This window comes from Sorex araneus, chromosome 10 (assembly GCF_027595985.1).
Source record: "Sorex araneus isolate mSorAra2 chromosome 10, mSorAra2.pri, whole genome shotgun sequence".
In the NCBI taxonomy this organism is placed as follows: domain Eukaryota; kingdom Metazoa; phylum Chordata; class Mammalia; order Eulipotyphla; family Soricidae; genus Sorex; species Sorex araneus.
Window position 1 is genome coordinate 67,025,970 of NC_073311.1, and position 69,529 is coordinate 67,095,498.

Genomic DNA, 69,529 nt, shown 5'->3' on the forward strand with positions numbered 1-69,529 from the left:
TGAAATGAGAACCTTCTACCTCTACGCAAGGTAGATCCAGTTTCTATTCCAGTAGTTTCCAGCTCATAGCATACAGTAAAATAAATAATTTAAAACTAAAATAATTTAGTGCGTTTGTGAATTTAAATAATGCAGATTAATGAAAAGTCAGCGTCTTGTTCAAATCTGTTTTTCAATAACAAAAAGATCAAAAGGGGTGGTGGTGGGTGTGACGGGAGTTCCGGCTTTGCTCTTTCCTGGTGACACCAGTAAATCAGTTCGAGGCAGGTTAGGTTCTCTTGGTTTCTTGTTCGGAAACAGCTGGATTTAAGTTACAGTAAGCGGACAAGAGGCAGGATTTCAGACCCCGCCCCAACAGTCTGCGTGGATCGTCTGTGCATCTTGAGCTGGTTGGAAGGTTCCCAGGTGACCAGAGCTGTCCCCAAACATACGGCGGCAGTTCCTGGCGGGCAAACGCTCCATCGGCTCAGGTGGTCTGTTACCTGGTCCCGTGAGCACAGTCCAACTTCAGTCCGATTTGTATTCAAAGAACATTTGCTTCTGTGCTGGTCACTATCATCTTTTAAAAACCGATCAGATCTCTTCTGGTTTTTTAAATTTGCTTCTTCAAAAATCTAGGATGACACCAAACTGCTATATGTAGGGAAGGCTTATATGAGTGTGTCTGTGTGTGTGTTTGTGTGCACGCATGTGTGTGTCTGTGTGTGTGTGTGTATGCATGCATGTTTTTGTCCTTCCTGCTGCTATACTGGTTCGATGCTCATGGTATAGAAGGAAAAGTCATAATAGCATAGTGAAGTCCAAGGATGTGAGGTCTGCTGCTTTGGGGTCCCTGATGGATTGGGCAGATGGGGTTCGAGAGAGCACATGACTCGGTGTCCTCGACAACTAAATGAGACTCGCCGTGACCCTTGCAGCCCTAGCCATGTCGCCTGATTCTCGCTCACACGCTCGGCCCTGCCCTTGACAGAGGCCCTTCAGGACTCTGCTTCTGAGGGGACGTGAACGCCAGCGCTAGCCCCGTACTCACCTCGGCCCTCTTCCCGAGGGAGGTCTCCACCTGCAGGATGCTGTGACAGAGTCCACTCGCAACCCTGGCCTGGTCACGGGCACAGACACTGGAGCACGGGCAGAGCGTGGACGCTGGATGCCTCAAAGTTGGAGGTGACAAGTCAGGAAGACACTCCAGGCTGAGAGATGAGACTCCCAGGGAAAAGGCCGGGGTCATAGCAGTTCTACAGCACCCGGGCAATAGTCCAGCCTTCCAGGTGAGGCCGCAGGGAGACTAAAATTCCTGCCATAAAATCTCAAGAATGGTCTCAGAATGGTCAACATAGTTTGCTGGTCACTTGACAGCCCGTGAAGCATCTCAGCCCAATTTTAAGCACACTCCTAGGAAGAAGCAAAGGTTTGAGCCTCTGCGCTCTGAGGAAAAATGGGAACATGAGGAATGCAAATCACTTGGGGAATATGGGAGTAAAAGCCGAGAGAATAAGTCCACAGGAATTAACGAGGATGCAGAAATAAAGCTCCCGGAAGAAAACAACATAGAAGGAGACGCCAAGATATGCCTCAGATTCTGTGCTTGACTGTCTCATCTGGGGCAACCTGGAGGGGGCAGGTGAGGGCCCCTCCACACCTCAGCAGAGCCCCGGCAGCCGAAAACCTCTAGAACTTAATCACCGCCTCTCTCCACAGGCCCGGACGAGCCTCACCCATGAGTGAATCTGCTGTGTAACCATATTTTAAAATTTAGAATTCCTGGAGCATGCAGCCACAACATCTCATACTTTACACCATGACTAAAGTACCATGAGTAGCACACCACGTTTGATGGGGCTTAGAGGAGAAGGCAACCAATCTCGTGGAGGGAAAAGATAGATAGATAGATAGATAGATAGATAGATAGATAGATAGATAGATAGATAGATAGATAGAAGCACAAGGTCGACCTTTTACAACTTTCTAGTAATGCCTTACAAAGGGCTTAATGGCTCCAGGGTGAAATATAACAATCTTCACACACTTTCCTCTAAGGAAACTTTTTGGGATCATTTTTATCAGATTATTCAGGATAAGCAATACAAAATAAATTATTTAGGTTCTGCTTTGAGGGCAGGTTTGGGGTCAGGGTGGAAACATTCAAAATAAGGTGGTGGAAAGATGTAATGGTGGTGGGATTAGTGTTCGAATATTAAATGTAATAAATCATTGTGAACAACTTTATAAAAAATTTAAAACAAAAACAACCAAAAAGAATTTAACAGAAAAATTGTTTGGATATAAAGATCAGACAAAGGTTTCATATGGCTGATCTTCTAAGGCAACAACACAGTCTTGGTGAGTAAGGGGTAAAGGTGTGGGCGCGGGCCCATTCTAATGGTGGCCAGCAGCTGACCCAGAATTACAATGGGAAGAAGTGAATGAGGAAGTCATTGACGGGGATTAGAGCAAAGTGAATGATACGGAGGAAGGGAGCTATACAGGAAAGCCAGCGTCAATAGTAAGTTCCCCAAACAAAGCACAGAGAAAATTAATTTTACAAAACACAACTGAATATGAGACGCTAAGGAGTTTCTGCAAAGTCTAATAGTCATGTGATCGAGAACCAGAACTGAGAGAAAAAATGAGATAAAAAGCACTCTTTGAAGAAATGAATTGAGAACTTCCTAGGTGGAGTGGAACGTATTCGCCGACACATTCTGGTCATTAAACGCATGCAGGACACACAGCCACACCGGCATGGTCCAACATCTGGTGAAAACAAGCAGGAAGAAGCTGAAAAGCATCCAACAAGTGATGTGTTTCCTGTGAGCCAGCAACGCTAGAATTCATAATTTAATTTTTAAAGTCAAGCTTTAACAATTGCCACTGACTTACTCTCCCCGTTCACACTGGGATGAGCACAGCTCCCTAGCTCAGTGCCTGGATACATCCCCCACACGACTTCTGGGGCCGTGGCATTGCCACACGCGCCTCTGCCCTGGAGGGTGAGTTTGCACAACAACACCGTGGTCAGTGTTTGAAGAACACTTGAACTGGTTGCTCTGGCCCTGGTCCCCCCGACAGCTTTTCTGAGAGTTTATTCCTGTGTGTTTGCTGATGCTCTTTGCTCGCTCAGATTCCACACGAATGAAACTGCCATCCCGGGCTCCTGTCCACTCCCTAGCAGGTCAGCTGGGCCCCCCCCACGCCCCCGCCAGGCTGTGCTGAAAGGCGCGATGCCATCGAGTTAAAGGCCAGGGAGAGTTCCCTGAGGGTCTGGACCACAGATTCACCATCCAGGACCGTCCACGTAATCGGGTGGACAGGACTGTGGTACTGGAGTGCGGCTTTTCATGCCTGCAGATAAACCTGGGCAAGCTCACGCCTGATCCTTTGGGGCGTCTAGTTTTAGTGCATTGGTGCTCCCTACTGCCCACTGTCCGTGCGTTGGTGCTCCCCTACTGCCCACTGTCCATGCATTGGTGCTCCCTACTCCCCACTGTCCATGCATTGGTGCTCCCTACTCCCCACTGTCCATGCATTGGTGCTCCCCTACTGCCCACTGTCCGTGCATTGGTGCTCCCTACTCCCCACTGTCCGTGCATTGGTGCTCCCTACTCCCCACTGTCCGTGCATTGGTGCTCCCTACTCCCCACTGTCCATGCATTGGTGCTCCCCTACTGCCCATTGTCCGTGCATTGGTGCTCCCTACTCCCCACTGTCCGTGTGTTGGTGCTCCCTACTGCCCACTGTCCATGCATTGGTGCTCCCTACTCCCCACTGTCCGTGCATTGGTGCTCCCTACTCCCCACTGTCCATGCATTGGTGCTCCCTACTCCCCACTGTCTGTGCACTGGTGCTCCCCTACTCCCCACTGTCCGTGCATTGGTGCTCCCTACTCCCCACTGTCTGTGCACTGGTGCTCCCCTACTGCCCACTGTCCGTGCATTGGTGCTCCCCTACTGCCACTGTCCATGCATTGGTGCTCCCTACTGCCCACTGTCCGTGCATTGGTGCTCCCCTACTCCCCACTGTCCGTGCATTGGTGCTCCCCTACTGCCCACTGTCCGTGCATTGGTGCTCCCTACTCCCCACTGTCCGTGCATTGGTGCTCCCTACTCCCCACTCTCCGTGCATTGGTGCTCCCTACTCCCCACTGTCCGCGTGTTGGTGCTCCCGACTGCACACTGTCCATGTGCCGGTGCTCCCTACTCCCCACTGTCCGTGTATTGGTGCTCCCTACTCCCCACTGTCCGCGTGTTGGTGCTCCCGACTGCACACTGTCCATGCATTGGTGCTCCCTACTCCCCACTGTCTGTGTATTGGTGCTCCCCTACTGCCCACTGTCCATGCATTGGTGCTCCCCTACTGCCCACTGTCCGTGCATTGGTGCTCCCTACTCCCCACTGTCCGTGTATTGGTGCTCCCCTACTGCCCACTGTCCATGCATTGGTGCTCCCCTACTGCCCACTGTCCGTGCATTGGTGCTCCCTACTCCGCACTGTCCGCGTGTTGGTGCTCCCTACTCCCCACTGTCCGTGCATTGGTGCTCCCTACTCCCCACTGTCCATGCGTCGGTGCTCCCCCACGGCCCACAGTCTGTGCTCCCCAGGCTGCCACTTGCCCTTCATTCACTGAGGCAAGCTGCACTCAGACTTTGGCGACCCAAACAAAGCACTGCAGTGCGAGGACTGAAGCGCATGAAATAACAAATATTAGAGCTGATTCTTTAAAACAGTGGTATAGCATTCACATGAGAGTAATAGCTGTGAAAATAGTACCAAAAGGGAGACAGAGTCACACTTCTGTGAACCTCCTGAAACGGAGCACTTGAAAACAGTAAAATCACTCACTTAAAAATTAAAACAATAAATTCTATTTTAAAAAGGAAGTTCACCGGGTTTATCTGAGTCCAATAGATTTTATGTTCCTGTCTGAGATAAAATGTATGAGTAAGTAGAAGTTGTTAATTTTGGATCCTTTCCTGAAAAAAAGCTTGAATTGTGAGTTATTTTCTATTTCACATTGAATCTTGAGGCCATAATCACTGAGTTAGAAGCATCCAGCAGAGCAAAAATCTCTGGACCTTTATGAGCAGTGCAGCAGCTCACAACATCATAGATTTCAATAACCAGCCTAAACTCCTAATTATGGAAATGTGTGCTTCACGTCTGGGGCCAGACTTTTAGATTTCCCGCACGACTGCTCTCCTTAGGGGAAGCGGTTTTCTTGTTCTGTTTCCGGGGCTCTATTAAAGTGTTGATTTTGTGCTTTGCAAATAAATTCTTACTCTTCTTAATCCCAGTACCTCTCTCTCTCTCTCTCTCTCTCTCTCTCTCTCTCTCTCTCTCTCTCTCTCTCTCTCTCTCTCTCTCACACACACACACACACACACACACACACACACTTCTCAGTGTGCGTCTGCAATTGGATGGTAAATGGGTTTCCTCTGAGGAGACAACATGAACCCATTATCCTGCCATAAACTATAATCTCTGCCTTCTTTATTTTATGTGTCTTCTCTTTATTATTCCTTTTGCTGCAGTTGAATCTTGTGCTCCCTTTTCCAATTGCTTCAGGAGGTACTCAGGGTCCTGAAAGCTTTGCTTTCACCTGTACAAAGGAGCATCCCGAGGTCACTGCAGCCCCTGGAGCAGAGCCCCTCAGCTGCCCTGTCACTCACCAAGCTGTCAGGTGGCCCGTGTCAGGGCTATGGACAGGGGCCCGGAGCTAACAGGGTCTGCAGGGGCACTGCCGGGAAGACGAGTGGAGCCTCTGGGCACGGCTCAGACGGAGGGAGACTGGCTGTGGGCGGTGAGGACAGGGGTGGGTGCAGGGGCGCGGCAGGGAGAGGCACCCTCTGGCTAAGAAGCACAGGACAGGGCGGGGGCCAGAGATGAGGTGCCCGAGGACCAGGGCATGTGGGAGTTTCCCTGATGGGAAGCCCACAGGAAGCAGAAGTAGGTCTTGTGGCCCCTGAGCTCTGCAGAGCCTTGGCAGAGCCTCGGACAGAGGTGGGTGCAGGACTGCCAGGAAAGCGCCTGGCACCTCGGGTGTGAGCAGGACTGTCCTGGTGAGGCAGCACTTGGTGACGGAGGGGATGAGGCCTCCCATATCTGCCCAGCTGGACATTGACGAAGGTGAGGGGACTGAGAGCTGGGCACCTATGGAGGGGAGGATGCCGGCCAATCACTGACACGGGTGAGAAGTTGGTCAGTTAGACCCTGACACAGGTGGAGAGACTGGTCAGTCAGACACTGACACAGGTGAGGAGACTGGCCAGTCAGACACTGATACAGGTGAGGAGACTAGTCAGACCCTGCCACAGGTAAGGAGACTAGTCAGTCAAAACCCTGCCACAGGTGAGGAGACTAGTCAGTCAGACACTGATACAGGTGAGGAGACTAGTCAGACCCTGCCACAGGTAAGGAGACTAGTCAGTCAAAACCCTGCCACAGGTGAGGAGACTGGTCAGTCAGACACTGATACAGGTGAGGAGACTAGTCAGACCCTGCCACAGGTGAGGAGACTAGTCAGTCAGACACTGACACAGGTGAGGGGTCAGTCAGACACTGATGAGGTTAAAAGACTGGTCAGTGAGACATAGAGGTGAGAAGTCCACGCTGGGCCTAGGGTGACAGTCTCACCCCAGATGGGAAATGGCGTACTGCTTGCACCCCGTACTGCCCTCTCAGACCAGGACTGTTTCTTGTCAGCTTCCCTCTGTCTGAGGTGAGCTCCGGCCTTGCTCTGCTTTCCCAGCTGTGCGCTCGGGCAGGGTTGAAGTTGCAGAGATTCTCTCTCTGGTGAGGAAGGCGGCTGTGCCTTCCGCTGCAGCAACCTGTCTCTGCGCGGCTTTAAATAGAACTGACCTTTCTGTAATTGCCTCATCCAGTCCGGCCTCCGCCACAAAGGGTGGGAAGCCCGTTTCCGGCCCACGGAGAGCAGGGCCCCGCAGGGCTCGGTCCTCGCACGGTGAGGAGGTCCGAGTCAGACGGTGTCTAGCCGGCGGTGGAGGCGAGAGCCCCACGGCCACCACGTCTGGACAGGCGGAGCACTGAGAGCCACGAGGCCACGGCTCCGTCCACCATGGCTGTCAGTTCACCGCCTGAAGGACACGTCCACTCAGATACTTTTAGTCAGCTCCTCAGCAGGACACTAGCCTCTCCCTGCGCGGAGACCCTATGGCCAGGCCACATGGGTGCCTGGGGTCTGTGTCGGGGCTGGGGGCTTGTGTCATGTCAGGGTTGGGGCCCGTGTGGGGCGGGGGCTCGCCGGCTGCAGAATGTGGCCCCTCAGGAGCTCTGGGCCTTAAGTTCTGGCCTTTCCCCACACGAGAAGAAACGGGGTCTTGGGGGGATTTGTAGCTGGGCTCGGCCTGGGCAGATGCCCCCCACCTGCACACGAGCAGAGGGGCCATGGCAGACCCTCCCGCCCAGCCCCCACCACTGGGGCAGTCGCTGATCCTCCGGAGCCTCTCACGGCCCTGGGGTCTACGCGGGGCCGAGCGAACAGACTCTGCTTGATGTGGGGCTGGACAGGGCCCAGTGGCCACGCCGGTGTCTGCTCAGTCCCAGACCCTCAGGGACCCGAGTTCAGGGGTCCCAGCTCTGCTGACCTCAGGCCCAGCAGCTCCACAGTCCGGGCCGGGCACTGACCTGCTGCCCACTTCAGCGACTCTCCAGGGGGTCTCCAGGCCTCCTGCACTCCTGGGAGACCCCCGGCAAGACACACTGTCCGTGGCCCTGACACTGCCCGTCCCTCATGGCCCTGACACTGCCCGTCCCTCATGGCCCTGACACTGCCCGTGGCCCCCAAACTGTGTCCCCCCAAGACCCTCCGCTCTCACCACGCTCCCTGAAGCCCCCGTGTCCCCGACGCGGCTAGAGGTGCCCACTGACAGCCCGGCGTCTTCCCCGCAGTCTGGCCAGAGAGCTGTTGCCCCCCTGCCCTCCCCCCACCGGCTGCTCTGGCCGGCCTTTGCCCGTCACTTTCCTTCCCTCTGGGCGGGTTGGGGCTGAGCCCTGGGCCCAAATAGCCCAGGGGAGCATGCCAGCTGCCGCTGCTCCACACGCTGCCCGTGGACCCCGTCATCTGAACAGACATTTAGGCCCTCGAGGTGCTGTCCCGAGAGCCGCCTCAGACGCTGCCCCGGGTGTGGGGGAGGGAGACGGTGCCAGCCCCGACCCTGCACACGCTGGCGGCTGCGGGTCCGAGCACATAGCCCGGGCCCAGGCACTGCCATGAGTGAGTGTGGGGATGGCCAGGCTGCCCCTGTCCCCGCGCGGCCCTTCAGTGTCCACAGGCCCCTGACCGCTCTCAGGGCCGCAGATCTGACCGGCCCCCGGTGACTGCAGCTCTGAGGGGACAGCAGCTGCCCCTGTGACGGGCTGAGGGGCAGGAGGGAGGGTGGCAGGGGAGATGCTGGGGGGCTCTGAAAGGCCTTGGAAGGTTGGCTGCAAAAGGCTCTGGAACACCCGGAAAACACAGAAACACTCTGGAAGGCCACGCAAGACTCTAGAAGATTCTAGAAGGCCCTGGAAGACTTGGGAAGACCTGGAAGTTCCTGGAAGGCTCTGGAAGACCCTAGAAAGGGCTCTGGAAGGCCTTGGTGGGCAGGGCACCCGCAGAGCCCCTGTGTGCGTGGGCAGCACCCAGCACGCCAGCACGGGCCGCGCGCTGCACCAGCGTGGCATCAGAACCATCTCTCCACGCCGTGTTCTCCTGGCTGTGGAGCAGCGTCAGGCTGGAGAAGGTGGCGTGAGGCTCCCAGCTGCCTTCCTCTCTGCCCTCGAACCCTTCCCAGGGGCCTTTTCTGAGAAAGCGCTGCGGTCCCTTCTTATCTGCTCTGTCCCCTGCTGAGGCTGCCCGAGTCCCCCGGGGCTGCCTCCTCTCCCCCGACTCAGGTCCGGGAGCCCCCTGGGTTGCAGCCTCATGCTCGGGAGTCCCGAGCACTGAGAGAATCCCTCACTGGGCAGCTGCCACCCGGGGGGCCGAGGGGCCAGCCCTGGTCCTCTCCCTGCAGCCGCCAGGCCCGACCCGTCCTGCGCGTTCCCGCCCGCTCACAGGTGTCGGTTTGATTCCAGACACGTTTTTCCAGGTGAAAACATGAGTCAGGCCCCGGTGTTTCCGGGGCGCCTGCGGCTCCTGCTGGCCGAGGCAATTACGGCTTTACTCAGCCGGGATCGCGGGCACGCTGGAATTACTGCGGGGGACCGCCTTCGGCACAAAGGAGCAAACACGCATTGTGCGACTCCGGGCCGGCAGCGGGGCAGCCTTTGTTCCCGGCCCTCTCGGGCCTTTGTATAAAAGATAGCCGTGATTCAGAGGCTTTCTGGTCGCAATCAACGTGATTCGCACTAATTTATCCAGAGCATAACTCGGCACTCTTGTGAGCCCTGTAGACCGGCTGCTCTTCCCTGCCAGGCTGGACGCAGAGCCGGTGACTCAGCAAGGACACCTACGGGCGGGCGGGCACGAGGGCCGAGGGCTGGCAGAGGGGCCCGGGGGTCGGGCAGGAGGGGCCGAGGGAGGGGCATGTGCTTTCGCTACGGATCAAGATTTCCGGTGCTGGCTTTGTCACGAATTAAGACTGAACCCCCTCTGGTTATATAACAGCTTTTAATGCCAAGTGGTTCAAGTTTCAGACAGAAGGAGTATTTTATAACCAATTTTTTGTTCTGTTTTGTTTGGGGACTGGACTGGAGTGATAGCACTTGCCTTGCTTGCGGCCCACCCGGGTTCAATTCCTCCATCCGTCTCGGAGAGCCCAGCAAGCTACAGAGAGTATCCTGCCCGTATGGCAGAGCCTGGCAAGCTACCCGTGGCATATTCGATATGCCAAAAACAGTAACAAGTCTCACAATGGAGACATTACTGGTGCCCGCTCGAGCAAATCGATGAACAACGGGACTACAGTGCTACAGTGCAGTTTTGTTTGGGGGTCACACCTGGCGATGCTCAGGGGTCACTCCTGGCTCTGGACCCAGGAATTATTCCGGTGTTGCTTGGGAGACCATATGGGATGCCAGTGATCAAACCCAGGTCAGCCGAGTGCCAAGCAAGTGCCCTACCTGCTGTAGTATTGCTCTGTCCCATAATTTTTTTTTATTAGAAAATAGTTTTTGGGGGGGAAATAAAATCTGGGAAATACTGAATTGTGTAGCCAGGGAGGGCTTTATATAGACCTAACCCCAGGAATTCTCATTCACGGGGAAACTTTTGTGTTGTTTTGATTTGGTTTTGGTATTTGGGCCACACCTGTCAGTGCTCAGGACTTACTCTTGGCTCTGCACTCAGAGACCACTCCTGGCTCTGTGCCCAGGGCTGACTCCTGGCTCTGTGCTCGGGGATAACTAATGGCCCTGTGCTTAAGACTCACTCCTGGCTCTGGGCTCAGGGCTGATTCCTGCTCTGTGCTCAGGGCTCACTCCGGATAGCACTTCGGTGACCACACGTGATCCCAGAGATTGTCTTAAATCAGATTATCTCACTCAGAGCTCTGATCTGTGATTCTTGCCTCACTGAGCAAACAAAACCCCAACCTTGGCCTGGCCGTCGTGTCGCTGATTGTAATTGCTGTATGATGAGCTGGGGCAGAAGAGGCTGTGTGATGACAGGAAGTCGGCGAGCTGGTGTGCAGAATTAGGATGGAAGGGCTCGCTCCAGCCCTGGGCTCCAGGGACGCCTGGGTCAGTGAGCAGAACCATCTTAATGAGGGATCTATTTTGTAAATTAGAAAAGAAATTGTTGAATCCTGCAGAAATTTTAGTGCTGTGTAAAAAAGTAGGTGATAGCAAAATAACACAGAGTAGGCGCATATGCTGCCTGAGCCCATGTGCTGCTTGTGCCCACGTGGCCGAGCACATGTTTCGCCCGAGCACATGTGTCGCCCGCATCTCCCCTCTTGAGATGTACTTTCATGCTTTCATACTTTTGTGTCTAAAGCTTGGTCATGTGTAGGGGCTTCCTCCTCCCTTGGAGAAGCCCGCGTTCTCTCTTGAGCGAGTTATTTTCACTATTCTCTCTCCCACCTATCCCTTCCTCCTTCCCTCAGAAATCTGTAAATAAAATCTATTTACTTAAAAAAAAAAAAGCACAGAGTAAGTGCTAGTGACACTTTAGTATTTTTCCAAGACCTTATTTATCTGCATGTTTGTAAACCTATATGCATATATATAGCTCACACCCACCACACGCAATCAGTTTTGTGTAGGACACTTGTCATTTCCCTTCTTGTTCAGAGCACAGCCCAAGGATTTGCACTGGTTTTCCAGCAGTCTTCAACACCGAGTTACCTCCAGCTTTTGTATTCATCTGGACTCTTCGAGTAAAATAACATGATCAAACGAGATCAGTATTTTCAGTCTATTGATAATATCACTGCTACCCTCAAGAACACTTGCCCTCACTGCCTCTCGCCCCGCGATGGAGCTCAGAGGGGTCTCTACCCTCACGCCTGAGGAGTGTAAACCCTCAGGGACCCCGGAGCTTAACTCGTCTCCGGCAGTTTTCCGGAGAAGAGCCCTTTCTGTTTTTTTTTTTTTTTCTTTGGGTCACACCCGGCGATGCACAGGGGTTACTCCTGGTTCTACACTCAGGAATTACTCCTGGCGGTGCTCAGGGGACCATATGGGATGCTGGGATTTGAACCCGGGTCGGCCGCGTGCAAGGCAAACGCCCTACCCGCTGTGCTATTGAAGAGCCCTTTCTTTGGGGAGAGTTTTCATTGGCTAAGAAACCTGCTTTAAAGGGATGCTTTTAAAAGTATCTGTCAAACAGTTACTGAGCTGTATTGATGTGAATGAATGAAAAACTGAATTTTCCCCACCCACGATTACAAGGCTGCAAGCGGCCTAACCCACTAGGCCCATTCTCCAGCCAGCACCCTCGAGGGCAGGCAGTGCTGTCCGTGTCTGTCTGCTCCGGAGCCCGGCACAGGGCTGCTGGCCTTCTGGTGACGGGCACCGTGAGAGTCCCAGCAACCCGCCGGAGTCTTCCTGACGTCAGGGGACAGGAGAGTAGGAGGAAGAGACGCTTGGTGGGGCTCGTTCATGCCACGTGTGGACTTGGCTCCGACTGGCCGCCTCTCCGGGCTAGTCGGCGAATGGACTCGGACCAGGTTGCTGACCAGGAAAGGACGGAGGGCCACTGTGGGAACGAACGTCCAGAAAAAAGGTCCCGGTCCGCAATCCACTCGTGTGTCTGTACATGGTTGGCAGTGTATAGGCGTGTGGTTGCCGTGTGTGTGAGATTGGTGGCACACGTGTGGTCGGTGATATGTGTGTATGGTGGTGGTGTGTGAACGGTGGGTAGTGGTTGGTGGTGTGTATTTGGTGGTGGTGTAGGTCGTTGGTGTGTGTGCGTGGTTGGTGTGTGTGCGAATGTTTGCTGGTCTGTGTGCATGTGTATTTGCCTGTGTGTGTGTGTGTGTGTGTGTGTGCATGTTTGCTGGTCTGTGTGTGTGCATGTTTGCAGTGTGTGTGTGCGTGTTTGCTGGTGTATGTGTGTGTGCATGTTTGCAGTGTGTGTGTGCTTGATACTGTGTCCGTGCAGTTGGTGGACTTTGGGGCCAGGGCTGTGAGATCTGAGTGTGAATGAACGATGTTTTGGAGAGGTAGCGTCCAGAGTGGCGAGCGGCCCGCGGGCGCACAGCCCCCTCCCCGAATGTGAGGAGAGAAGTTAGGCTGCCTCAGGGCCTGTCTTTGGTTTTGGACGGTTTTATCTAAGTGGACCTTTGACCTAACTCCATGACCCCTGGGCCTCACGGACTTGCTCACCCAACCTCAGCCCAGAGTCGGGGCGTTCTCAGCCCCGTTCCTTGTCCCGGGTTTGTCGTTTCCCTGGTTGCTGAGTGTCGGTGTTGAAGTGTAGCGAGGTCTGTCCGGGTGCTTAGAGTTCGGACAAGCTGCAGACTCATTTCCTCAGGCGGGCTGTGGGTTGTGTGTGCGTGTGCGTGTGTGTGTGTGTGTGTGTGTGTGTGTGTGTGCGTGTGCGCGTGGGCCTGAGCTGGCGTCAGTCTCCTCAGTTTGGGGCTGTGCCTTGGGCTGTGTCTGGTCAGAAGCCACCGTCTCGGGAGCCTGAGCCTGCCGTCAGCCCCGTGAGGGTCCTCGGAGTTTCTGAGACCTGCTCTGGGCACGTGGGCCTGCCCGGCCTGCCCCTCCCTGCAGCTCACGCGCTCTGGGCCCTGGACGCCTCCCTGGCCCGGGGACACGTCCCCTGGTCCGTTTTCAGTTTTCCTGTCACTGGTCAGTGTCCTTTCTCTCCTGCTTAAGGAGCTTCTGTAGCACCAGTACCAGGCTGTGGGAACTGGGGCCCCTTTCCTGCTCCCACCCAGCTGGAGGCAGCGGGGCTGAGGTGGTCTCTCGGGGCCGAGCTGCGCAGCCTCAGGAGGAGCAGGAGAAGCCGCCCTGGTCCTCTCAGTCAGGCGTGGCCAGCTCCTCATGCTGTCCCATGGCCGAGTTTGTGGTGTCTCCTGGCCCACAAGTCCTGCCGACTTTTGTGCATGTGTGTGTTTGTGTGTGTGTGTGTGACATCAGACATAGCTCATGCGTACTACCATGAGAAGGTGCCAGAGAGCTGGCCCGTGTGTGTGTGCGTGTGTGCATGTGTGCGCGTGTGTGTGTGCGTGTGTGTGTATGTGTGTGCATGTGTGCGTGTGTGTGTATGTGTGTGTGCGTGTGTGCATGTGTGCGCGCGTGTGTGTGTGTGTGCGTGTGTGTGTATGTGTGTGCGTGTGCCCATGTGTGCGTGCGTGCGTGTGTGTGCATGTGTGCGTGTGTGTGTGTGGGGGGGGGCACCGTGCTGGGCGCAGCACCCTCAGCAGCCTCTGTGGAGTCTGGGCTGTCTCTCCCCCCCTCCTCCCTCCTGTCTACACTCGGGGTGATGGAAGGGCCTTGCCGGCAACACTGCTCAGATGGGGCCCCGCTCCTGCTCCCACCCACCTGGGGAAACCGAGGCGAGGTGGTCTCTTGGTGCTGAGCTGTGCAGCCTCAGGCCCGAGGAACAGCAGCCGCCCTGGTCCTCTCCGCCCTCGCTCGCCCCACGGCTCTGGCGCTGGTCTGGCCTGACCCCCACGGAGCTCGTTTGTGGCGGCTCTCGAAGGCGGGTCCGAGAAAGCTTGTCCCCCTGGGTGTTGGGGGCACGTTGGTCCTGGGGTCGAGGCCAGGCCACACTCCCAGGGCCCTTGGCTGGGACCTGCCCCCTGCTGTGCTGGGCCGGGCAGGGACGGCGCTGCTGCCCGGGGCCACACGTTGCCGTGGCCTTGCGTCTCCACGTGCACCCGCGGGGCCTGCCTAGCTGAAGGCTGACGCCACCGCCGGAGCGTGCAGGGGAGTCGCAGGGGTGGCGGGGGCTGCTCTGGCCTCCTGCACCCCGGGGACGGTGTCGGCCCCACTGCGCGCAGGCTCTGGGCCGGGGGCCGTGTGGAGGGAGGGACACGCGGCCCCACCCCGCACCCCCACTGCTCGGGAGCCGCTGAAGTGGTGCTTTGGGCCTCGTTAATTACAGCGTTCCGGCGCCCGGCGTGGGGAGCGTGACTCAGCTGCTCCCACCGGAAGCCTTTCTGTTAGGTGACTCAGTTAAGAAATAATCTGGACACGTCCTGATAAAAAGGGAAATTAGAGCCAAACTTCACAGCCTCCACCCCCGGCCAAGAGTTACTAGAAACAGCAGAACTCCCCGCCCCGGCCCCTCCGTTCTGGGACCAGGACAGCCACCACTGACGTCAGGCTGAGGAGGAGCTGGGGGCGGGGCACAGAGCGAGGCCATTGTGGGTCGGGGGCAGCCTGGGGACCGTGGGGACCCCTTGGCTGAGCAGGTGCAACGGGAGGCCGGCGGGAGCCTCATGCTGGCCGCTCACTTCAGAGCAGACGAGGGGGCCTCCGTGGAGGCTGGACGCTCTGTGTGAGCGGAGTGTGGCCCTGAGCACAGGCTGCAGGGCCACCGAGCACTCCCTGCCGAGCGACGGGCCTGACCCGCCCTGAAGGGAGCGGCCTTGGGAGGCTGCACGGAGGGGCCCGAGCCCACGGAAATCTGAAGCCGAGGGGAAAGAGCTGGAGAAGTGTTGACGGGGCCGAGCGACCCGAGTTCTGGTTGTCTGGCGCTCACGCTCTGGCTGCCGCCGTGCGAGGCTGTCTCAGCACAGAACCGACAGGGACTGTGGCCTCCAGCTCTCACAAGCTCCCCGCCAGGGCTGTGGCTCAAGGCGTGTCCGGCCCCAGCTTCATCGCAGCTCGGTCGCGTGTGGTCCCTGGGGAAAATAGCGAATCATAAGAGCTTAAGTTAACGCGTGAAAGTTACTGTGAAAAAGCTCTAAGTAAAGCTACAGTATAAGAAAGCGGCAATATTTGAGGGAAGTCAAATCAGATGATTGTAACTTCTGCTTCTGAAATAACTCACACATGCACAGAATGACATTGATTATAAATCACACGGTGAGAGTAGTAGGCATGAAAGAATGCCACAAATAGAACTTAGTAAGCTCCTCTTCCACTCCAGGGTTTGCTTTCCTTTCCTTTCCCTTCAATAAACCTATTTCCAACTCTGAGGAAAAAGAGAAGAACACATACTTTAAGTGTAATAATGAAAAATAACATTAAATAAAGGACAGGCTAAATATATATGTCAACTCAATAAATGTAAATTATTAAACTGCCTCCTAATTAAAACTTTTTATGTGGGTTCAGAAAGATAATGCTAGATATTTGCATAAGTACATGTGTATCCAAAGAAAAGTACTCAAATTGAAAATAAATTAAAAATATAGGTCAATATAATTTTCTAAATGAGGTAAAATAATTCTCCTGACACATGATTAATATTAGAGAAAACTTAATCAAGATTTGAAGTATTAGGATATAATATATTATATGAGGAAATTAGAAAAAAATTTCTAATTTTCTCGTTTGCCAAGGCGTCAAAAATCAGATGGGCTGGACACGTAATGCGATTCAGAGATGACAGTTGGACTAGAGCTGTTACCGACTGGATTCCACGGGACGTCAAAAGACCAGTGGCCGCCCACCAATGTGATGGTCAGACTTCTTCGTCAAAATTCTGAATGAACAATTTGAGGCACTTCTTATTCCTGGAGTGAGCAGATGTCATTGGGCTACACTAGCATACAACAGGAACAAATGGAAACGTTACTGGCGCCCGCTCAAGCAAATCAAACATCAACAGGATAACAAGTGATACAACAAGTGATGAGGAAATTAGAATTTAAGTATAACTGTAGCACTGTCATCCCATTGTTCATCGATTTGCTTGAGTGGGCACCAGTAACGTCTCCATTGTGAGACTTGTTATTACTGTTTTTGGCATATCAACTACGCCACAGGGAGTTTGCCAGGCTCTGCTGTGCGGGTGGAATACTCTCGGTAACTTGCTGGACACTCTGAGAGAGACGGAGGAATCGAACCCGGGTCAGCTGTGTTGCAAGGCAAACACCCTACCCGCTCCAGTCCTGCTAGAAATAGTAATTTTATTTAAATCTAGAAACAGTGAGCATTGCTTTGTGGACTGAAGAAAGAAGTCTGAGTCTAGACTAAAAATTTAAATAAGATTCAGATTAGAGAAATTCTAACATTCACAAAGATTAATTTGGCATATTATACAAATAGGAGGAAATCAGTGAAAAAGGGGGAAAAAAGCAGGAAAAGAAACCCAGTTGCAAATCTTAGGTTATAGCAAATGACCCCTTCACTCTAACCTCAAAGACTAACCTAGTGGCCCACAGCCAGTGGCCCTGTTCAGAAACATGTTGTTGCCAGAGTACATAAAATGAGAACATAATGTGCTGAAATTGTTACTGCTAATGACAAGTGACACACACTTTATTCTGCCAATAAGCAAAGTCATAAATAAATAGCCCTTAGCATATTTGCCAATATTCCCTGGAATTTCTTTTCTCATCTTAGGTTATTTATTTATATTAAAAGAAGTTGGATAACCAGGTCTGGGTGGTTCAGAAGAAAATAATGGGAAGATTATATGCTAAAATTTATCACAAGAGGTCATAGTTTAAATCCATGGTGCAGTAAAGTAGATGAATAAATGTTTCAGAAAAATAAATATGTCAGAAGAAGGAAAGTCTGAAAGGAAAGAAAAGTAATGGGAAAATCTCAGGAGAAACATCCAGAAGAAAAACCTGAGTGAAATACATAGGAACCAGAGTTGGGGGAGGAATGTGAGAAAAGTCTGAGAAGCAAATTTCTGAGACAAGGTGGAAAAGAGATGTCTGTGGAGAAAATTTTGAGGGAAAACTCCAGAAGAAAACCATAGAGAAATGTGAATGAGGAGAAAGAAATGTCTGTCCGGAAGTAACTGAGGAGGAAAATTTGATAAGAGTTTATAAGAGAAGTGTATGGAGAGAAAATCCTGTGAGAAAACAGTCCAGGAGCAAAGTGACTTAAAAGAAAAGCTGCAAGGAGAAAAGTCTACAGTGATGAGTTCCCCAAGGAGAAACATCTTCGAGGAGCAAAGTCTATGAGGACAAATATCTACAGTGATGAGTTCTGTGAGGAGAAGCCATTGTTTAGAAAATTCTGTGAGGAAAAGGCCATCAAGAAGAGAAATCTCTGGAGAGAAAACAAATTGTGGAAAAAGTTCTGTGAGAATAAAGTATCTGAGTATAAAATACATGAGCAAAAAGTTCTAAGAGGGAAAAGGCCTGTGAAGAGAAAGTCTGAATAGAAAAATGTGTGAGGAGAAAAATCTAAAGCAAAAAATTCTGTGAGGAAAAGGCCTTCGAGGAGAATGTCTACCGGACAGTCATCGAGGGGAGGATCCTCAGAGGAAAGTCATAGAGGCAAGAGTGGGGAACAAAGTGACTGCATGAAAACAGTATGAGGTCTCAGTCACGGTACCTGGTATCTCTTGCCCCCTTAACTCTCCGGTTCTTGCAAGGCTCAGTCTGAGTGCCCAGAGGGATTCTGAGGGGTGGTTTGCATTCTTTGCTCCCAGTGGAATCGATCCCGGTTACACGCTCCCTTCTGGGGACAGTGACATGAGGGGACAGTGAGAGGATGGATGGGCTCAGTCACAGTGCCTGGTGCTGCCCCAGGTGCTGGTAGGGAAGACAGGGAAGGGATTCCCAGTGGCAGATGCCATGGAGCCTTGAGGGCAGGGGTCTGGATCGGTGCCCCGTGCCTCACTCTCTGCTGAGCAACCTCCCATCTTAAGTGCCTGATGGTACCTCCACTTTGGCTTCCTCCATGAGCGGGGGTGGGGATGGAGCCCTCGGGCAATACAAACCCGCCAGGCTCACAGGGAAGCTCCCTCCACTCCCTAAGCCCTTCCACACTGATTCCATTTTGCTAGAACATTCCGGTCTTGAGAGCCCCTGACTTGCCCTGAGTGGAACCTTCGGGGCTCCCAGAAGGGAGCATGTAACCGGGACACCCCACGGAAAAGCGACATTTCTACAGTTATTGACATGGAATTGACCAGTTTCCTTATTTCCTTGAGCGACTTGTATTTAACTAGCAGTGTTTTGATTAGAGAAAAAGGTATTTGTGGGAATTACTGTCAGTTTTAGAAAGAACAGGAAATTAAGAACCCTGTAGAAGAAATTCTCTAAGTCTGCAGGTGGTGATCATAAGCATGGTTCTCTGTCAGCTTCAAATAAGCTTTCTACCGATTTATTCACGTATTTCAAAGAGAAATCTAATCTCATTCTCCTGACAGTGACGAATTGACCTCTTCCAAGATGGCCGATCATTTCTTTAAATCTTCCCATCGTCGATGAACATCAGAGGAATTTTCACTGTGGAAAATGGATGGATATTAGTTCAAAGGTGATCTTTAAATAGGTTTGTCATAAAGAAAATGGTCAGCTGCGGTCAGGTTGGCTACTTGGGAATTTCACAGGCTGCCCCACATCAGTTGGGATATTTCTGTTTGATCTGTAGGTTTTGGAGTTTTGTTGTATTTTCACAAACCAAATGAGTTGACCTGTTTTGATGGAACTTTTCTTTCCACTCGACTACTTCAGATAGATCTTTTTTTTTTTCTTTTTGGGTCACACCCGGCAATGCTCAGGGGTTACTCCTGGCTCTGCACTCAGGAATTACTCCTGGTGGTGCTCGGGGAACCATATGGGATGCTGGGAATCATGGGAATTGAACCGGGTTGGCCGCGTGCAGGGCAAACGCCCTCCCGGCTGTGCTGTCGCTCCAGCCGCAGGCAGATCATCTTTAATGACATCTTTCATAGCTCTGGGGGGTCCACGTAGAAAGAGCTCCTGGCTTTGCTCTGCAAGGTGATCGCTGAGTAGCGAGTGGACACTGTTTCCTCTGGTCAGTTTGGGTGCAGCGGCCAGTGCTCTGGGAGCCCTGGGCTGCAGGAAGCGGACAGGCGCCTCCCGCCTGTGGCCTCGCTCCCGCTGACCCGGCCCTCCCCGGTGCGACCGAAATGCAGCGGCTTGGGCTGTCCTCGGACCTGGGCTCACGGGACCCACGTCCATGTCCAGCGTTAGATGGACTCTTGCTCCTTTAATGTTGTTGAACTCAGGCCCCCGGCCAAGCCGGCGGAGTGTAACTTGGCGTCCTGACGCCCACCTCGCGCCCCTGTCCCGCGTGGCCGGAGGCAGCAAGGGCAGGACGGAGCACGGTGCAGGGGGGCGGGGGGGGAGAGCGTCCCGGCCATGAGGACGAAGGGGCAGAGTGGCCTTTCCGTCCCCCTGAGGGCGTGGAGGGCGACAGTGACCGCTGGGGTGTGGGGGGTGTCGGGCTGCACCCGCAGGGCCGCCAGGCCGTGGCCTCTGTCCCCGGGTGAGGCGTGAGGGCTGCTGGGGGGGTCTGCAAAGTCCCGTGCGGGGTGGGCAGGGGCCACTCCAGGGCGCACCTGGCCGGGCACAGTTCCTCGGTGCTACCTTCATCCTGGGGCCACCAAGACCTGCACTGAAGGGGGGTCAGGTGCAGGGCTGGGGGGTTCAGGGTGGTGTGCAGGGCTGAGGGGGACAGGGCCGTGTGCATGGCTGACGGGGGTGGAGCCGTGTGCAGGGCCGAGGGGGACAGAGCCGTGTGCAGGGCTGAGGGGGGCGGGGCCGTGTGCAGGGCTGAGGAGGGCGGAGCCGTGTGCAGGGCTGAGGGGGACAGGGCCGTGTGCAGGGCTGAGGGGGGCGGGGCCGTGTGCAGGGCTGAGGGGGCGGGGCCGTGTGTGGGCTGAGGGGGTCAGGGCCAGGTGCTGGGCTGAAGGGGGCGGAGCCGTGTGCAGGGCTGAGGGGGGCGGGGCTGTGTGCAGGGCCGAGGGGGCGGGGCCGTGTGCAGGGCTGAGGGGGCGGGGCCGTGTGCAGGGCCGAGGGGCTGTGTGCAGGAGAGCGAGTGTTTGCTGCACAGCCTCCCGCCTGCTCGGTGCCCGGGGCTGCAGCGGGCCCTGCCCTGTGACTCGCCCCTGCACCTGCTGCCCTTGGCCGCTGTCCTTGGCCTCACCTAGGACGTGTGTTAGTGAGGCGGCTTCACGGGGTCACGGCCCTCCCCACAGACCGGGTCACAGGCTCGCTCCACCCCTGACCCCGACACTGCCCGGCCCCTGGCTGACCCGACACTGCCCCGGCCCTGGCTGACCCGACACTGCCCCGGCCTGGCTGACCCTACACTGCCCCGCCCTGGCTGACCTGACACTGCCCCGCCCTGGCTGACCCTACACTGCCCCGGCCTGGCTGACCCTACACTGCCCCACCCCTGGCTGACCTGACACTGCCCCGCCCTGGCTGACCCTACACTGCCCCGGCCTGGCTGACCCTACACTGCCCCGCCCTGGCTGACCTGACACTGCCCCACCCCTGGCTGACCCTACACTGCCCCACCCCTGGCTGACCCTACACTGCCCCGCCCCTGGCTGACCCGACACTGCCCCACCCCTGGCTGACCCTACACTGCCCCGGCCTGGCTGACCCTACACTGCCCCACCCCTGGCTGACCCTACACTGCCCCGCCCCTGGCTGACCCTACACTGCCCCGGCCTGGCTGACCCGACACTGCCCCACCCCTGGCTGACCTACACTGCCCCGCCCCTGCCTGACCCCGACACTGCCCCGGCCCTGGCTGACCCTACACTGCCCCGCCCCTGCCTGACCCCGACACTGCCCCGGCCCTGGCTGACCCTACACTGCCCCGGCCTGGCTGACCCACACTGCCCCTGCCTGGCTGACCCTACACTGCCCCGCCCCTGGCTGACCCTACACTGCCCCGCCCCTGGCTGACCCGACACTGCCCCGCCCCTGGCTGACCCTACACTGCCCCACCCCTGGCTGACCCTACACTGCCCCGGCCCTGGCTGACCCTACACTGCCCCGGCCCTGGCTGACCCGACACTGCCCCACCTCTGGCTGACCCTACACTGCCCCGCCCCTGGCTGACCCGACACTGCCCCACCCCTGGCTGACCCTACACTGCCCCGGCCTGGCTAACCCTACACTGCCCCACCCCTGGCTGACCTGACACTGCCCCACCCTGGCTGACCCGACACTGCCCCGCCCTGGCTGACCCTACACTGCCCCGCCCCTGGCTGACCCTACACTGCCCCGCCCTGGCTGACCCTACACTGCCCCGCCCTGGCTGACCCGACACTGCCCCGCCCCTGGCTGACCCGACACTGCCCCACCCCTGGCTGACCCACACTGCCCCGGCCTGGCTGACCCTACACTGCCCCACCCCTGGCTGACCCTACACTGCCCCGCCCCTGGCTGACCCTACACTGCCCCGGCCTGGCTGACCCGACACTGCCCCACCCCTGGCTGACCTACACTGCCCCGGCCTGGCTGACCCTACACTGCCCCGCCCCTGCCTGACCCCGACACTGCCCCGCCCCTGGCTGACCCGACACTGCCCCACCCCTGGCTGACCCTACACTGCCCCGGCCTGGCTGACCCTACACTGCCCCGCCCCTGGCTGACCCGACACTGCCCCACCCCTGGCTGACCCTACACTGCCCCGGCCTGGCTGACCCTACACTGCCCCACCCCTGGCTGACCTGACACTGCCCCGCCCTGGCTGACCCTACACTGCCCTGGCCCTGGCTGACCCCGACACTGCCCCACCCTGGCTGACCCTACACTGCCCCGCCCTGGCTGACCCTACACTGCCCCGCCCCTGGCTGACCCTACACTGCCCCGCCCTGGCTGACCCTACACTGCCCCGCCCTGGCTGACCCGACACTGCCCCGCCCCTGGCTGACCCGACACTGCCCCACCCCTGGCTGACCCACACTGCCCCGGCCTGGCTGACCCGACACTGCCCCGCCCCTGGCTGACCCTACACTGCCCCGCCCCTGGCTGACCCTACACTGCCCCACCCCTGGCTGACCCTACACTGCCCCGGCCTGGCTGACCCTACACTGCCCCGCCCCTGGCTGACCCTACACTGCCCCGCCCTGGCTGACCCACACTGCCCCGCCCTGGCTGACCCTACACTGCCCCGCCCCTGGCTGACCCTACACTGCCCCGCCCCTGGCTGACCCTACACTGCCCCGCCCCTGGCTGACCCTACACTGCCCCGGCCTGGCTGACCCGACACTGCCCCGCCCCTGGCTGACCCTACACTGCCCCGCCCTGGCTGACCCTACACTGCCCCGCCCCTGGCTGACCCGACACTGCCCCGCCCCTGGCTGACCCTACACTGCCCCACCCCTGGCTGACCCTACACTGCCCCGGCCCTGGCTGACCCTACACTGCCCCGGCCCTGGCTGACCCGACACTGCCCCACCTCTGGCTGACCCTACACTGCCCCGCCCCTGGCTGACCCGACACTGCCCCACCCCTGGCTGACCCTACACTGCCCCGGCCTGGCTAACCCTACACTGCCCCACCCCTGGCTGACCTGACACTGCCCCACCCTGGCTGACCCGACACTGCCCCGCCCTGGCTGACCCTACACTGCCCCGCCCCTGGCTGACCCTACACTGCCCCGCCCTGGCTGACCCTACACTGCCCCGCCCTGGCTGACCCGACACTGCCCCGCCCCTGGCTGACCCGACACTGCCCCACCCCTGGCTGACCCACACTGCCCCGGCCTGGCTGACCCTACACTGCCCCACCCCTGGCTGACCCTACACTGCCCCGCCCCTGGCTGACCCTACACTGCCCCGGCCTGGCTGACCCGACACTGCCCCACCCCTGGCTGACCTACACTGCCCCGGCCTGGCTGACCCTACACTGCCCCGCCCCTGCCTGACCCCGACACTGCCCCGCCCCTGGCTGACCCGACACTGCCCCACCCCTGGCTGACCCTACACTGCCCCGGCCTGGCTGACCCTACACTGCCCCGCCCCTGGCTGACCCGACACTGCCCCACCCCTGGCTGACCCTACACTGCCCCGGCCTGGCTGACCCTACACTGCCCCACCCCTGGCTGACCTGACACTGCCCCGCCCTGGCTGACCCTACACTGCCCTGGCCCTGGCTGACCCCGACACTGCCCCACCCTGGCTGACCCTACACTGCCCCGCCCTGGCTGACCCTACACTGCCCCGCCCCTGGCTGACCCTACACTGCCCCGCCCTGGCTGACCCTACACTGCCCCGCCCTGGCTGACCCGACACTGCCCCGCCCCTGGCTGACCCGACACTGCCCCACCCCTGGCTGACCCACACTGCCCCGGCCTGGCTGACCCGACACTGCCCCGCCCCTGGCTGACCCTACACTGCCCCGCCCCTGGCTGACCCTACACTGCCCCACCCCTGGCTGACCCTACACTGCCCCGGCCTGGCTGACCCTACACTGCCCCGCCCCTGGCTGACCCTACACTGCCCCGCCCTGGCTGACCCACACTGCCCCGCCCTGGCTGACCCTACACTGCCCCGCCCCTGGCTGACCCTACACTGCCCCGCCCCTGGCTGACCCTACACTGCCCCGCCCCTGGCTGACCCTACACTGCCCCGGCCTGGCTGACCCGACACTGCCCCGCCCCTGGCTGACCCTACACTGCCCCGCCCTGGCTGACCCACACTGCCCCGCCCTGGCTGACCCTACACTGCCCCGCCCCTGGCTGACCCTACACTGCCCCGCCCCTGGCTGACCCACACTGCCCCGCCCCTGCCTGACCCAACACTGCCCCACCCCTGGCTGACCCTACACTGCCCCGGCCTGGCTGACCCACACTGCCCCGGCCTGGCTGACCCTACACTGCCCCGGCCCTGGCTGACCCTACACTGCCCCGGCCCTGGCTGACCCGACACTGCCCCACCCCTGGCTGACCCTACACTGCCCCGGCCTGGCTGACCCTACACTGCCCCGCCCCTGGCTGACCCGACACTGCCCCGGCCTGGCTGACCCTACACTGCCCCACCCCTGGCTGACCTGACACTGCCCCGCCCTGGCTGACCCTACACTGCCCCGGCCCTGGCTGACCCCGACACTGCCCCACCCTGGCTGACCCGACACTGCCCCGCCCTGGCTGACCCTACACTGCCCCGCCCCTGGCTGACCCTACACTGCCCCGCCCTGGCTGACCCTACACTGCCCCGCCCTGGCTGACCCGACACTGCCCCGCCCCTGGCTGACCCAACAGTGCCCCACCCCTGGCTGACCCACACTGCCCCGGCCTGGCTGACCCGACACTGCCCCGCCCCTGGCTGACCCTACACTGCCCCGCCCCTGGCTGACCCTACACTGCCCCGCCCTGGCTGACCCACACTGCCCCGCCCTGGCTGACCCTACACTGCCCCGCCCCTGGCTGACCCTACACTGCCCCGCCCCTGGCTGACCCACACTGCCCCGCCCCTGCCTGACCCGACACTGCCCCACCCCTGGCTGACCCTACACTGCCCCGCCCTGGCTGACCCTACACTGCCCCGGCCCTGGCTGACCCTACACTGCCCTGGTCCTGGCTGACCCGACACTGCCCCGCCCTGACTGACCCTACACTGCCCCGCCCCTGGCTGACCCTACACTGCCCCACCCCTGGCTGACCCTACACTGCCCCTCCGGCCTCCCCGGCCCCCGGGCCGGCCCCAGACCCGCCCTGCGAGGGTGCTGGGTGGCTGCCCCCACCCTGGGTCTCTGCTGTCGGGGCGAGCCAGAGAGGGGCCCTGTGAGGACTTGGGGCGGGGGAATTTCTGTTCCAGCCCTTGGAGGGGTCACCACGCGCCCTTCATCTTGGCGACACCAGCTCGGCACTTTCCTGCCACCGCACAGGGACTCTCTCCCTGCGCCCCCTGGGGTCCCCTCTCCCCGCACCCCTCCCCTCGGGGACCCTCCCCCCGCACCCCTCCCTCAGGGACCCTCTCCCCGCACCCCTCCCCTCCGGGGCCCTCTCCCCGCACCCCTCCCCTCGGGTTTCCCCCCTGACGGGTGAGCAGTGCCCGCTGTGCCCTTTGCTAGGCAGGGGACTCGGGTCTCTCAGGCCTGGCCCGTGTCTCGCCGGCCCTGCTCTGGGCTGCCGACAGGGAGCTGGGCTCTGAGCAAGCTCCCGTGCTGACGCTGGCGTAAGCTCTCAGTGCTCTCAGTGCCCTGCTGGGGGTCTGTCCCAGACGCACCTCTGGGCGGGTGTCGGGCTACACGAGGCCCTTCTTGCATGTATGGCTGCAGGTCTCATGAAGCTGTAGTCTGTGTGGGGTAGACCGCTGTGGGGGGCAGTAAGGGAGTTGAGGGGGGGGAGAGAGAGAGGGAGAGTGAGGGAAAGAGGGAGGGAGAGAGGGGGAGAGAGAGAGGGAGAGAGGGAGAGAGGGGGAGAGAGAGGGGGAGAGAGGGAGAGAAGGAGGGAGAGAGGGGGAGAGAGGGAGAGAGAGGAAGGAAGAGAGGGAGAGAGGGAGGGAGAGAAAGAGGGAGAGAGGAAGAGAGAGAGGGGGAGAGAGAGGGAGAGAGGGAGGGAGAGAGAGGGAGAGAGAGAGGGAGAAGAAAAGCCCCTGCCATAGAGGCAGGCAGGGGTGGGTGGGGGGAGCCTGGGGACACTGGTGCTGGGAAATGAGCCCTGGTGGAGGGGGTTGGAACACTGTGTGACTGAAACCTGATCATGAAAAATGTGAAGAAAAATAAAAAAGAAAAAGCACAAAATTCAAACTTAAAAAGTGAGTGGAGAAAGTAAAAAAAAAAGAAAAAGAAAAAGAAACTTCACTCCTTTGCCTGCGCCTGTCCAGTCCTCCCAACACCATTCACGTTCCTTTTCTACTTTATCTTGAACGGGGCCAGAGCTGCAGTCCTGAAGGCCGCTGCCCGGGGGTCTCGGGCCCTGCCCATGTGGAGAGGGGCCGAGTCCAGCGCCCCGTGCAAGCCCAGAGTGTGTGCTGGCCTTGGACCTGTCTCCGGGCCAGTAAATCCAGTTCCCTCCGGTTTTGCCAAGCCGCAGAGGGCGCTGCCCTGGGGCCACGTGTTGGCCCTGCGTCTGCAGGAGACAGGGTCCGGTTTGGACGGGCAGCTCCAGTGAGACTCAGGGCCAGCGTCTCGGGGAGTCTGGCCTGGGCGCCGTAGGGGTCTGGGCCTGAGACGGGAGGGGGGTCCTGGTTCCCCGTGCCCGGAGCCGCCCTCTCGCCCCACGCGCTGCCCCTTGTGGCCCCCGGGGACGGTGAGCAGGAGGTGTCCCCATCTGGGAGACCTGGTCCCTCACCAGAGCTCGGCTGAACCTCACCCCTGCCTTTCCGTCCCCTTCACTGGGGGGTCTCGGGGAGAAGACTCGTAACTCCCGAGGCAAAGTGTGCTCCAGTGCAAAGTTTAATTTTAGGTTCTTATGTAAACAAAATTAAGTGCTGGCACATTTCAAAGCAATTATTTTTAAACTCTGTAAGCAGAGCCATAGAAAACGATCACCACGGAAAAATGAGGCACAGATTTGTTTAGATTTAACTTCACATCCCGAGTCAAAATAACTTTTTTTCCTATTTTCTCTGTGAAAATTGGAGACCTTTCAGAGCTGTCACAAATTTTTGCCAACATTTTGCTATTAGCTGCACATGCTGAAAAATGTCACGTTTGCCCGTAAGAATCTCCTCAAAGAGAACGCGGCCTTTGCCCGTCATCCTTCTGAGTCTGCCCGGCCGACGTTTCGTAACGGCAACAAACACGCTTATTCCACGGGTGAGTGAGCCCATTAATTAAAACTGTCTCATGATCCCCCGGGCCTGCAGAAAGCGCGTCTGTCTGGGCCGGGACCAAGCAGCCTGCTGTGAACCGCGGTGCAGCCTCAGCTACCGGGAAGGCTGTGCTCAGCCTGGCCCTCCGCCTTGACAGCCACAACCGGGGGGAACGTTCAGTGCTTATTGTGACACGAACTCCCCCTCCAGCGTCCCTGAGGCCACTGCGTCTGAGTGTGGGCTGAGGTGGTGAGCAGCCACACTGCCCAGCGGTGTCAGCCCTGATGCCGCGTTAGCGAAGTGGAAACGGTCTGGGACCCAGGGCGGCCCAGGACTGATGCTCTCTGCAAACCAGAGGGCCTGGCTGTGCACCCCCGTGGGACCCCGCCCCGCAGAGCCCGGCCCGCCAGGGCCCCTCTGCGAGCAGCTGTGAGGCTGTGTCCCTCACCGGCTCCCCTGGCAGTGCTCAGGGCTGGCTTCCCCAGCAGTATGCAGAGGGGGGGTCCACTGCCACCGACCCCGAGTGCTGGCCGTCGACTGTGTGTCCATGCCTCAGTTTCCCACCGTGCAGAGCTCAGGGCGGCAGGAATCGAGCATCTCCCCGTGGAAACCCCAGTATCAGGAACCCCCGAGTCTGGGGAGGGGGCGCCCGAGACCGTGAGCCCGGGCCGTGGTCCACCCCGTGGGTTCCCGGGGGCTGCTGCCCGCCCTGCTCCCGGTCTGTGGCTGCGTGGCTGACAGGTGCCGTCACCCCAGCGCCCGTCGGGGTGGAAGGGAGGCAGCCAGGCTCGCTCACGGGCGGGGTCCGGGTGGACCCTGCTGAGCTGGCTGCCCGCACCCCTCCCTCCTGCTTAGGTGACAGGGCCGGGGTGGGGGGAACTCGGGCTCTGAGCTCCTGTCGGAGCTCTGGGGGCCACAAGCCCACGCCCCTGACCCCCACGGGCTGCAAACAGCCTCAGCCCATGTCCCCGCCCCGGCCAGCCCGTCACACACGGCCAACGCGTCTCTCTGGAACCCGCTGAAGCCACCCGCCTCCCTCGGTTTCCCCGGACCCTGGTCACCCGCCAGAGCTGCCCGGGCCTGTGGCCCGCTGAGTGTACGGTGGCAGTATTCCCAGACGTTTCCCGGTGAGAAACTGAGTGAAGGAAGCTCAGAGTTCTGGTCGGAGAACAATCAACGCCCCTGGCCAGTCTCAAGCTGGAGAGATTCCGGCCAGTGGCCACCTGGGGCAGGTGCGGGCTGCAGTGGCCCATACTAGGGCCTCCCGGTGCCCGGCCAACCTCACGCAGGCTCTGCCCAGGACCCCGACCGCCCCTGGAGGAGGGGCTGAGTCCAGGGCCCGGTGCAGTTCTGGCTGCGGGATCGACTGCCCACTCCTGGGAGGGAGCCAGGAGCAGCGGAGCCTGGGGCGGGCGGGGCTGTCACCCGGGGCTTGTGATCAATAGAATTAGAAAAGGAATCGCAGAAGACAGCCTGGGTCAGGAGCAAGCCGTGGGCGGTGTGTTTACTCCCCGGTTCCTTAGTTAATTTAGCAAGTGTCCCAGCAGTATTTCTGGCTGGAATCTAATTATTCTGAAAACAGCATCATTTTCAGCAAAATAATTTCCGTACTTTATTCACTGAGCAGCTAATGAAGCTTTGTTTTCCCACCCTGGAAAAGGGGAAGTGGTACAAATTGATTTCAATAATAGTTAAGGTTCTTCTGGTGGAAGAAGCATAAATTGTCTCTGACTAACTTTTGCAAAACCACCAGGAACTACCAAGGTGCTGCTGGGGGGTCGGCGGCGGCTCCAAGGAAGGCTCCCGGGAGCCCGGAGCAGGGCGGGGGGTTCTGGAAGGTTCTGGGTGGTGCCCGCAGGCAGACCTGGGCTTGAGGGAGGAGGCAGGTGGTCTGCAGGGGTGCTGAGTCCCGGTCACCTTCCAGACCGGGCCCGACTGGACGCCCGCTCTCGCAGGAGGTGACCGGGCCGACTGGACGCCTGCTCTCGCACGAGGTGACCGGACGCCCGCTCTCGCACGAGGTGACCGGGCCTGACTGGACGCCCGCTCTCGCACGAGGTGACCAGGCCTGACTGGACGCCCGCTCTCGCACGAGGTGACCGGGCCTGACTGGACGCCCGCTCTCGCACGAGGTGAGGCGGCCACGTGGAGCCGACCACCATGAGCCCCTGGAGCCACGGCTTCGCCTGTGACTTCCAGACAACCCCCCCCACACACTCGCTCTCAGCCGCACCCCTGCGCAGCCCCGTCTCCACACACAGGAAGAGGCCGCGAGCTGGCCCCCGAGGTCGGGAGAGCACCAGCTCCCCGGTGGGGGTGGGGAGGAAAGTTCTAGCATCTTAGCCATCCCCAGTATTCCCGCTCCCCCGGGCGCAGAGACCCCATGTCCACGCGGTGCTTTGGGGACAGGACGGGCCGTGCAAGGGCGGCCGTGGTGCAGAGCCAAGGCGGCTCTCCGGGGCGCTCTGCGTGTGAGCTGCTCAGAGGACGCAGAACAGCTGTGCAGGGCCACGCAGGCCTGAGGGGGCCACGAGCGCCTGGACCCCGGCAGGACCCTCAGCAGGGAGGCCAGTGCTCGCTCGGGCGGTGCACGGCCCGTGGCGGAAGAGGGGTGTAGCAGGGACACAGGCCCGAGTCCACCTGAACAGGCCCGCGTCCACCTGAACTGGCCCGCGTCCACCTGAGCAGGCCCGCGTCCACCTGAACAGGCCCACGTCCACCTGAACAGGCCCACGTCCACCTGAACTGGCCCGCGTCCTCCTGAACAGGCCCGCGTCCACCAAGCACGGGGACAGGCCAGACCTGTGTCCACCTGAGCACAGGGGTGGGTCAGGCCCGAGTCCATCCCAGCACGGGGATGGGCCAGGCAGGATGCGGGCTGAGCTCGGACCCGTGCCTGGGCGGGGTCTTTGTCAGCCCGTCTCCTGGTGGGGACCAGGCTCTAGTTTAACTATTCACTCCCCCCCCCCCCCCGCCCGACTCAGCTGGTCGGGTGAGAAGACGCCCTCGCGGACAGGATCTCTGGCCTCCTTAAGCGCGTCTGCTCCGGCCCATGTTCTTCGAGGAGGCTCGGCCTGGGCCAGGACCCCTCCCGCCTAAAGAGTGTGAGGCTGAGGACGTGCAGCACAGGGGGCTCGGAGCTGGGCCTGCGGGGACTTGCTGCGACACCAGGCAGGTCGAGTCTGCTGCACTCAGCTCCCTCCCCACTCCCCCCTGCCCCAGGCAGGCCCTGCACCCAGCCAGGCAGGACGCTCTTCACGCCGCCTCATCCTCACAGCCGGGTCCCCACAGCCCCGGCACTGTTCGTGCCCACGAGCGTTTAGGGCTCCCAGATTCTTCCTTTCCTGGAGACCAGCCCCCTCTCCCTCCCTGTCCCCCGTCCCTCTCCCACCCTCACGGCCACTCTCTGGGGCTAGTTCAGTATCTGCCACCTCGGCTGTGACAGTCATCCTAGAAATTAAGGGAATGTTTTTTTCTTCATGTTATCTGGGTTTAAAACATCATTTTTAGATGTTATTCATCTGATAACGTGAGTCATCCGTGGATTATTCCTACTGCTTCATTTCAGGCAGCTTTTCAGAGTTGTGCTTTTTGGTGCTAATTCTGCAGGAGGCAGTTTTCAAAGGCTGAGTACAAATCACAAAGCATTTGCAAGTCAGGGTACAAAGATTAGGGGACAAACTCTGAGACATCCCCCGCTGAGCCACACCAGCAGTTTCAGGGGAGGGCACCAGCTCGCTCTAAGTCGCTAGAGAAGAGTTAGTGGGTGGGAACCGGCTTGTGTGGCTTGGGGTCACGCAAAGCTGGTTCCTGAGTCCTCGGGAGGGAGGGCAGCTGTCTCGCTCCAGCAGGCCGTGCCGCTCCTGGGTCACTCCCCACAGCCCTGAGCCAACTGCCCAGAGACCCGGGAGGGTCAGAGGAGACGGGAGACGTGTCCCCGGGGCCCCGCTCGCAAGGACGGTCATTGCACAGAGCAGTGTCCGTCCGTCTGTCCTCACTCCAAACCCTCTCGTCCCAAAGCCCCGGGGCCTCCATCCTCTTCCTGGGTCCTGCTCGCGCTGGAGCGCCTTGCCCCGGTCCGCCCTCCTCACATCCAGCCTCGGGTTCCTGCCTCCCAGCTTTGCTGGTTTACTGAGCACCTGTATGTCTCACGCCGGAGGTTCGAAGAAACGTCTCGGACACCACCGGTCTCTTCCAGAAAGCCCGTCAGCAGGATGGTGTGTGGGACTCACGCTCACACAGCTGTGGAGCAAACACTCGGTAGTGTCGAGCCACTGGGCTAGGGATGTTATCTGGAGCGAGTTTCCTGGGCAAGTTGGGAGGTCACATTTACAAAACACTGACCTAAGAAATTCTGAGATGAATATGGTTTTGAAATCACAGTGTTGTGAAACCCAGAAGAATCAATATGTGTTTAATGGGTGAATCCAGCAACCTCACTGGTTACAGTGAGGACTGTGTTTATCCGGGTCACACACTTGGTCTCTCAGGGCTGATCTTCATTTGAAGAAAGATCTTCCCAAAGCTTCCCAAATGTTTTGAAATGTTTCGCCGCTTTTATAGTTAAAAAGTAATGTTTATTTACTTTTTTTTACCAAACAAGCACATTCAGCTGAATTAAATTGTTTTCAGGCATTTTTTTTTTGTTTTTTGTTTTTTGCTTTTCGGGTCACACCTGGCAATGCACGGGTGTTACTCCTGGCTCTGCACTCAGGAATTACCCCTGGCGGTGCTCAAGGGACCCCATGGGATGCTGGGAATCAAACCCAGGTAGGCTGCATGCAAGGCAAATGTCCTTCTTGCTGTGCTATCGCTCCAGCCCGTTTCTGGTTTTTGTTGCACACACTTCGTAGTGGAGTAACAGCACCTTGCATGTAACTTCAAAAGCACTAAGACTTCGTTAATCTTCTTTGTCCTCTTATTAAACGCCAACTCCCCTGACTTCCCTTACAAGTCAATAACTCTGGACACACTGAATCTTAGCGGGAAGAGGACAGAGAAACTAAGTCCTCTGCTGACCTGCTGCAGCTGGGGCAGCCTGGCGGCCCTGGGGGTCGGTACTCACATGGACGCCTGTAGGTGTGACCTCACCGTGGCCCCCTGCCCCGTCTCGCCCCTGCTTGTCTGCTGTCTGCCCCAGTGGGCCCCTCCCGCACCCGCCCTCCGCTCCCAACTGTCCCAGACGCCCAGTGCTGGCCGTGCGGGCCCGGGAGGGGTCACAAGGGGACGCGGGGGCAGAGCCGCAGGCACAGGCCGTGACGAGATGTCCCTCGGCCGCCTCCTCCCCCGAGATTGGCTCCGTGCCAGCTTCCCGGTGGGCTGAGACGGGCCGGGGCAGCCCCCAGGCCTGCCTGACCGGGAGAGGCCCCTTGGGAGAAGGCGCCGTCAGGCTGTGACGGCAAAGTGCGAGGCTGACGCCCAGGCCGGGCTCTCTCCTAGGGCGCCTGACCCCGATTCCAGAATGTTCGGAATCCAGGCTCGCTCACAAAGGGGCGTGCAAGGGTCTGCTGGCTCCCGAGCCGGGGGCCGGGGGCTGTGGCAGACCCTCTGCCCGGCCTCTGGAGCACTGTGCCACATCTCCTGGGAAGCCTGCCACACGCGTCCCTGGGAACTGCCCAGACAGCGTGGGCTGGGACGCCCGTGACCGTCCCCGCGGGCGTGAGCCAGACGCCAACCTGTGGCCTCTCAGGACCTCCTCCAGGGCTGCTGTGCACCACACCCAGCCTAGCCGGTCCTGGGGTCCACAGGGCCTCCCCTCCCCTCCTCCCTCCCCTCCCTTCTCACCCTCCCCTCCCCTCTTCCCCTCTCTTCTCCTCCCCTCCTCTCTCCCCCTCCCCTTCTCTCTCCCCTCCCCTCCCCTCCCCCTCCTCCCTCCCCCTCCTCCCTCCCCCCTCCCCTCTCCTCCCCTCCCCTCTCCTCCCCTCCCCTCTCCTCCCCTTCCCTCCCCTCCTTCTTTAATTATTATTTTGGTTTTTTACCACGCCCGGTGGTGCTCAGGGCTTACTCCTGACAGTGCTCAGGGATCAATCCAGGTGGGCCTCAGTCTGTGGTCCCGGGTTGAACCCAGGTCAGCCAGGGGCAAGGCCAGCGCCCTCCCTTCTGTCCCATCACTCTGGTCCCTAACCCCCCCTTACTCAGCTGTTCCTGTGCTTTTCTGGGACGACAGAGCATAGAGACGAGCTACAGGACAGTTCCGACCCACACCACGTCGCTTCTTGGCTGTCAGGTAAGGACTGCGGGCTCACTGCTGCGTCTGGGTGTTCAAATTTCCCCAGGAAAAGCTGAGCTACTCAAGTAACCCGAGTCTTGGGCTGGAGTGATAGCACAGCGGGTGGGGCGTTTGCCTTGCACACGGCTGACCCGTGTTCAATTCCCAGCATCCCATGTAGTCCCCTGAGCCAGGGGTAATCCCTGAGTGCAGAGCCAGGAGTGACCCCTGTGCATCGCCGGGTGTGACCCAAAAAGCAAAAAAAAAAAAAAAAAAAAAAAATCAAATAACCCGAGTCTTTAAAACAGATTCTCTTTCATCACTTTATCACTGTCTTTGTTGGGCGTTGACAAACCATCCTCAGCTCACATGGGTGAATATTTTTTAAAAACCTGTCAGAGTCACAGTAGAGTCTCTTTTCCAGGTGCATTTGGAAAAGGTTCTCTGCATCACTCCCTACTCTTGATCCTTAGACATACTTCCATGAGAAATATCCATTGCAAAAATTACTTTGAGTTGTTTCCCGTGAGAAAAAGGCATTTTCCTCATCAGAAGTCAGAAAAATCATGAAAATGACCATTTTACATTTTACCAAATTGCTAAATCACACGGAACAATTTCGCCCGCTGTGCGACAACCTCGAGGCCCTGATTTTCCCACCAGGGCCGTGTGCACAGCTGCAGCTCGAACCCTGCTCGCTTCTGCAGCCTTGCCCCCTCCGTAGCCGCGGCCAGCGGCTCTGATGGACGAGGGCGGCCGGGGCTGACCCTCGCAGCTGCCGGGACTCACGGCTCCGGCTCATGATTCCCTGGGTTGCAGTTGACTCCGGTGCGGGTCAGTGTGTCCCGGGGGTCCCTGCTCGGCCGGAGGGGGGACGCAGCCCCCCAGCCCTTCCCAGTGCCCCGGCCGGGACCCCGCAGGTGGGCCAAGTTCAGCACGCCAGCAGAGCAGGCCCCGGCACCAGGGGTGAGGCACAAATGGAAAGCGGGGTGGGATCGGGAGCCGGGCCCTGGCCCACTCCCCCCACCCCGCACAGACCCCAGCAGCCTCGCCCCCGGTCTCGCTCTGTCCCCGCCCAGACCAGGACTCAGGGTCGGGGCGGGTGAGACCCCGTCACCCGTCCTTGGGGGCCTCTGGCTGCTGGGAGTGAGCGAGAGGCCACGGGCCGCCCGACCACCCTGGAGACCACGGGAGGGCGGGACTGTCTGTCCGGCAGGGGGCAGTATTCCGTGGGCCCCCCCACCCCTGGAGCCCCCGCCCCGACTCCTCGGGCGCCTGGATGAGGAGGCAGGAGGCAGGCTGGGCCGCCCGCCCACGGCGCCTCTCGCCCACACCAGGGCCACGTCTCCTCAGCAAGACCCACAGCCCCGTCTGCTCCTCCCAGCCTCAGTGCTCCTCGGTGCCGGGCAAGTGTCAGAGCCCTTGGCCAGCAGCCGGGCAGCTCGCCAAGGTGAGAGTTGGCAGCAGAGCACGACAGCAAGGGCTGCCGGCCCGTGGGGTCACTCGCACCCAGCACCGGCTTGTGTCTCGCTGTGGAGAATCATGAAGACCCGCTGACCTTTCGTTCCTCAAAGGGAACCGGCTGTGGGTGGTGCCGCAGACCCTCCTCAGGCCAGAGTCCAGCCCCGAGACCCCGCGTCCAGGCCCAGCTGTGTCTGGTGGCCCAGAGCGTGAGGCCCTAACAGGGCTTTTCTGCTATTCCTCGAGCGACTGTCTGAACTGTGTGAGTCAGCCCGTTGGAGACTAGCTGACACTCTTCTAATTACCCATTTCGGGCAGTTTCAATCATATCCTCGGTGCCTTTTAATCCCTGTGATTGGATTCAGGCTGGTGCTAACCCAGGCTGAGTGCCTCGCCACGTTCTGTTTCAAACTTCTCCCAGCGAGGATACCTGGAAGCACAACCGGGGACAGTTTATAGAGCACTTTCAAAGGCCAGCGACACTCAGGGACCAGGTCACTGCGAACAAACACGCAGGTACAGACCCATCTCTGTCAGGCACAGACCCATCTCTGTCAGGTACAGACCCATCTCTGTCAGGCACAGACCCATCTCTGTCAGGTACAGACCCATCTCTGTCAGGCACAGACCCATCTCTGTCAGGTACAGACCCATCTCTGTCAGGCACAGATCCATCTATGTCAGGTATAGACCCATCTCTGTCAGGTACAGACCCACCTCTGAGCAGGTACAGACCCACCTCTGAGCAGGTACAGACCCATCTCTGTCAGGTACAGGCCCATCTCTGTCAGGTACAGGCCCCTCTCTGTCAAGTACAAGCCCATCTCTGTAGGGACAGACCCATCTCTGTCAGGTACAGACCCATCTCTGTCAGGTACAAACCCATCTCTGTCAGGTACAGACCCATCTCTGTCAGGTATAGACCCATCTCTGTCAGGTACAGGCCCCTCTTTGTCAGGTACAGACCCATCTCTGTCAGGTATAGGCCCCTCTTTGTCAGGTACAGACCCATCTCTGTCAGGTACAGGCCCATCTCTAAGCAGGTACAGGCCCATCTCTGAGCTCAGTTCTGCTCCTGCCGGGCAGCTGATCTCCTGTCTGAGTTTTTAGTGGAGGTCCTTCCCCGGGACCTGGCCAGTCTCCTGGCCACGGGCCCCCAGATCTTGTCTCTGCTTGTCTGGGGGTGGGCTCTCTGCCAGTTCTCTCAAACATGTGCCTTTCTGGCTACAACTGCTTCCTGGCTGAAGACAGGAGGCAGCGTGGGGGTTGGGACGGCTCCTCTGCACGGTCGCTGTCTGAGGGTTCCGGGGCAGAGGAACACAGCACACATTAACCACAGGAACGTGGCCAGAACATTGCAGGGTGGCTGGGGCGATGCATTCTCCGAGTCAGCAAGTCACTGAGATTCCGGTGCACGGAAGGCACCTGGGGGGTCTCAGGGATGAGGCTGCTGAGTGTACACACCATCAGGCCCTCAGACTGGACACTGCTGCCTGCGACCCAGGGGGCGAGCAGTCTCGGTCATGGGAAATCCTCAGCAAGTTTATTTCACTGTGGGCAAAACGATCCATCCCCAAGCCCCAAACCTCCAACAGCTGGGTGTGAGCGTGGGCCCGAACGACAGTGTTTGGCTTGAAATCTGTCCGCCAGGAGACCGGCTGGGGACGGAGGGACCCTGGGCACACCGAGGCTGGCACCAGTGCAGGGAATGTTCCAGGCCTGAGATTATACCAACAACTTTGCAAATCACAGTGACTAAAACCACAATTTTATTTTTTTTCTGTTTTTTTTTAAAATTTTTTATTAGTGAATCTCTGTGGGGTACAGTTACAGATTTACAAACTTTGGTGCTTGGGTCTTAGTCATACAATGATCGAGTACCCATCCCTCCACCAGTGCCCGTTCTCCACCACCAACGGTCCCAGTATCCCTCCCCCACACCCCCTCCCGGGTTTTTTCCAGATTCTGGCTATTGTAAACAGTGAAAACACAATTTTAAACAGAAACCAAAACCAGATCCTGAGTCACACTTCATGGCCTGCAGGGAGACAACTCAGGGCGCAGGAAAGGCCCCAAACAGCTGACCCGGCCACTCTGCTGAGACTGAGGGTCCGGGTCCCACGAGTGAGGCTGGTGAGCTGAGCAGTCACGGGGCTGGACATGGCAGAGACGGGGGCAGGGGGCAGGTGTGGAGAGTCCTGGCGGGGGGAGCCCGGGGAGGGTCACCCACGGGCACCCTCTGGGCGGAAGGACACTGACCGGCAGCTGTACAGCACAGCCTGGGGAGCCCCTGGGACAGGCCGGGGATCAGCACCCTCAGAGTTCCGCCCCAGAAACCTGCCCCAAGGTTCAGGCTGACACGCTCGGGACACGTGACACTCCCGCTGCCCATAGGACCAACACGCCAGTCAGGGAAGGGGCAGAGCTGCCCACCAGTGAGCCCATGGCAGATGGGGCCTGGGGGAGGAGGGGCGGGAGTGGGCAGTGGGGGGTCTGGGGGAGGGGCGGGAGTGGGCAGTGGGGGACCTGGGGGAGGGACGGGAGTGGGCAGTGCTGGGTCTGGGGGGGAGGGGTGGGAGTGGGCAGTGAGGGGTCGGGGGGGGAGGGGTGGGAGTGGGCAGTGGGGGACCTGGGGGAGGGACGGGAGTGGGCAGTGCTGGGTCTGGGGGGGAGGGGTGGGAGTGGGCAGTGAGGGGTCGGGGGGGAGGGGCGGGAGTGGGCAGTGGGGGACCTGGGGGAGGGACGGGAGTGGGCAGTGCTGGGTCTGGGGGGGAGGGGTGGGAGTGGGCAGTGAGGGGTCGGGGGGGGAGGGGCGGGAGTGGGCAGTGGGGGACCTGGGGGAGGGACGGGAGTGGGCAGTGCTGGGTCTGGGGGGGAGGGGTGGGAGTGGGCAGTGAGGGGTGGGGGGGGGAGGGGTGGGAGTGGGCAGTGCGGGGCCTGTGGGCAGGAAGTTGGTGTTTCCCACAGTTTCTGTTGTCCTCGTGGAGGCTGCCAGACCCCCGGGCCCATCGCGTGTCCCAGACTATCCCCATAGGCAGCTCATCCCGAGCCTCTGGTTGGACGGAGAGAGGACAGCGCCTGCCGGGCATCAGCGTGGACGCGCCTTCATGGATTGGATTGACGGTGCAGGGCCAGGCCAGAGCTGAGTAAGGACAGTCACACAGCCACACAACCACAGATGCACAACTACACAGAACAGCCACACAGACACACAGACACACAGAACAGATGCACAGACACAGACACACAGACACAGACATACAGATGCACAGACGCACAGACACACAGATGCACAGCCACACAGCCACGCAGCCGCACAGAACAGACGCACACACAGCTGCACAGAACAGACACACAGACACAGATGTACAGCCACACAGACACGCAGCTGCATGGAACAGACGCGCAGCCACACAGCCACACAGACACGCAGCTGCAGAGACGCGGGGCTCCTGCCGCCCTGTCCCTCTGTGGCCAAGTCTCGGACCCTGTAGGATGCGAATGGAGAAACTAAATGGTTTCCTGTACTGGAGCTAAATCCCATGCCAGCGCATCACAGACCCCCGACCTCCCCTTACAGCACAGAAACGAGGGACGTACCAAGGAGGCGTCACTCGGTGGCTGTGGCCTCCTGTCTGTCAGGGGGGCACCCACTCTGCTCATCAGCACTTTGAGGGCCCCCCTAGCGGTACCTGGTCATCCAAGTGGCCCCGTGGGGCCGCAGCGGGCTGCCTCACGCCGAGACTCAGCGCCGGGCCCCCCCGCGGCCCTCGTCAGCACCTCCAGCTCCTTCATCAGGCGCAGGGCTTTCTCCTCCTGCCACGGCAAGGCCACGCACTGCACGGACAAGGGCAACCCCTCGCTGCCAGCAAAGACCTGCAGGGGAGAGAGCGGCACTCCCTGCCCCCTCTGCCGTCCACGGCATCCCGGGACACCGCCCTGGCCTGCCCCGGCTTCTCCAGGGAGGGGACCGGCAGTCGCGGACACGCATGCATCTTCCTGCACGTTCCGGAAAGCCTCCCCACCAGACCGCCCTGCAGACCGGGAGCCGAGCCCTTCACGCTCCCCGAGACCGTCCAGCACCTTCTCGCTGGGCTTTATTTGTCACGCTTCTTCTGTCATTTGCCCTCGAGCTCCCTGGGCATTACTCCCGTCGCATTTACCCCTGGCTGGGACGCCAACGCCAGCTCAGTCCTCAGTCTGAGGAAACCGGGCGAGGCGGCTTTTCCTCCAGAGCCTCGGGAGCAAGCTGCCACGCGTCCGCATGCGCTGGCACTCCCCCCACCTCTCCCGAGCCCCCACTCTGATGCTCCTGACATCAGCCGTCTGTCACCCCCATTGCAGGGAGAGGGACCCCAGGCCCCGCGCTCGCTCCCAGACCCCCGCAGGCCCTGCCTGCTCTGTGGTGACATGACGTGCGCATCAGGCACCACAGGGAAGAGTCAGTCAGCCCGGAGACAGTGGGCAGCTGCCAGCAGGGTCAAGCCAGCGGGTGCCTCAGAGACCCGGGAGCCCAGTTAAAGGCCCTGAAGGAAGCACGTGTCCGCAACAGTGGGTTCTGCGGCCAGGACGCCTGGCCGCCCTTTCTCTGTGGGAGGTCTGTGCCCTCCCGGGGGACAAAGGACAAGTGTCTCAGGGGTTCCTGTTTGGCAGCAGACAGAGCCAGTCCCGTGAGAGGCTGCCACGTTCTCTGCGGCCTCGCTGAGCCTGGAGGCGACTCGTTAGAAATATTTAAGAACCAAAACGTTTCTCTTGGTCAGGAGCGTCTCGATGTGGGAAACTGCGGAGAGATGATGAGAATCCCGACCAGCCCCTCCCTGGCCGCCTGCCGCCTGCTGACCCCATGGAGGAGAGGCCTGAGGAGACCTGCAGGGCTGGGTGGGCCCTGCAAACCAGCATTCTAGTTCCTCCAAAGGCCCTGACCAGTCACTTAGGAAACAGAACTAGGGTTAGGGGCGTCTTGTCCAGTAGAAAGAGGAAAGGCCCGATTCTTAGGTCCTCCTCTGTCTTGATGCCGAGAGAAGGTTCTAGAACACTGTTCTATGATTGATGATGTGGACTGCTATGCCTGGTGGGTGAGGGGAGGCAGCCAGGCCCCCAACGACTCTCTCCTGCAAACCACCCAGGCACAGATGCCATTCAAGCCTTCCTTGGGCCCTGTCCTGTCCCAGGCCCCCGGTTCCTAGGGAGACCCCACCCAGTCCTCAGGGACCCCCTCCTCAGAGACCCCCACTCTTCAGGAACCCCACTCCTCAGGGACCTACTCCTCAGGCACCTACTCCTCAGGGACCCCTCTTCTCATGGAGCTCCCACTCCTCAGGGATCCTCTCCTCAGGGACCCTCACTCCTCAGGGACCCCCACTCCTCAGGGACCCCTCCTCAGGGACTCCCACTTCTTAGGAGTCTCTCACCCGATTCAAAAATCCACCGTGGCGCGTACAGAACTGTAGCAGTTCTTCTTCGTCCTCCTCGGTCACAGTGCTCACGGGGACAGTCCCCGCCGGGAAATCCAGCAAGTTGTAGAGACTTATGTAAGAGGTCAGACCTGCAAAGCACAGACTCATCAGACCCGGACCCCACCCCCCACCCCACTTCCCTCCTGCCCCCCACCCTCTCCACCATCTGCAGCAAAGTGACCAGGGCCTCAGGCAGCCTTTGTCCTTGGGGAGAAGCCACAATCCGAGAAGCCCCTGGTGAGATGGTGCCGCCAACCCTCACACCTCACAGCTCCCCTCAGAGTCCTCAGCATTTACCCAAGCCCAAGGCACTCAGTCCTCTGTGGAGGTGGGAATAGCTGAATTTCAATGATCTTTGACAACGAGACATGGTACGGCTACTGGGCCCAGGCACCCACGCCAGCGAGAGCGACAGCCAGTCAGTGAAGGCTCACGTAGGTGAGAGGGCCGTGCCTGCTCTCCTAGTGAGAGCAAAGGACATAAAATCTCCCCAAGATCAGGGTCAGGACAGAGGAAGAAGGAGCCTAAGAGGGAAGGAAGCCCCGCGCTGGTCTTTGGTGGCCATGAAAAAAGTGGACAAACCAGCACAGATACCGGAACAAATGTGCTGAGTTCCCGGAGACCAGAGCCCACTGCTTTATCTACGTCAGTCAGAGATGACAACACTGTCCCCACACACCAGCTCACTGACAATCGTGTTAGTAGGGACGAGTCTAACAGTTTGCCGACAGAGAGAACCAGTCTGAGTCTCTCACTATTCTCTCACAGGCCGGTTCTCCCCCACTTAGTCCATAGACTCCGTGAAAAAGCAGGACCCCAACAAGTTACGTGGTCTTGTCACTTGGCAAACCAGTTTTCCAGCTGGCAAGAGCTACAAAGCCCCTAGCGTAGCCAGCCTACAACTGAAGTACCCAGTTGGCGTCCTGACAGAATTGTTTCGAAAGTTAGTACAGAGCAAGAGTCCTGAAGCACGCCTGGCAGGGCTAAAGAATGGGTCTCTGGAGGGGAGGAAAAGAGACACCAGTTGTCCCATGAAACATAGTGACAGGCCTTTGAAAGCGCAAAGCAACAAAACGTAGAAAAAAATCTTTTCAAGAAACAGCTGAAACCCTGACTTTCCTCTGTGAAAGTATTTACTCTAGACGATAAAAATTAAGATTTGATAAAAATTACCTTAAAATAGACACAGACCTGAGTGTAAAATGTATACAGAAATGTATACATGTTATACAGTTAGTACATTCTATATATTTAGTACATTTAGTACATTCTATACACTTAGTATACTTAAATGTATACACTTAGTCAAGAACTCCGAGAAGAAAACATAGCAGCGACTTCTTACAGTCAACTGGACTCAGGAAGCTCCACAGACCGCGCTGACAGAAAGCCTCCGGAGAAGCCTGTGCCCCCTCTCGAGCATGTGTGTCTCTCTCTCTCCCTGGACATTCTCTAAGGAATTTCTTTGAAACAAAACCTTGACTTTAAAAAAAACACTCCCCTTGGAGAGCGTGATGTCAGGAAGATGAAACGGCAAGTCACAGCTTAGAGAAAAGCTTTGCAAAGCCAGAGTTGCGAAGGACCGTTTCTGCGCCAAAGGGCCCTGAAGACTCAGTGAGGAGACAAACAACTGTCGTGGCACCGCGGGAGCTTCTGAAGGACGGATGACACCCCCCACACCAGGCCCCCTGGAGCCCCCCCCCCCGCCCCCAGGCGCAGGCTGCTTCTGCCCAGCTAAGCACCCCTGGCCACAGCCCCAGCACCCTCGCGCCTGGAGTTCACCCCAAGGGCCGGGGCTCATGCCAACAGCGGCCCACAGCAGTTTTGTCAGCCTCCACAAAACTCGGGAGCGACCACAGCGCCCAAGAAGGGGTGACGGTGTGACCCTGTTCCTGACGGGTGACTGGGCAGTAGAGGAGAATGAGCAGGACACAGGGGGCCAGGAGGGCACTGCAAGAAAGGAGCCCCAGGAGGCGATCAGCTCAGAGCGGGGAGGGGCCAGCAGACCCTGTGGCAGTGAAACCCTGGCCTGCTGTCCAGCCCCGACACCACGGGTCACCACCAGCACAAGCCCAAGGTCGCCTCAGAGCTGGCCCACGAGGGCAGGGTGCCGGAGGGGGTCTACCCTGTGCGTCAGAACCTGCTCCCCAAGCAGAGTGTCCGAGAGTGTGGACACTGAGGCCAGCGTCCTCCTGAACGGGGTTCCCATTCTCCCCTCCCAAACGGGGGGCCCAAATTGCTGCTCTCCGGCCAGCCTCCCGGGAGCTTCTGGAACATGAACGGGAAGGGCCAAAGGTCAGGGCACAAACTCTCAGGCCCAGGTGTCCCCTAGCCCTGCAGTGGTGGGGACCAGTGTTGGCCGAGGGACACGGCAGCAGAGCCGTCTGGCCTCCTGAAAGAAAAGGACGAGGCGAGAGAAGCAGGCTCTGAGGATGCCTGGGGACGGGTTCGAGCATACACGGCATGCAGGAGGTGGAGCTGTGGGCCGCCAGGCGGACACTCAGCGCCGAGAGCCACTGCCTGGCGTCTGGCGGGGGGCCCCTTACCAAAGGGATTGCTGCTGGAGAGGCTGGAGGCGGGGCATGGCGAGGGACAGAGCAGCACGTCCAGCTCCTGGGCCGTCCACTGGCGGATGACCTCATGCTTGTAGGCCTGGGAGGAGGAGGCCGGAGGGTAGGCGAGTCACTTTAGAGAGCGCGGCGTTTTCCCACGGCTGCGGGTGCCTGGGGGAGGGAGCAGCACGAGGACCAGGCACTGCCCACTCACACGGTCAACATACGGCCCGGCAGCCTGTCCAGTCGGACCCTGAGCAGGCCAGTGAGCGCCACTCACAGCTGGGAACTGAGGACTGGACACAGGAGCTCCCGGGGACATGGACACGATCCCTGGGCAACGCTCTGGGCAGCAGCCGGGCAGCACCGAGAGGGAGAAGCCCAAACAGAGGCACACACTCACCCTCATACCCGCTCACACTCGCGCTCACACCCGCACACACTCGCCCTCACACAGCTGCACACCCTCACACCCGCACACAGTCGCCCTCACACCTGTACACACTCACCCTCACACAGCTGCACACCCTCACACAGTCACCCTCACACCTGTACACACTCACCCTCACACAGCTGCACACCCTCACACCCGCACACAGTTGCTCTCACACCCACACGCCCTCACACCCGCACACACTCGCCCTCACACCCACACTTGCCTTCACACCCGCACACACTCACCTTCACACAGCTGCACACCCTCACACCCGCACACAGTCGCTCTCACACCCACACACGCCCTCACACCCACACTTGCCTTCACACCCGCACACACTCACCTTCACACAGCTGCACACCCTCACACCCGCACACAGTCGCTCTCACACCCACACACGCCCTCACACCCACACACCCCCTCATACCCACACACACTCACCCTCACACAGCTGCACATCTGCACACCCTCACACCCGCACAGTCACTCTCACACCCACACACGCCCTCACACCTGCACACACTCACCCTCACACCCACACACACCCTCACACCCGCACACACACTCACCCTCACACAGCTGCACACCCTCACACCCGCACACAGTCGCCCTCACATCCACACACGCCCTCACACCCACACACACTCACCCTCACACAGCTGCACACCCTCACACAGTTGCCCTCACACCTGTACACACTCGCTCTTACATGGCTGCGCACACCCACCCTCATACCCGCACACATTCGCCCTCACACGTCTGTGCACACTCGCTCTCTGCCTGCACAGACCGTCGCAGGCGCACACTCGCCTTCCTAGTCAGTGGCACCGACAGCGTGTGGTCAGTGCAGCTGCCCTCCCTGTGTTGTCGGCCCTCCTGATCATGTCTGTGGCTCTGTCCATGTCCTGCCGTGGCCCCACAGTGCTCATGTTGGCCCAGCAATAACATGTGTGTCTGTGAGTGTGCGCCTGAGTATCTGTGTGTGTGACAGAAACAGTCACTGGCCAGCGGCCACTGTTGTGCAGGAGTCAGTGTCTCTGTGCTCGTGGCCCCGGCATGCCCAGGGCTCTAGCTCCCAGGAATCAGCAGGGGGGAGGGACCTGCAGCCTGGTGAGCGGAGAGGAGCAGGCTGGGCCTGGGGGGCACCTCGCCAGCTTCCCGGGACCCTGCGCCAGGCCCGGTCCGGGGGAGACGGTCACGTACCTTCAGAGCCACCTGCAGCTCCCACAGCTTCTTCACCGACCTGCAGGCACAGCAGCCAGACTGAGGCGGGGCGGGTCACAGTGCGAGGGGACGCAGCCGGACAGCCCCTCGCTCGCCGCCCCCTCTGGGCTCCCGCTGCCCCGCAGCACGGCCCTCCCTGCTCTGCCCCGGGAACAGCTTTGTTCTGAAGGACGAGTCCCCAGAGTGGGTGGCAGGTGGCCCTCGCCCACGGCCCGCCCCACCGGGCTCGCTGGCACTGTGTCTGACGCTGTGCGGACTCACCCGAGGCCAGTGCTCTTCTCGAAGATCATGGCCAGCCGAGGGACCTGGAAGAAACCAGAACACGTCTCACTCGTAGGGAGCAGGGCACAGGGACACGGTCACTCCCTAGGCCATGCGGAACGCCGCGAGTGTCTGGGCTGTGGCAGCGCGTCACGGGCACCGACAGCTGCAAGGCTGGAAGGACAGTGCCCCAGACTGGCCCTCGTGAGGGGTCCTGCCGGGCACAGGGCAGGACTGGAGCTGAACATGAGCCATGGCGAGGCCTCGTCTGGCCCGTCCAGTAGCTCCACTCGGCATGACATGGCACAGCACACAGGGCACAGCACGGCACACGGGGCACAGCACACGGGGCATGGCACACGGGGCATGGCACACAGGGCACAGGACGGCACACGGGGCACAGCACACGGGGCATGGCACACAGGGCACACGGGGCACGGCACACGGGGCACAGCACACAGGGCACAGGACGGCACACGGGGCACAGCACATGGGGCACATGGGGCACAGTACATGGGGCACGGCACACAGGGCACACGGGGCACGGCTGTGCACACAGGGCACAGCACACAGGGCACAGCACGGCACATGGGCACGGCACACAGGGCACAGCACACAGGGCACAGCATGGCACACGGGGCACGGCACACAGCCGAGGGACCTGGAAGAAACCAGAACACGCCTCACTCGTGGGGAGCAGGGCACAGGGACACGGCACAGCACATGGGGCACAGCAAACCCGCTATAAATGAGGAGCCGTGAGGAGTTGGCTCGAGGCCAGTGGGGTCTGAGCACCCACAGCAGGTAGGTCTGGATACCTGCCCAGCCCCGATCATCTCCCCAGTGCCTGGGTCTCAGCCAGTCCTCAGCCACTGGGTGCTGGACGGCCACCCCTGGGGGAATGAGCCGCAGGCCTGCAGCCTGAGCTGAAGAGCCACAAGGCCCCCCAGGGCTGCCCTGACCTCCAGGGGGAGCCTGATCAGACGCAGCCCAGGGTCCCTCAAGGACACGCCTCCGTGTCCGTGTCTGTGGCCATCCTGCAAACTCATAGGCAGGCGAGGGAGTGCAAGGCCGGGCATGGGGGCCGAGGGGTGCTGGCCTGTCCCTGACTCAGAGACTCACGTTTCTGGGGAACAGCTCCTGGAGAGGAGGGACTGGCCCCAGCTGTTCCTGGTGTTAGTGCTCAAGAAAGTAAGGGCGAGGGGAGAGGGGTAGGGGAGAGGAGGGAGAGGGAGAGGGGCAGGCGAGGGGGAGAGGCAGGGAGGTGGAGGGAGCTCGGGCTCCAGCTGGCGGGACCACCGGGGACTGAGCCCCTGCAGAGCTGAGTGCCCGTAGGTGGGCGTGGACAGGAGTCACTGCCCACTGGGCTTCTCTCCAGCTGTGACACAGGTCTTGGACACCAGGAAATGTCTCCTAAGCTGACCCCTTCGCCAGGGCCTGCCCAGGCTGTGGGGAGTGGCCAGCATGTCCCGCAGGTCTGTGGCCATGGCACAGAGCCCCCAAGCCCCGGGTAGAGACCCCCACGCCCCCGTCCCTCGCTTGCCTTGAGCATGACCGAGCTCAGATCCTCCTGGGCTCCTGCATCTGCTGGCCCGTCCCAGCTCCCGGTGGGCAGCTGCCCGTGGGGGAGCAGGAGGGACCATGCCCAGCCTGTCCCCTCCTCAGGGAGGACCCTGACAGCGAATCCTGGGCCTGTGTCCACCCACGGCCTCACGCAGTGGGACTAGCCTCACCCCACGCTGCTTCCCCTGGCTCCCAGAGGCAAAGGTGTGATTCATTATTGCTCTCCGGCCCGAGACTGCCCAGCCTCCTGCCGGGCGGGAAGCGAGAGACGGCAGAGTCTGCCCAGAGCATCGCTCACGCCTCCACACGCGAGTAACGGGCAAGCACAGAGCAGCGATGTAGGGTATCATCGGCTTGTCCTTTCTCCCTTCCCACAAAGAGTTCAGGGTTACCTGGTAATAATCCCTAAACATTTTAAGGCAACAGTGGTATGTCCTGTTCTCCTTGAGGTAAATTTTAAAACTTTGAAGAAAACAATGATGAGGACAAGGAGTCAAATGGGGTATACCTCCTTTTTTTTTAAATTGTGCTCAAGTCATAGATCCAGGAAGACCAAAATGAGATCTGATATTAGTAATAAAAACAAGTTCAGAGCACTTTTATAAAATAGCTTGTAGCTGCTGAAGCAATTGTTGAACTAAGAGACACAGTTATAATACCAGGGAAGAAACCAACAACATAAACTGAGTCTGAGATGACATTAGCCGGCCCTGGCACATGGGCGAGTGAAGAAACCACTGTGGCAAGTTTCAGTGTTCATTGGAAGCTCTTTTCTGATATCAGAAATAACCTGCTTCATAACCATCACACACACAAGCAGAAGTATCCTGGTGACAATGCCTTCTGTCCCTCACCAGACTCAGCATCTGTCATGGCTGAGTGGGTGAGCACCCAGGAATGAGGTGTCTCTGTGACTCCTGGGTCAATAAGCAATTGCTGAGTGGGAGAATAACCTCGTACCCACTGGCCCTGAAGCCATTTTCCCAGAGGTGGTATCTCACGAACTAGAAGTAGAAGTTCACTTCCCCAAAATAAAACTGTACCAGCCTGAGCCTTTGAATAACCTTCCTTGGAACTGGCATGTCATCACAGGTTCTGATAAAAAGCCTGAGGTTTGGTTGTCCAGACTGAGTTCCTGCAGATGGCCTTGGGAATTGAGACTAGAAACTAGACAAGGCTTTCTCCACCTCTGGCCTGACTGAGGGCTCTCGGGGTAGCTGGGCCCTTTTACATAAAGTTCTGCTCGGTTTGCCAGCACAAATTCACCAACAGACACAACTCTTTGATGCAAAATTTTCTCACCTTTGTCCTGGCTCAAAACCTGATGCCCAGTCTCAGGCCGATACCAGCACATGCTCCGCCGAGATTTGACCCGGGTGGCCACACTTTTGTGCAGCCGCTTTGCTGCTGATTAACCAGAATCTGGAGGCAAACCAGACTATTTTTGGTTCCAGAAACTGCTTACAGCCATGTCCCTAGGCTGTGAACTAAAACCTGATAGCCCCACACAGGCCGAGGACAGAAAATATCCTTTTTTCTCGTCGGGTGGCGTGGTGTCAGCCATATTATGAGGACTATTTATTAAGCAGGCACGAACTTGATGGCACGGGAAGGAGGGAAAAAGAATTTATGTACTTGAAACAGCGGGACTTCATATCTCTCCATTCTCAGCAATAGAAAACTAATTATCAAATGCTTCCTTGGCAGTAGGGCTGTCTTTCCTGGGGGGAAACTCCAACAATAGTGAGTTTTGTGTTGAAATATGGAATGTAATCAAGGTAAAAAGAAAATGAAGTGAAATTGATCAATTACGCAGGTGGGGATGGGGGGCGGGGGGCAGGGGTTGGGAGGTATACGGGGGTTTTTGGTGGTAGAATATGGGCACTGGTGAAGAGATGGGTGTTTGAGTATTGTAGAACTGAGACATAAGCCTGAGAACTTTGTAACTTTCCACATGGTGATGCAATAAAATAAATAAATTAAAAAAAAAACCCTTATGCCCATCAGGTACAGAGCTCAGCTCCGCATATCCCATACTATCCCATGGGATAGCTTCCTGTTCCCTGAACTCGGCCGCTTGTCGGTGAGCCTCTAGGTGCTCTCCATGAGGAATGGAGTCAGGGATCTGAGACGCCTTTACCCTCCCTGTCAGAGAATCCTGCAGACAATCATGAAAACCTGATGTGCTGCTAGTAAGGTTCACTTGAGCAAGGTCCCTTTCTACCTGGGGGCTCAAATCTTGTCCCTTTACACCAGAATTTAATCTGTCGGGACTCTGGGTGGGAGAGACGGTAACTGTATCAGGGCAGGGACTATCCAAGGCATTGCTCCCTGCCGTGGCTGGTTGCAGTGAATCTACTGACTGGAGCTCTGAAGCTCCACACCGGGGAGAAGGGCTGCAGCTGGGAACATCCCCTGATTTTACGGGGCCTGGGGCTGGCCCCACTGCAAGTTTCCCGAATTGGGGTCAGCAGCCACGCCAAGATTGGAGGGACAATCTCTGGCCCAGTGCTTTCCTGTACGGCATCGTGGACAAGGTCCAGGTGGTGCTCTCACAGTGGCACGGTTTGGAGGTGCCCTGCAGTCCTTACGGAAGTGGCCTGATCTCCCACAATTGAAACATTTGCCCTTCTCTTGCCTCTGTATGGCACAGGCTTCAAGAGCATTAATACGTGCCTGATGTTTGATAGAACCAACATTCCTACATGCCTTCAAGTACCCCATAATGTCCTCCTTCTCCTTAATGGGGCGCAGAGTGGCCTAGCAATCCTCGTTAGCGTTTTCAAAGGCCAATTGTTTGGACAGAAGCTCCTGAGTTTCCTTACCCCTAACCTGCTTTTCTATGGCTTCCATCAACCTCCCTATGAAGTCTGCATAGGGTTCTAAGCTTCCCTGAAGAATCTTTGTATAGCTTCCCTTGAGTTCAGCATCTGCACCAATCTTCTCCCAGGCCCACATTTTTTCTCATGTCATTGCGGACATGAGAAAAAAAAAAAAAAAGGAGGTATGCCCCGTTTGTCTCCTTGTCCTTGACATTGTTTTCTTTAAAATTTTTGAATTTACCTCAAGGAGAGCCATATACAGCAGCTGAAAGGCATTATCAGGAAGGTTCAGGAAATTATTAACTCTCCTGTGTGGATTAAAATTGACAAAGAATGGGTAGCAGGGAGACTCCTCACTCGAGGAAAAGGCTATGTTTTTCTTTCAACAGATAACCCCACCAAGAAACTTTGGGTCCCGTTCTGCATTTTGTCAGGAGCAGAATTCATCTGCCTGCTTTAACTTTCAAAACTTTGCAGTCTCACAACCCTCCAAATTCCAGCCCTAAGCCATTGCCAAACTGATTTCAGCTGGAAGCCACAAGGAAACCAGAGGAGGAGCTTGCATCAGAGGCCTGCAGCAAAGGCCTCTAGCTCCTTTAACGTATCATGAGGTCACATTAAGAGCATTCCTTAGATCCTACTTTTACAAGTTGTGGAGTGGAAAACGACAGGACCCCGTATTTTGGATTAACAATTCTTTACTTTTACCCTCTCCTTGGAATTCACAGGTGCCTCAGTTTCTGAATGAGAAAGGAATGACTTTAAATAGGAACAGCTTTTCATTTCTCTCAAGGATAACTGTTCATGTCAGAGTTCCCCCTGTCTCTTTCTCTACCCCTAGGCATGGAGACGTACCAAACCCCGATGGTCGAAGCATCTAATAACTTTAAAAAAGTGTTTTTTCCAAACATAAGCTAGGTTGCACATATATGACTGCCAGTGAACCTGACCAGAGAATGGCTGCATTCCCCTGCTAACGGACTCCTGGCAGAAGTTGTGATGCTCCTGATCCAGTGTTCCCTGCCTGATCCAGTGCTTCATGAAGTTCATCAGACTCCTATAGCTGCTCCCCTGGGACTCATTGCTGTGACCGTCACTGCTGCTGTTGCAGAAACAACTCTTCAATTTTGATCCAGACACTTCATTTCTTTAGAATGGGACTAAATGACTCTCATTATTGGTGAATCTCATCACCCCTGGACAGTGCAGGACAAGTGGACACTTTACTATAAGCACTGCTCTGGCCAAGGGTCGGACTGAAATTTTACTACAACTTATAAGCCTGTATTGTGTTTGGAATTGTTCCTCTGTTTCAAATTTTTGTGATTTTGTAAACAGAAAAGGGGGAGATGTAGGATATCATTGGTTTGTCCTTTCTTTCCACAAAGAGTTTAGGTTTATCTGGTAATAATCTCTAAACATTTTAAGACAACATTGGTATGTCTTGTTCTCCTTGTCACAAGGAGCTTAGGTTTATCAGGTCACACCCATCAAAGTGCTCCCGAGTCACTCCCATTCCTTTGTCTATCTGTAACCACTTTTCTATGCTCTCTTCCCCAACTAGTTAATCAACTTTTCCCCCTAATCAGACTCTGTTAATTTGTAAGATCAGGCCTTTCTAGGACACTGAACTTGTATTGTAAGTTAATATTGCCTTTCTCCTCTCCTTGTGTCTTTTGAATAGTTTACTTTAAAGCAATGTCCTTGGGGCTGGAGTGATAGCACAGTGGGTAGGGCGTTTGCCTTGCACGCGGCCGACCCCAGTTCTAATCCCAGCATCCCATATGGTCCCCTGAGCACCGCCAGGGGTAATTCCTGAGTGAAGAGCCAGGAGTAACCCCTGTGCATCGCCGGGTGTGACCCAAAAACCAAAAAAAAAAAATAAAGCAATGTCCTTATTGTATGGACAAAGAAAGACATTTGTTAATATGCTTTTGTAACATGGAATTTAATTGGCTTCGAAAATTATTCACTCCCGGGTATCTGCTTTCTCGACTTAGGCCTCAGCTGCCCTTACTTCCTAGCACCCCCAAAAGCAGGGTCCTGACGAGGGACGGGACGGATCCAGGGCAAGCAGTGAGTTATGTGCTAACCTGGCATTGAGATGGGCCTGGCCAAAGTGCCTGATGCTTAACTATAAGTTAAGATCTTGGTCATGGACAAATGCTGTCATGATCCAAAAGTAACGATGAGACTAGGACCCTGCTAGGGATAGGAAAGACTAATCTGGCCTGAGCACTGTAGTCTGAGATCGAGATGACCCCAGGAGAGCAATTCTATAAGCTTAATGCGTCTCTTGCTGTGTCCATACAAAATGATTGATATTATGAATTCTTATATGTTAGTTGGACAAGGAGAGGAGAAACACATCCATGGGGTTCCACTCTTGGGTGGGTGTCCTGCTGAAAGAGAATCTGTCCTAGAAGAAGCATCCCCTAAGGGAAAGAACTTTACCCCTATTGCCTTATTGATTGTGACCACACCTATGTGTAAGCCTGATCCCTGATGTGGGGGATTTAAGGTGGCTGTATGAGGGGGTTCGGGGAAGAAGCAGAGAGAGAGAGAGAGAGATGGGAGTGTATAGAGAGGAGATTGGAATAAACGGCATTGAGACCAACCAGCCTGGCTCCGTTCCTTCCTTCGCCTGCCTCGTCATTGCCATCAACCTTCCCGGGGTGGGGAAAGCAGCTGGAGACTACCGAACGCGGGCGGTGGAAGAGATAGAGTGCCTCTGCCCTGTGCCCCCCCTCATTTTTGTGTTTACACACAGCTCCACCCACGGCCGCACTGAACATAAGGACTAGGAGTAAGTGCTTCCCAGGCGAGAGAGTCCTGACCGACTGGCAGACGAGGGAAGGAAGGTGTCTCTGACTGACAGGCGAGGGAAGAACAGGTGTCTCCGACTGACGGGCGAGGGAAGGACAGTTGTCTCTGACTGACGGGTGAGGGAAGGACAGGTATCTCTGACTGACGGGCGAGGGAAGGAAGGTGTCTCTGACTGATGGGCGAGGGAAGGAGTGGTTTCTCCGACTGATGGGCGAGGGAAGGACAGGTGTCTCTGACTGATGGGCGAGGGAAAGAGTGGTGTGGCATGTGCAGAGCAGGAGGGTCCCCAGGAAACGGGCCAGGGTGCCTGAAGCGAGGTGGCACAGCCCGCAGTGCGCTCTCTGTCCAGACGGGAAACCGGGACCCAGATGGCATAACCAACCATGAGGGGTGGAGCCCCCTTGCCGGAGCGGGGTGAACCTTCGGGTGCCATGACACATGCATGGGACAGACGGCGGCCGACACTGGCCGCCTGTACACGGGAAACGCCAAAGAGCTGCAGGACAAGGAGCTGAGGGTGGCGACAGCACCCCCCATACATGGTGCGGGCAGCCCACCCAGGCAGGACAGCCAGCGGCCAGCCCTCACGCCACACACGCATGCTGTGGCGCAGAGCCAGGAGCGGCTTCGTGGTGAAGCTGGGAAGGCGGAACAGCTGAGGCGGCCCCCTGGCCCTCCCCCACGTCAGCACTGTACACGTCCCGTGGAGCTGGAGGGCGACACGGAAGAGCAGAAGCGGAGGCGAGCGAACGGGGCCGCCCGGAGCTCGTGTGCGGTGGATGCTGGTGCCCTGCTGCCCAGCCGGGTCCCTGACTGACCGGGTGGTTCTCACGGCCCGACACAAGCACCTCGCGTGGGAACCCTCCGCACGTGCTCCTAGCAAGAAGCTGCAGTGTGTGCGGCCTGCGGGGAGGCCAGAGACGAGGGACCGAGGCCTGGACCCTGGACTACAGCCGCTCGCCCGCCCCGTCCAGGCCCGCAGGGGCCGACACTCACCCAGGGTCTCAGCAGGAAGGCGACGAGGCGCCTCAGGAAGAAGGGCAGAGAGCTCAGCTTCATGAAGAAACTCACGGAGGGGCTGAACTTCTCATTTCTCCTGCAAGGACCAGGGCACGGTCAGCTCTGACTCGGGGCGCACCCGAGCCGAACCCTCCTCAGCCCCGTGTCTGGGAGAGTTAGACGGAAATTGTTTCCTAGGGGCCCCAAGTGGCAGCACAGCGGGCAGCGGCCGCCCTGCACATGCCGGCCCGGGTTCAGCCTCCCGCCCTTCACAGGGACCCCCGAACCCGCCGGGGGTGACCCCTGAGCTCCCCACATGTGCCCCAAAACAAACAAACACACAGAAAATTCCTTCTGGTGCATCCAATCTCGCTTGACTCTGAAGTCCACGAGCGTCCAGCAGACCCGGGGCTGGATGTGAGGTTGGAGCTCGTTCAGCGCAGAGCAGCCGCTGGGGCCATGGGCCCCGGGGGACGGGGGCCCCAAAGAGGTGGAGTGTGCAGACAGTGAGCAGGACAGCCCCTCAGGCTCCTGTGGACCTTCCTTGTGTACAGCACGTGTCGTCACTGGCGTGCACTGAGTGAGGCTCTGTGACCAACGCGAGTGGCCTGAGTGTTCTGGGATACACGTACGTGTGGTTCCACCTGCCTCCTGTCTTTATTTCTCACCCAAGTGCAAGACCTCTTTCTCACCTGACAGGTAATATTTCGTGAAGGGGAGCCCCAGCTCTGGGCCCGGAGGCCACCCCCATGGCCACTGCTGTCCATCAGAGCCATGTGAACACTTCCCCTGGACCTTCCCAAATGGTCACAAAGCTGAGCAGAACCCTTCCCTCCTCCTGGACCTGGGCGCCGTGCTCCTCGACACGCCCTGGTGCTCCCGGGCCCTCTCCCACTCACAAGAGCTCAGACATGGTCTCCATCCCGTCTCCTAGGAGCCCACCAAAGAAGAACTCGAAGACTGCAAAGTCCATCCGTGGGATCGAGAATGGGACGACCTGAAGGGAGGAGAGAGGGTCAGAGCACCCACGGCTGAGCCTTCCTTCATCCTGGCTGAAATCTGGGCACTCGCTCAGGGCCACTCGTGGGCAGGGTTCGAGGAGCAGGCACTCGGGGACAGTGGGAAGACAGGTATGACGGAGCCCCGCGGAGGGTGAGTGAGGACAGGCTGAGGCTGTTCGTGTCCTCACACTTCCCACCTCGAGCAGAGGCGGGCAGCCGGCTATCTGCTGTGTCCCACCCCCGCCTGTCACCAAGCCCCAAGCGTGTGCAGCTAATTTCTAAACAAAAGCTAAGACTGGTCGCCCCTAATGAGAAAGGCGAGTCTCTGCGCCAAGGACTCTGGCACCCGTGACCTGCTGCTGGACAAGAAAGTGCAATGTGGGAACTCCTGCCTGCCCCACGTCACTGCGGGTCTGCTCACAACTGCAGGTCTGCTCACACCTGCGGTTCTGCTCACACCTGTCGGTCTGCTCACACCTGCTGGTCTGGGTCATATCTGCTGGTCTGGGTCATACCTGAGGGTCTGCTCACACCCAAGGGGCAGCTCACACCTAAGGGTCTGCTCACACCTAAGGGTCTGCTCACACCTGCAGGTCTGGGTCACACCTGTGGGTCTGCTCACACCTGTGGGTCTGCTCACACTGCAGGTCTGCTCACACCTAAAGGTCTGCTCACACCTGCTGGTCTGGGTTACACCTGCTGGTCTGCTCACACCTGCTGCAGGCCCCACACAGCCTCTTCCCCATCTGTGCTGAAGTGCTGAGCCTCCTGGGAATACGCCCTCTCACATGCCTGCCCTCACCCGCTCTGATCCCTCACAACTCCCACAGCCTCACCCAGAGCCCGTCTCAGCAGCAACAACACCCCCTCTCCCCCTTGCCTTCCCCTCCCCTCCCCTCCCTTTCCCCTACCCCCTGCCCTCCCCCAACTCCTCCCTCCCCTCCCCCTCCCCCACCCCATCCACCCTGATGCACTCTGGCCTCACACCCAAGGTGCTGCCGTTTCTCCAGCTAATCAGGACCCACCACTTCAGACCCCAGCCCGGCAGCCTCTGCCCTCAGACACCCAGGGTCAGCCTGTGCACGGTGGGGCTGAGGGAGGAGCTGGTGGCGCCCACCTTGTGACCGGCCCTCTCGAGCAGCTCCCGGCTCTGCTGCAGGGCCCGCCGCATGCAGGGCAGCATAAGGCTGTAGCTGCCGGGGTCCTCAGAGCAGCCGATGCGCAGGGGCTGGGAGCAGGAGTACAGCTGAGCGGTCAGAGGCCAGCCGGGACGCGTGGCACAGGAAACACGGGGGGAGAGAGAGAGAGGGAGGGGGAGAGAGAGAGGGAGAGGGAGAGACAGGGAGAGAGACAGGGAGATAGATAGGGAGAGAGAGAGGGAGAGAGAAACAAAGGGAGAGAGAGAAAGGGAGAGATAGAGGGAGGGAAGTAGAGGTAGAGAGAGGGAGGGAGAGAAGGAGAGAGAGAGAGGGAAAAATCATTAGAGGAAGTGAGACAGAGAGAGAGGGAGAGAGGGAGAAGGAGAGGGGGGGAGAGGAGAGACAGAGAGGGGGAGAGAAGGAAAGACAGAGAGGGAGAGGCAGAGAGAGGGAGAGAGAAACAAAGGGAGAGAGAGAGAAAGGGAGAGATAGAGGGAGGGAAGTAGAGGTAGAGAGAGGGAGGGAGAGAAGGAGAGAGAGAGAGGGAAAAATCATTAGAGGAAGTGAGACAGAGAGAGGGAGAGAGGGAGAAGGAGCGAGAGACAGAGAGGGGGAGAGAAGGAGAGACAGAGAGGCAGAGAGAGGGAGAGATGGGTTTCCAAGTCTGCTCATGTGTCACTTGGCAAAGCGTCCCCAGCCATCCACCACTGGCACATGGTTATTGTTCCTTGGTGGCTCCTCACCCCGTGCTCCCTCCTGGAGAATGAGGTGCCCCACTCGCTGTGAGACCCTCATGGGCCTCGGGCCAGAGCCTCCGGGCAGTGCCTCACTGTAGGAGACCCGCCAAGGACCACGGCCCTGGAGGAGTCTCAGGGCTGCTGGTTCTCCTCAGGGACCAGCTCAGCCCCGAGCAGCCAGCATGGAACCCTGAAGCCACTCAGCACCAGCCGCCTGGAGCCCTGAGGCGAGCAGCTCTGAGGGAGGAGGCTTGCTGCTGACCACACCAATCACCGCGGGTATGGGGGGCAGGGCGGCCTGTGTGGGGCGGGACAGCCCAGACTGACCGGGTCCCGGGCACGGCCACACGCCTCCTAGTCGCACCCTGTGAGTGAACTCGCCATGAACCGGACGGTCCCTCTGGACGCAGGAGCCCCGAGGCCATGTGCGTGGAAGGGGCCTGGTCAGCACGGCCGCGCGCTCACCTGGTCATTGAAGGGCAGCGGGGGCACCGTGGGGTCCAGCCGGAAGAGCTCGTCACACAGCAGCGCCCGCATGCACAGCGCCAGGCTGTCCACGTCCCTGGCCATGGGCCCCAGGGCGGACAGGACTGGGAGGAGGAAGAGAGGGTGGCAGGGCTGCTCGGGAGGCCCAGGCTCGAGTGTCTCCTTGGCCCCTGGGGACGGGGACGTGCCCCTGCTGGGCGCTCCTCTGAGGAGAGGGCCTCACCGAGCCCCGCCCTTCTCACCACCCAGAGCCGCTGCCCTCCCCGTGTGACTGTCCGTGGACACCCATGAGGTCTGCATAGGCTGGACTCAGAAGCCCACGGCCAGGAGGCCCCACGCTCAGTCTGGGCTGGGACCCGCTTCCTGGACAGCTCTGCTCTCCCTTGACAGGGGGGAAGCTGGGCGAGGCGGCTTACCAGTTTTCTGGCCTGGCGCTGCCGACAACACACCCAATGAGCTGCAAAACAGGCATTTTCGGTGTCAGCCTGAGAGAACCTCAGCACCGTGGGCCGGTTTCCACTTATGACAACAGACTCGGTCACACACATCAGCCCTGTGACCAACCTTAGAAAAACTCTGCGAGTCTTTAGTTTCATCTACGATGGCTCTGGAAAAAGCTCTATGCACAGCCCTGAGAAAGATCCAGAGAGACCCTGAGAGCCTGAAACATCCTGAGAGAGATTCTGAGAGAGACCCTGAAAGACCCTGAGAGACCCTCCCTGAGAGAAACCCTGAGACCCTGAGAGACCCTGAGACATCCTGAGAGAGACTCTGAGACCCTGAGAGAGACTCTGAGATCCTGAGACATCCCAAGAGATCCCCTGAGAGATTCTAAGAGAGCCCCTGGGAGAGCCTCTGAGAGTCCTTGAGAGCCTCTAAAATATCATGAGAGAGATGCCAAGAGACCCTGAGAGAGTCTGAGAGATCCTGAGAGACCCTGGGAGAGATCCCGAGAGGCCCTGCGACATTCTGAGAGACTGAGAAACCCTGAGACATCAAGAAAGTACCTGAGAGACCCTGGGAGAGTCCTTGAGAGTCCCTGAAAAAGATCCCGAGAGGCCCCGAGAAACTCTAGGAGAGCCCCTGAGAGATCCTGAGGTGATTCCTCACCTTAGCCTGGTGCTCGTGGTCTTGAGCCCACAGATCCCACAGAAGCTGGCGGGGATGCGGATGCTGCCACCCAGGTCAGTGCCCATGCCCAGGATGGAGCCCCCGGAGGCGATCAGCACAGCTTCCCCACTGGATGAGCCCGCAGGGGTTTTCTGGAAGCCCTTGGGGTTCAGAGTCGTTCCAAAGATGGGGTTGATGCTGTTGTAGCTGAAAGATATCAAGGCCTCAGGTTTCCTCCATCACCCACAGACCCACCGGGGCCCGATGTTGCCACCACGAGAGTGGAGAGAGCCAATAATTGCTGCGGAGACACTCGCCCCGGGCCCCCTCCCTTCTCCCCTCAGCTCCCTGGGGTTCTGGGCTGCTCGCCCAGGATCCAGGGGCGACCCGAGCATGCACCCACCTCATCATGGCCTGCGGGACGTTGGTCTTGGCAAACACCACAGCCCCCTGGCTCCTCAGCACCTTGGCGATCACACAGTCCTCCTCGGCTGGCCTGTCCAGCCAGGCTACCAGGCCGCAGCTGGACACCTCACCCTATCGGGGACACTATGTCATGGGAACAGGGGACTGGACGGGGTGGGCAGACGCCGGCGGGTGACTGAGCAGAGGCCATCGAGGTGCCCACTCTTGCTTGAGCGGTGGAGCACGGCCTGCACGGGGTCCCCAGAGCCCAGCACGTCCCGTCGGCACAGCTCTGCTGAGCGCCCCCTGCCCCACAGACGCACTGGGTGAGGAAGCGGGCTGAACATAGGCCAGCGCTGGACTAGGCTCCTGGCCGCCGCCCAGCTGCCCTCGTCCTGCTGCCCAGCGCAGCACTGGCTTGTGTCGGCTGCTTCTGCATGGCCAGGGTGTCTCTTTCCTCGGCGTTCATCCTTCTCAACGTAGAGAAGGGGGCTCCCCCGGGGACAGACTCCAGCCTTCTCTCCTCGGGCCCAAGTGTCTACAGAGCTAGCCCGCACACGGTCCTCAGGGGCCTGAAGGCCACAGGCCTCCCTGTCACCCTCCCCCCCAAAACTACTCTTTGAGGCGAACTTGGGGAGGCTGGTCAGGACGGATTTGCCTTTCCTAGCGAGAGCATCCCTCACTCCTGTAGCGCCTGTGCTCTCAGGGCTGGGACAAGCCCCTGCGCCTGTCCCCAGGATGGGGGCTGGCCGCCGGGAGGGTGACAAGCAGGAGGCAGCGGGGCTGTCCTGGAGTTCAGAGCCCCCAGCTCACTGCCTGGAGCGAAGCGTGAGGGAAGCAGGATGGCCCGGTGCTGGCGAGCTGCTGGGCATGTGGCGGGAATGTGGCAGGGAGCTGGTGGGAGCATGGTGGACGCGTGGTGGACGCGTGGTGGATGTGTGGTGGACACGTGCTGGGAGCGTGGTGGGTGCATGTTAGTGAGCTGGTGGGCGCATGGATGGCGTGTGGTGGGCGCGTGGTGGACACGTGGTGGACATGTGGTGCACGTGTGGTGGACCCATGGTGGACACGTGCTGGGAGCGTGGTGGGTGCGTGTCAGTGAGCTGGTGGGCATGTGGTGGACATGTGGTGGACATGTGGTGCACGTGTGGTGGACCCATGGTGGACACATGCTGGGAGCGTGGTAGGTGCGTGTTAGTGAGCTGGTGGGCATGTGGTGGACACGTGGTGGATATGTGGTGCACGTGTGGTGGACCCATGGTGGGCACGTGCTGGGAGCATGGTGGGTGTGTGTCAGTGAGCTCGCGGGCGTGTGGTGGACACGTGGTGGATATGTGGTGCACATGTGGTGGACCCATGGTGGGCACGTGCTGGGAGCATGGTGGGTCCGTGTCAGTGAGCTGGTGGGTGTGTGGTGGGTGGCTGGTGGGCGACTGGTAGGTGCGTGGCAGGGAGCTGGTGCTGGTGGCGGTGCTGGGCCCACCTGGCACTGGTAGTTGTCCTTCAGGCTGACTGGCACGCCATGCAGGAGGCCGCGGTGCGGGCGCTGGTGCAGGTCCTGCAGCTGCTGCTCCCAGCTGGAAAGGAAGCCCGTGAGGCAGTTCCAATCCCGTTGTGCCCGGAGTGCCTGCCAGTCGGCCCACAGGAAAGCAGGGTCAGGCCCGGGGCTGGGCGACACCCAGGCGGCCGGTGTCCCTTCCCGCGTGCACAGCCCGCAGGCCTTGGCAGAGGGCACAGAGCTGCTGTTCCCAGGGGCAGACGCCAGCTTGTCGTCACTCGGGCACTTCCCCCTTTGACTCAGACATGCAGCCTCTCCCCCCGCCTGGCCTCTGCCACCCACCTCTCACCTGCTCCAGGTAACTGTGGAGGACCAGCTCAGGACTCAGGGTCCCCTCCTGGAGCTTCTGTGTCAGCTCCAGCAGTGACAGAGAGGCGACGGACTTGGCAGAAGCCTCAGGGTGCTGCAGGAACAGACACACGGACATTAGGGACAGACACACAGACGTGGGGACTGCAGGGACAGACACTGCTGTGGGTGAGCTGCAGGGAGACACAGGATATCGGGAGACGTTGGGGGGACACGCGGCACATGGCACGGAGCTCGGCCCCGCGAAGATGCACGGCAGCAGTGCAGGTGGCAGAGAGAGTGGCATCGGGCCAGGGCCCCGAGTCAACCAGGCGCGTGAGTGTCAGGGAGCCCACAGCAGAGAGCGCAGTGTGGGGAGACTCGGAGACACCCTCCGGCCCTGGCGTAGGACAGGACTGGTGCTGAGGGAGCAGTGTGGCGTGCTCAGTGCCACGGAGCTCAGCGGCCGACCCCCAGGACACCCCGCCTGCCCCCGCCCCTCCGGAATCCTTCTGAACGAGGGCACCGTATCCTGCAGACTGCCCCGTGCCACCTCCCGGTCGGGAAACCTGCTCTCCTCACGTCTGCTCCCAGCCTCTGCAGGGAGCGCCCCTCTCCGTGCCCCCTGTCCCCTTCCCGTCCCTCCCCCGAGCCCCTGCCTGGGGGAAGCCTGTGGGGGGCTCCACCTTCTGCCAGAAGGTTTGCAGCTCGGCCTCCACCTGGCGCAGCTGCTGCTCCCGCCGGCCCAGGGCCTGGGTGATCTTGGCCTCCAGCTTTCTCCTCCAGAAGCTCCAGCGCAGCAGGATGGCAGTGCCCAGGGTGCCCACGCCCAGCCCCAGGGCCCAGCGTAGCTCCCGTGGGACCTGCCCCAGCATGGCCACAGCGCCTGCCTGTGTGAAACAAGATTGGGGGTCCCGTGGGCTTTCTCCTCCACGACGGAGAGTGGTTCAGTGACCCTTGTGCATCCCAGCCTGGGCCAGGGGCTACCTGGACTCAGGCACTTCACCAGCAGGGTCAGGCCAGTGCCTTCCTCCTGCAAGTCGGCCCCCGCCCCAGCCCCCTTCCGCTCACCACAGCCTCCTTCATGCTCCCAACGCCCCTGAGCTCCCAGGACCACACAGCCTGTGGAGACGCCCGTGGTGCTGCCTGCAGTCCATCTGCTGCCAGGGCTTTACAGGGGCTGGGCGGGTCTTGCTCCCATTGGCCGGCTCCAATTACTATGAAAAGCTGAAGGACCTTGACCTCCTGGCCACTGGGGGCCCTCCTCTGACATGACCTGAAAGAGTCAATGGTTTAAAGATTGTTGTTTGTACAAGCGAACGCAGAGAACCTGTGCTCTCTGCCCGGCACCTCGGGAGGGCCGGCTTTGCAGGACAGTGGATGCTGCTTCCTGGCTTGTGCTGGGCAGAGAACAGGGTTGAGAAGCTGCAGAGATGCCACACAAGTGAGGGGAGAATGTGTGCCTGGCGACTCTGGAAGGGGCGAGAAGGCAGGTGAGCCCATGGGGCTGCACCCGGTCCCTGCACGTCCCCCCAAGGGACGTTTGTGTGTGCTCATACCGCCTTTTGTAAATATCAGTGCACTGTATATATATATATATATATATATATATATATATATATATACATATATATATGCAATAACAGGGCGGGTAGGGTGTTTGCCTTGCACACGGCCGACCAGGGTTCGATTCCTCCATCCCTCTCAGAGAGCCCGGCAAGCTACTAAGACTATCCCGCCCACACAGCAGAGCCTGGCAAGCTACCTGTGGCATATTCAATATGCCAAAAACAGTAACAACAAGTCTCACAATGGAGACATTACTGGTGCTGCTCGAGCAAATTGATGAGCAACAGGATGACTGTGATACAGTGATATATATGTTTGTATATATATATATATATATATATACATATATATATAAAGCCCGTAGGACCTGTCTGAAGACCTGTCCCCTGTCCCAAAGGAGAATTACCTGACAGTGTAGATGCTGCACTTTGTCTGGTAGCTCTGACTTCACTTGAGCTGAGGTTTCTGTCCTTCAGTAATGACCGGTGGTGACAGTGACTGGATTGCAATGACTGAACAGAGGACTTTCTATGTCCTGTTGGGCCTTCCACATGATGGACAGTTTTCACTCAAATTTCATAGCCTCATTCTCCACAAGAGTCTCCACAGGAGTCGAATGGAATCCTAAAAATTCACTCACCATTTCGCCTGCAGTGGGGAATCCCCCGGGAAGGAATCCATCTGCTTTCTGGGCACTGGAGGAGTCACTGGTGTCGGCTGCTCAGAGGCCGGGAGGGTTTGGTTCTGGCTCATAGCCGCAGGCCTCACTGGTGTGAGGAGGAGAGGCAGAGCAGACCTGTGAGGAAGTTTTCCACGACACAGGGGTCACAGGGAAATGGTCATCAAATGCTGCGGACAGTGAAAGCTCGCCGTGTCCACCCTGGGGGAGAGCTGGCAGGAACACCACAGACCTTCCATCCCCCTGAGGAGGGGACTGGCTGGCCACGCCCCAAGTTGGTCTGAGCATCTCCTTGTGGGGCCCCACAGCCTGTCTGTGGTAGTCTTCCTCTGCACCCAGGAAGTCGGTGTTCCCGCCCCTGAGAGCCACATCAGGCTCCCAACTCCGGTCCCTGGTGACCTCAGCAGTGACAGGCATTCCCGACTGTCTGTGGCGAGAGGCTGGTGCTCCCATCACTGAGGGAGGGAAGCCTGTGAGGAAGCCCTCGGCTCTTTCGGAAACACACACGGACCTGCTGTATCAGATGCACACACACAAAGAGGGAAGGAAACTCAAATTCTGGTGTCCTGTGGGAGGGCTGATGGCTCTAAAGAATCAGTGAACACACATGTGGTGAAGGACACCTGTGTACGGATAACCCCTTTGTCAGAAAAAAATTTCGAAGCAAATACTGGAATTCTCAGAGGATTCGCCTTGATTTCCTAACACCCTTCAAACATGATTTTACCCACCGGGCTTGACAAGCCTAGAAGCTTCAGACCAGAGTTGAAATTGTAGGCGTGTCTGTTTAAAACAAGCTGGAAAACCAAAGCATCAGCCCACACCGAGACAGGACACGAGCAGATGCCGAGGTGGGTAAGTGACCGCCACTGTGAGTCCTGCACGTCCACACAGAGCCAGGAGGTAAAAGAGGGCCAAGTCTGATGGAGGCACTTGAAGATTTTCCTGTTTTGACGCACAGGAAAATAATGTGGTGAAAAGTGGAGGTATGGGAGAGGAGGAGCGGCCCCTGCGGCCCCCCCGCTCCCTCCCTCGTGCTCTGGACTCACGTGCCAGCAGCCCACAGGAAGGACGTTCTGATCTCTAGCCCTGCCCTCAGCCCTGCCCACCTTCCTTCTCTCGCTGACGTGTCTTCTCTGGGCTGCCTCTCACAGTCTCACCGGCTCAGGGAAGCCCCCGGGACTCTGCGTCGGGCCACACCCATCCGGGCCGCCCAGGGGAGAAACTGTGCGGTGGATAGCAGACTCAGCCCCGGCTCTTCGTCGTCCCTGCAGCTCTCTGCACCCAGGCCCCCGACACAGCCCTAAACTCAGGGTTTGCTGACTAGCCCAGGGTGACAGAGCTCTGGAGTCCAATTCTTGGCTAGAAGCCGGTCAGTGATGGGGGCCGGAAGGACAGGAGAGTGACAGGGCACTTGTCTTGCATGTGACCACCTCAGGTTCCATCCCTGGAACCCCCATACCACACCTGGTCTCCTGAGCACTGCTGGGTGTGGCCCCCAACCCAATAAAAAAAATAAGATTCAAGAATCTGGTGAGTGGGGCTCAGCGGCCCCCGGAGTGGATGGCAACATTGCTATGACAATGGCCCAGCCAGGCCGAGGTGCAACCAGCTCAAAGGTTCAAACACAGCTGTACAGAGTTCCCTGAGCAGGAACTGGGCAAATGACCCTCAGTGGCCATGGATTATTTCTACATATCCCAGCGTGTTCTCCGGGCTGGCCTTGCAACACTGATCTCTTCAGTAGGCGGGTGATCAAAGAGTGAGGCAATCCCCTTGACAAAATGACTACTGAAGATGTCAATCAATTGGCCCACGAGTACTAACAGGTGACATGTCTGCCCACAGATCATTTTGTCTCAGCCAGCCACAGACCCTGCTGAAGTTCCATGATCAGATCATTGGTCAAAGCTGGAAATTTTCTAAAACATTCGTCAAAGCCTCATGTGAAAAATATTTGACCTACAATTCTTTCCTGGTGGTGCAAATAGAGTACCAGACTATAAAAATAATCCATTTGCTAAGTAAATAATTTCTCCTGCCCAGGGAGTCACAGTCAGGCATCAGGTCCTTTTCTAGCCCTCACCGCTGTGGCGAGTGCTCAGTCAGCAGTGTGTGTCTGGGCAAGGGCCTGCGCTCCATTCCTCTGGGCTCTCCTCAGGGCGGTCAGCAGGACTGGAGAAACACCTGGGACCGAAGAACACGAAATGAACAGATGCCATGTGTTGGAGAAACGTCCCGGGGTGTCTGTGCAGGAACGAAGAGCGAGGCAGGTTCCAGTGCAAAGCCGCCCAGGCCAGCACTGGCCACTGGGGCTGGGGCTCAGGTGTCTTCCTTGGACTTCTTAGAGAGGACAGATGGCCAGCAGCCTCAGTGGGGGGGGGGGGGTAGAAGGTCACATTCTGCCCACTAGGAGCCACAGGCCCATCCACTTTAGCTTCTCCAATCCCAAGTTGTACTGACTTTGGGGTCAAGAGGGCAACCGCCAAAGACGCTTTCTCGTTTGCAGATGAGAAGAAACTAGATGGAAAAATACCCCACAGCGAGAGCTGGGCCCAGAGGGAGGAGCCATGGGAAGAGCAAACAGCCCACATTCCTGCAGAGGACGGAGCCCCTGGCCGGTGGCAGCTTCGTCTGTGTCCACTCTGCAGGGCAGGGCAGCAGAGGCAAGAAGAGTCTGTTCTGCAAACAGAAACAGGCCCTCGCCCTGCTGTGGCCCATCCACCCCGCGGCACCACTGTCCAGCCCCGCTCTGCTCTGCCCAGCTCCATCCCTGCGTGCCTGCCTGCCCATGCCAGGGCCCGTGCCCCTGGCCATAGCTCCCCTTCAGGGTTCCTGCGGAAGTCTGATGTCCATCCCTGCAGCGGGCCCAGGTCAGAGGGTAGGGATCTGGGACTGGACACAGGGTGGCCGCTGCCCTCCTGGACGGCTGGCGGGTTCTTGGACTTGTGAGCCATCTGCAAATCTGTGCCCAAAGTTCCCAGGCCACCCCCAGGGCCGGGCGCCTTGTCTGGTCACTCAGGGCCATGGGGGCAAGAGGCCCAGAGCTTGGCAGTGAGTGGGGACTCTTCCCCATCACCAGGCATGTGTGTGAGCGGCTCAGTGGGACATCCGTCCCGAAACAGCGAGACCGCCCAGCTTCGGGAGCCGGACTCAGCGGCCCAGACTGCAGACACGCGTCTGCTCATCCCCCCACAGCCCGCCAGCCTCGCAGATCTCCCCTTGGCCCACCAGGGAGCCAAGCCCAGCCACGTCCCCCACCTCCTGCTCCCGCCTGGGAAGGGGCCCCTCGGGGGTCTGCACACGGACTCCTTGCCCTGCCCCCTCACCCTGCTGGCTGGCCGGCCTGGGCCTATCAAGCTCTCCTTGGCCTCGACAGGCTCCAGCAGTGAAGGGGGGAGCAGCCATGGCCCTCAGGGAACACGGGCTTGTCTCGGCATCAGACAGAGACCGCAACCAGTGCGGTTCCCAGGGAGGACAGGGCTGGGCAGGGGTGGTACCCACAGAGACGAGCAACCACGGGGGACGAGCACTCATGGGGGCAGCCAGGAGCACTCGTGGGGGTAGTTGGTAGAACTCATAGGGGCAGCTGGGAGCACTCCCAGGGGCAACTGGGAGCATTCACAAGGGCAGCTGGGAGCACTCAAAGGGGCTCTCCCCTGACCGAGGCCCCCTCAGAACCACACAGAGCAGCACCTCAGTGTTCAGGCCCTTTCCAGCAGGGAGACTGTCCGCAGAGCCAGGCCCTCGGTTTGTCTGGAGGAGCCCATCCCGGCATATTCACTCCCAGCTGAGTTGCCATCTCCAAAATCAAGGACTTCTTGGTCTCTCTGTTTTCAGGTCCAAATTCCAAGCTTCCACCTTCACTTGCTGAGAGACTCAGCCATTTTTCACTGTCCTGCTGACGTCTGTGCCAGTGAATCACTGCTCTCAGGTCCCTGTTCTATTCTGGGGCACCCCCCACTTCTTCCTGGAAGCCTGACTTCTTCCTCGAGCAAAGTCTGCATCTGATCGTGCCTGCGCTGGACATGGTTCCCTCTCGGCAGCCAGAGTTGTTCATTGACAGGAAAGCACGTCCATGTGTCCATTGCTGAGCCTCTGGACTAAAGGGCTGAAGAGACATGCAGGGAAATCACCTTGTTGTTAGGTGACCTCAGCTCCTTGGGGCTGGCCAGGAGACCTGTGGGAGACCCTGGGCTTGGCTGAGAATTGTTGTCAGACACTGGTCGCCAACGACAGCTGCCTTCCCAAGGACACTGGCTGCACACTGAAGCGGACGTGTGAGACACTCGTCTCCCCTACTCAAGCCAGACTTTGGGTCCCTGCCACAGCCTGGGTACCTGACATACTCTAACCTGGTCTCTAACAAACCTGGGTCCCTAACATGCCCCGGTGCCTAACATGCCTGGTTCCTAACAGGTCCTTCTTCTCTAAGTCACAGACTGGCAGGGCCGCTGCTCCTGGGAGCGGGTGCTTTTGGGTTTTGGCAGTAGCTTTTCTCTTCACCTGAGGGCAACTCATTCCCCAGGGAAGGTGATGACTCACAGGAACACGGAGGGAAGGAACTGACGAATTTCCTGACTACCTCTGCCTCTTGCTCGTTGCTCATTAGCATTGTCGCCATCATTTCATTCCAGGTGACATTTGGTGAGCACTGTTGTGTGGGGTGGGGTGGCCAGGGTGGGGTGTGCTTCCTACTGCGGGAGCAGGAGAGTGAAATGCTTTCCCGCCCGGCTCTGGCCTATTTTAACCACAGGCATTGGGGAGGTCAGAAGCACTGTTTCCAGTCGCGGAGCACGGACCTGGGGCAAAGCTGCCGGAGGTCACGCGAACGGGCGCAGAACACCCGGCTCGTGTGCAGACCCCTCGCGGCTCGGCTCAGCCAGCGGCCTCAGCGCGCAGCGCAGCAGGGCAGCAGGGCAGCGAGCGCGGGGAGCAGCTGTTCCTGGGCGGCGGGCGCCCTCTGCTGGGAGGACTGGCGCCTCACTCCTCACTGACGGCGCCCGCCCGGCGCGCGGCTCACCGGGAGCTTCTCCTGTCAGTGAGGCGAGTTCGGTGGTAGCAGTTGAGGTCTCACCCAGAGAAGCTCTGCGGAAACCAAGAACCAAAGGAAAGCCCAGAGAACCCCCTCCCCGCATCTGTCTCGCCACGAAAGGGGCCTCCGTCGCCATCATCTTCGGGAGAATCCAGCGGTCTCTCCTCGCTGAGGGGGGGAGGTTAGAACTGTCTGAGCGAGTCTGAATGAGCACTGGGCCGGCCAGGCCCGGGGGCTGCCTCAGGCGGACGGCAACCGCAGAGGCTCCAGTCCCTGAGCCCGTGCATCGGCCTAACTCCTGTCTCACGAACCGCCTCCGAACCGCACATTCAGCCCGAAGTCTGGGTCACAGACCCACGTGGAACCAGAATCTTCCGTTCCGGCGGAGCCTTGGCTCTGCACTGTACGATCACGTGAGGAGGCTAAACTCCCGCATCATGTGAGGCTGCTGTTTTCTTCCTGTGGGGCCACGGTCCGCCCACACGCCATGTCCCACAGTTTGGGAAGTTCCCCCCACGGGACTGTCTCTCCTTTAACGGGCAGCGAGCGCCCCACCTGTCTCCCAGAGGCTTGCCCCTGTCCTACCACAGGCTCCCTCACACCGTGTCCCCTCACAGCATGTCCCCCCAACGTGTCTTCTCACATCACATTCCCCCTCACCACACACCCCTCGCATCGCACTCCCTCACATCTCTCCCCCCGCCTCAGCCCCCCAGGTCAGGCCCCTCACACCGCCGGCACAGAAGTGGGCCTTCCCGCGCCGCTGCGCTCCTGAGAACCGTGTGAAACATCTGTGCGCAAACTCGCGGGACGAGAGTCAGTTCACCGCAGGAAAGGTGGGAGGCGCCAGGTCCCTCCTCGCCCAGTGAACGCTGACAGGGGACGTCCCTGGCACCGCCCCGTCCTGTGAACCACCCCCCTGTCCCGTCACGCCGTCTACCGGCCTCCCGAGAATGCCGGCCAGGCCCTGGCCCCGTCTCCGGTCACAGCAGCCCACGCGGGCAAGGCCCTGGGTTCCGAGTCGTCTCTGGGCTCCCGGCTGGACCCCAGTGCTGTCATCTAGTCTCTGGTCACGGCCATGCGTGGCTCAGTCCTGTGCTCCTGACCGTGTCACTGCCCCTAGGGGCGCCGGCCTAGCTGACAGCGGAGGAGAGAGAGAGACCGAGAGAGACAGGGAGAGAGAGGCCGTGAGAGAGAGAGACAGGGAGAGAGGAGAGAGACAGGGAGAGGGGGGAGAGAGGAGAGAGAGGAGAGAGGAAGAGAGGAGAGAGAGAGAGAGAGAGAGAGAGAGAGAGAGAGAGAGAGAGAGAGAGAGAGAGAGAGAGAGAGAGAGAGAGAGAGAGAGAGAGAGAGACGGTGAGGGGGGCGGGAGGGTCTTCTCATCTGCGGCCAAATTCCACCCCAGCCCCGGGGAGTGAGCTCCTTGTGGCATCGACAGCCCACACCTCACAGCACCTCACACCCCTCACTTCATGTCACGTCCCCCCCACATCACGTCACGCCACGTCCCCTCGTCACGTCACGTGCCCTCGCAGCACGTGCCCTCGGGTCCCCCTCGGAGGCGCCGCGGGTCCGAGGTGAGGCCGGGGCTCCAAGCCGCACTCCTGGGGCCGCCCCTGACGGACCCCCAGGCCAAGCCGGCGCGTCGCGGCGACATCGAGCGCCCGCGGCGCCGCCTGCAGGCGAGCACTTGATCCCTGGCGCCGAGTCGCCAACCGGGCACGGGGTCCCCTCCGCGGGGCGACAGTGACCCCTGCTGGCGACGCGCGGAATCACGCTCCCGCGCTCGGCGCGGCGGCCCGCCCCTTCCGGCGCGTCCCCGGCCCGCCCCTTCCGGCGCTTCCGACTCGCCCCTTCCGGCGCAACCGACTCGCCTTTTCCGGCGCGCCCGGCCCTCCCCTTCCGGCGCGCGGCCCGCCCCTTCCGGCCTTCTTGGCTGTCCGGCAGCGGCCATGGGCGCGGGCTCGCTCGAGGGCTACTACTTCTCGGCCGCGCTGAGCTGCAGCTTCCTGGGCTCCTGCCTGCTCTTCTCCGCCGTCGGCCGCGCGCTGCGGGAGCCCTACATGGACGAGACCTTCCACCTGCCGCAGGCGCAGCGCTTCTGCGAGGGCCACTTCTCCCCCGGGCAGGTGCGCGCGCCCGGCGGGTGGGTGCAGGCGCGGGTGTGGCTGCAGGGGAGGGTGCGGGTGCAGGCGCGGGTGTGGGAGCAGGGGACGGTGCGGGTGCAGGCGGGTGCAGGCACGGGTCGGGGAGCAGGTGCAGGTGAGGGTGCAGGTGAGGGTGCAGGTGGGTGCAGGCGCGGGTGTGGGAGCATCTGCAGGTGAGGGTGCAGGCACGGGTGTGGGTCAGACGGGTGCAGGTGAGGGTGCAGGCGTGGGTGCTGGTGGGTGCAGGTGAGGGTGCAGGCGCGTGTGGGGGTCAGGCGGGTGCAGGTGAGGGTGCAGGCACGGGTGTGGGTCAGATGGGAGCAGGTGAGGGTGCAGGCGCGGGTGTGGGTCAGACGGGTGCAGGTGAGGGTGCAGGTGCAGGTGTGGCTGCGGGCCGTGTGGACAGGCACAGCTGCGGTCCGTCTGTCCGTCCGTGCCCTCATCAGCCTGACTGCGCGCGCATCTGGTGACCCGGAAGTCGGCAGCTTCCCTGGCTTGGAGCGGGGCCCTCGCGGGTTGGGGGTCCGGCTGTCTGCGCCCAGCGCCTGGAGCCCCTTCTCGGGCCCTTGTCCGCCC

The 69,529-nt window shown here is 59.1% G+C and overlaps 2 protein-coding genes and 1 long non-coding RNA gene across 3 annotated transcripts in view; 1 reads left to right on the plus strand and 2 right to left on the minus strand.

The window, feature by feature from the left end:
* Nucleotides 1-38,021: 38,021 nt before the first annotated feature.
* On the minus strand, nt 38,022-40,149 carry LOC129399180 (uncharacterized). The gene is made up of 3 exons (XR_008626969.1): nt 40,072-40,149; nt 38,353-38,536; nt 38,022-38,148 (listed from the first exon to the last, which is right to left on the minus strand). It is a non-coding gene; the product is annotated as an uncharacterized LOC129399180 (long non-coding RNA).
* Nucleotides 40,150-42,199: 2,050 nt separating this feature from the next.
* Nucleotides 42,200-60,609, minus strand: LOC101548936 (vitamin D3 hydroxylase-associated protein-like). Its single transcript, XM_055117994.1, has 15 exons — nt 60,595-60,609; nt 60,210-60,413; nt 59,525-59,638; nt 59,161-59,304; nt 57,676-57,809; nt 57,273-57,479; nt 56,579-56,619; nt 56,142-56,266; nt 54,918-55,046; nt 53,699-53,796; nt 52,797-52,896; nt 44,590-44,633; nt 44,308-44,347; nt 42,663-42,768; nt 42,200-42,384 (listed from the first exon to the last, which is right to left on the minus strand). The coding sequence occupies exons 1-15, from the start codon at nt 60,607-60,609 to the stop codon at nt 42,200-42,202; spliced, it is 1,686 nt and encodes a 561-aa protein (XP_054973969.1).
* Nucleotides 60,610-68,717: 8,108 nt separating this feature from the next.
* ALG10 (ALG10 alpha-1,2-glucosyltransferase) overlaps nt 68,718-69,529 on the plus strand; it is a 3,990-nt gene continuing 3,178 nt past the window's right edge. Inside the window, exon 1 of the mRNA XM_055118178.1 lies at nt 68,718-68,935. Coding sequence (XP_054974153.1) covers nt 68,759-68,935 — 177 coding nt within the window. The 5' untranslated portion in view covers nt 68,718-68,758. The remainder of the gene's footprint in view (nt 68,936-69,529) is intronic.

Bases quoted from the DNA above. Each gene is read 5' to 3' on its own strand.
- LOC101548936 (XM_055117994.1), bottom strand. The intron at 57,810-59,160 runs GTGGGCCCAGCA...TGTCCCCGATAG, and splicing joins AGGACAACTACCAGTGCCAG to GGTGAGGTGTCCAGCTGCGG. The intron at 44,634-52,796 runs GTGAGTGTCGGC...GGTTTCTTCCAG, and splicing joins CCTTCCTGCTGAGACCCTGG to GTCCCTCGGCTGGCCATGAT.